This window comes from Mobula hypostoma, chromosome 1, assembly GCF_963921235.1.
Source record: "Mobula hypostoma chromosome 1, sMobHyp1.1, whole genome shotgun sequence".
NCBI lineage: Eukaryota > Metazoa > Chordata > Chondrichthyes > Myliobatiformes > Myliobatidae > Mobula > Mobula hypostoma.
Window position 1 is genome coordinate 124,686,303 of NC_086097.1, and position 72,089 is coordinate 124,758,391.

The following is a 72,089-nucleotide window of genomic DNA, read 5'->3' on the forward strand; positions in this document are numbered from 1 at the left end:
GCACAGCATTCTGAACCAGACTGAGTCCTTAGATCTGAATCCCCGGAGCAGCCCAGAGCAGGCCCAAAGCCTCAGTCTCAGTTCATCATATTAGCAGGGCAGATCGCCACGAAGCTCACAGACATGAAGCACAGCAGCCGGGGCAGTCTCACAGTCAGAGAGAGAGAGGGGAGAACATCACAGGAGAGGAAGCGTAATTGGCCCAGATCTCACCTCCAGTCCCAACACCCTGCCTTTCCAGTCTATCCGGGCTGGTGTTTAAATTGTCCAAACAGCAGATCATACCTGGCATTAGGACCTGGGCCCTGCCATAGTGAAATACTCCGGGCTAAGACCAGCCTGAAGCTGTTCTCAACCTCTCCAGATCGGCTCGGGTCTTACAGTAATCCAACCTTACACCCAGTGTAGTTGGACGGACATTGAAACTCCTCTGCCTTGACTCTTCCTCTCCGAATCACTCACTCCAACTCCATCTGCGTCATTTTTGCAACACACCAGCACAGCTCATCCCTTGAATCCACATCACCTTTGCTCGGCTATTCATTGATTGAGGTGATAGTTTACCACAATTTACTTCAGAAAAGGTGCTATTAATAATGTTTTTAGTTGAATTTCTTCCCATTTGAACTACCAGTAAGCTTTCGGTCACCCTCAGTAGCGCCATCTTAAACCAGAAGATCATAGTGATCATGGTCACTATGGCACCAACCCCATATCCCTCTATTTCCTTAATATCCAAAAATTTATAGATCTGTTGTCCTACAAATAACTTGTGGTCAGAGACCAGAACAGAGTCACTGGCTTTAAAAAGTGTGTTATTTAAATTTAAAATGTACATAATTACATTCAATTATGTTAAAATAAAAAATATGCTTAAATTAGTTAAAAATAAAAATGTTCAGAATTTTGGTATCTTATTACATTTAAAACTGGTTTTTAAGGTGAAATATAATTTGCATTGTAGTCTCTAGTGCAAAAAAAAAAATCTAATCTCACTGCAACACGCACAAAATGCTGGAGGAACTCAGCAAGTCAGGCACCATCTGTGCATGGAAGAGAATAAACAGTTGACTTTTCAGATGGAGACTCTTCATGAGGACTGGAAAGATGCCGGAATAAGGTGGCGGGGGAGAGAATGCGATAGGTAGACCAGGTGAGATGGAAGGTTGGTGGGTGCGAATGGGAGATGAAGCTGAAAGGGGATAGGTGGAAGAGATAAAGGGGTGAAGGAAGAGGAATCTGATTGGAGAAGACAGTGGACCTCAGTGGAAGAAATGGGAGGAGAGGCACCAGAGGGAGGTGGTGGGCAAAGGGGGGGAACCAGAATGAGGAATGGAAAAAGGGGGAGAATTACTGACAAGTTCGAGAAATCAGTGTTCATGACATCAAGTTGGAGGCTACCCAGATGGCATATGAGGTGCTGCTCCTCCAGACTGAGAGTGGCCTCATCATAGCAGTAGAAAAGGCCATGGACAGGAATGTCAGAATGGAATGGGAAGTCAAGTGAATAGCCACTGGGAGATCTTACCTTTTGTGATTGATAGGGCAAAGGTGCTCAACAAAGCATCTCCCAAACTGCCTCAGGTCTCACCAATGCACAGGAGGCTGTACCGTAAACACCAGATACAAGATGACCTCGTCAGATTCACAGGTGAAACATCACCTCTCCTGAAGGTCTGTTTGGGGCCCTGAGTGATGGTCAGAGGTGTAGGGGCAGGTGTAGTACTAGTCACATGTAGAGAAAGTGCCAGGAGGGAGATCCGTGGTAAGTACAAGTGGATAACCGAGTCACATTAAGAGCAATCCCTTTGGAAAACAGAAAAGTGGGGTGGGAGATGTGCCCTGAATGGTGGTGAGATAGGGAGGTAGTGCACTGCTGTGGCCTCTATCAATGACAACCAACATAAACTGGGAGGCCACTTTGTTGAACATGTGGACCAACCCACTAGGAATTGACTGATACAGCTGTAACATTTTTTTGAAAAGTGGGTATGAGAACTAAAGCTCGTCATTTCAGTATAAATTTAATATAAGCAGCTTACTTCATGACAGAATATATAAGGTGAAATAAACTTTTCTAGTGCATAACTATGGATAATGTTCCATCAGGCCATACAGTGGTACTAGTTGAGATGTGCACCAGGTCCAGTCCTGAACTCTGATGTCTATATGCGCTTGCATGTTCTTCCTATGACTGAGTGGGGCTCCTCCCACGTCCCATTCTAAAGGTTAAATATTGGCTGTAAATTGCCTTTTGGTAGGTGATAAGATTTGGGAGGTGTAGGAAAGATGAGAAAGTAGGGATAAAAATGAAGCTCACGTAAGATCTGGGTAAACTGATGGTCACAATGGAATCCATGGATGAAGAGTCCCATTTCTACACTGTACATCACTACAACTGCATTATTGTTCCACTAATATTCACAGATAAGCACAACAAATCCACGTTCATTAATTTCACTCCCCTCATACCTTTTCCAGGTACCCAACAGCAGCCTCTATTATTGACCCAATCTTTGATTTTCTGGAATCTAGTATACAGGAAATACATTCGCAGAGTCTTCAAAAATGTTAAGTCCTTTTAATGGCAGTGATTTTACTTATTTTCCTAATAAAAGTAGTAATTCTTGTAATGACCTTAAATGACCAACCTTTGGTTGCATCACAGCCTGGAATAGTAATACAAATACCTAAAAACAGGAGCCTTGGATCTCACGCCATCAAGCTTCACGCACCTTGGCTCTGAACGGACTCCACAGTCCAGGGTCTCATTTTCAAGGACTCTACATCTCACATTCTCAGTCTATTTACCTAGATTTTTAAAAAAGTCTTCTGCACAACAGTTGCTTGTCAATCTTTGTGTAGTCTTTTCATTGATTCTATTTTATCATACTGTGAATGCCTGAAGGAAAATTAATCTCAAGGGGAGTATATGGTGAGTTAATTTACAACCTCCCTGCCTAATTTAGCATCAAGGTGAAAACCAATGAATCATAGAAATTTGCCTATAAACTCACTTAAATTCAAGGAAAAAGTAGATTCCAATCTAGAACATCCCAATCCAAATCTGTACCTCTGGAATCTACCAATGGTAATTTAGCTTATCAGATTGAAATAACTAATTTAAGATGTTGTTATATTAGTGATCTATGCTGTTCACTGACAGCCAGATCAATTTGTTTTTAAACCCGTTTCTTTCCAATTTCCTACCTGTTTCGGCATGCACTTACAAGGTTTTAGGCAAAATAACCATTATTCCTTGGAATGTGGGAGGACAGGAGACCTTATTTTATACACATCTAGCAGGCATAGATATGGCAGAAGATAACAATCTTTCCCCAAGGTTGAGACCAAAACGAAGAGGATAGGTTTAGGTAAGATTTAAAAGGGATCAGAGGGAGGTGAGTATATGGAATGAGCTGCCAGAAAAAGTGGTTAAGAAGCACTTTAGCTACATTATATAGAAGGGCAAGGCTGAACCCTGGCCACTGGCACCAGCTGGGTGAGCATGGACATGTTGACCAAAAGGTCTGTATATGGATATATGTGTGTATATGTTTAGAATGCCTTTGGGGCAGTGGTAGAGGCAGATACATTAGGGGCATTTAAAGCACACAGATGATAGAAAATGGAGGCCTACGTGAGAGAGAACATTAGGTTGATCTTGAGTAAAACGTTTGCATATCATGGACCGAGGGGCTTGTACTGTGCTGAAATGTATCATGTTTCCTGTTTAATCGTGCTCTTTTATGCCTTGTCGAGTAAGTGCTCATCTGGACATAAAATCCTGTAAAAGGAACTCTACATCGACCACTAAGACAATGTAATCCAGGTTCTCACTAGAGTGAAAAGCCCCTGGTTTTTTCTAGGTCTATTAAGAGGAAATATTTCCTATTTACTATCCTACCCATTTAGATATTTAAAGATGACAACTAAAAGCATCCTCACATTAAATCCAAAGTAGTTCTAAAAGTACATATTTAACTTTGAGGACTGTTTGCAAATTGCGTCCATCCCCTCCAGTATAGAACAAAGTCTTTTACTTTCAAGTGTGTGACTCTGTGTGTAAAGAAACCCATGAGCAGAGAATACACAGTACCAAGACATTATTCAGCATTTTTATTAAAGCAAGCATTCTATAATCCAAATATTCAGTTTCAGTTTTTAATGCTCAGCCATTAAACACACTGTCAACTAAACACAGTGTGGATCTGCTGAACATCTCCACAGTAATGGATTACAAAATTTTAAAGAAAGGAATGCATCAAACGTTTCTGTGCATAAAACACCTACCCCGGCCTAGAAAACTTTTCATTTTACAATTTTTTTTGTAATTTTCCCATTAAAGTCTAGGACTAGCATCGCTTATGCCAGACCTGGTAGTGACTTCATTTCATAAGCTTAGAGGTTTCCTTTCTGTTTTTGTATACATTTTCTGTTTTGCGATGTTTTAAAGTTTTTTTTAACTTTTCCAATGTTTAGATTTTTTTCTTCAGTAATGCAAGCTTCACTGTTGTCCTCTCCTGCAGAACAAAAACAAAATTTTACATTTATTGTTCCAAATATATTTCCTGCAAAAGAATGGGTAGAATAGACTTGAACTCAGCCAATAGTTCAGCAGTACATTGAGTTATTTCAGACAAAAGAAAATTGATGCACAAAAAGTACAAATGTGTACTCTTGCATATAAAAAACTACCAATTTCTTGACAGCAGCAAGCTAATTACCCACTATGATTACACAACTCAACAATTTTTTGCAATCTGATTAGGAGAGAACATTTGTAGTCAGGATAAAGTCACAGAATCAAATAGCAACTGTTCAGTTTGACGTTCTAACTAAATTAACCTCAGCAGTAAAACAATGATATTAACTCCTTCACTCTACTATATACACATTACCCAATGTCACTATATGGACATTTGATCAGTCTAGGTATTTAACAGTTACCTGTACAGTCTGTTTCTTGGATTGTTTTCATATTTATATTCTGCATTTTTTATGCTGCTTCAAATCCTGAAGTAAAAATCATTTTGTTCTCCTTTGCACGTATGTACTGGAGAATGACAAAAAATCTCGAATCTTGTATGGAATCGTCATTCGGCCCATTATGTCACTGTTGTTAATGACTGTTAAATTCTGACCAAATATGTTCAATTTAATGGTCATCAGCTTTTTTGAATTACGCTCCTGAATCCACAAAGGATGCTGCCTCAGTTGACAGTTTTAAACGCCAGCTCAAAACCTACTAACCTTGCTTTTAAGTAACATCATTGTCTTTTATTTCAACAAGCTCCGGGACAGCTTCTTCCACCAGGCCATCAAGCTGATTAATTCACACTGTATTTCTATGCTATATTGATTGTCCTGTTGTACATACTATTACAAATTACTATAAATTGCACATTTAAACAGAGATGCAATGTAAAGATTTTACTCATGAAGGACGCAAGAAATAGTCAATTCAATTTACACTTTATCCCACTGTAGACCATTTGGACCTACACGTTTGTTAAAGTGCTCTTTAAATAAGTTATACTATTTAGCCCAATATATCCTTACCAAACTTGGCTGTTTAACCCAATTCCATTTCCCACCCCGCAGCATTTTACAGCTAATGGCAATTGTTCTTAACGTGTGCATAGTGCACAAGCCCCTCAGGGAAGCAATGCCAAACAAAGACCACAGGAGATCAAAGTAGTTTTAATAAGGGGTCATTTAAATATACCACTCTGGAACCAATAGGTCTATATCCTATAACCTAAATTTGGCTGTGCTAAACAAGCTTTAGGCTTGTTTACAACACGCAGAATCCCCGAGAAAACTACAACTCCTTAGGAAGGTCTCAAGATACAATTAGGAATTAATGTAGTGTGGCAAGAACAAGGAGTCTATTCAGCCATGATAGAGGTGATTAACCAAGACTTTAAATACAAAAAAGGTTTTTGCCTCTATCACTTAAGGCAGCTGCATTCAACGAACAATAACAGAAGCTACATAGCTTCACAACTACAACTATCCTGCTACCTTCAGCAATCTGTGGACATTTGTTCATTGATAGGTGTTTACAATTTACAGCTTTCTTCCTCAAGGCTAATGATGGAACTGTTACTGCAAAAACTGTATGATGAACTGCACTCACAGTAACTGAGCACTGACAGCCGTAGTCTTTGTGAAAGGGACACTTTACCCACCTCCTGAAAATTTTTAAACACCAGCAGCATTTGGCACAACTACTTTCTGAGCAGCTTCTTTTGCTTGATGGGCCTGCAGTACAGCAACAGCTTCATCAACCTGAATTACACAATAAAAATTAGTCCTTTCTGTAACAAAGCAAATGCACAGTACATTTTAGCAGGATCAAATACTGAGCATATTAGAATTAGCGCTATTAATATATACACAAGCTCAATATAGATTTGTTATATATTACACTGTACACTGAATATTTAAAATGATCAGCAGATCTGCAAAGAATGCAGCTAAAATTTGAAATGATTATCCATATCTACCTTGGAGCGCAAAGACTCTGGGGACTCCAACATATGAAGCAATTCCGAGTTGTCTATCTCAAGAAGCATCCCAGTAATTTTACCCGCCAAAGTTGGGTGCATGCTCTGTATCAGTGGGAAAAGGCGTTCACCTACAAAGAAGATTTCAAGTTAGAAAAGACTACCAAGTTAGAACAAGCTAACAACCTGCTTGTTGCACATCAAAACACACTAAAGCTAAAAATGTTTTGCTCTCCATGGAGTATTTAGAACATAAAACATTACAACACAGAACAGGCCTTATGGTTCAATGTTGGGCTGAGCTCATAACCTACCCTAAGATTAATCTAACCCTTCCCCTCCTCCATTTTTTTCTATCAACCATGTACCCATGTTGCTTCACAACATTCAAATCCTTGGATTATGTTTAAAATATCCTGTTTCTACAACATATCACTGCAAGTTGCCATATCTAAATTGTTCTATTAATGTTAAGAAACAATTCCTTGTTCCAGACTCCACTGATAACTTTAGATTCTTACCCAGCATCTGCTTCTGTTCTTGGGGAGGGGCAGCAGCTAGCATGGAAGCAGTCAGAGGTTCCTGGCCTTGTACGTGAACTGCAGGCTGAAACGGAAAGGCACACATTAAATCCAGAATATAAGTTTGGTCACAATGCCAATTTTCAACTCGACTTGATCTCAACTGTATTTTAGACTAATCTGAATCAAGGACTAGAACATACTCTGGAATACATGCACCCGTTTAATCTGGTAGCATTATTCTGCTAGCGATGGTTGCTACTTTCTAGTAATGAGATGTGTAGAGTACCACACAAAAAACAGATTGAGCAGCAACCTTACCTAACCAATGCCTACATTACCAATGTGCCCTGAGTTGAAGCCAAGACAAATGTCAATGTTGAAAATGACCTGATAGAGTTCTACAGCACCAAAACTGATTCAAACCAAGCTTTTTGTCCATCTATAAACCAATTTGCTCACTTAAAGACCATCCTTCTTTGCCTTGACTAAATGTCTCTCAAACATACTAATCATATCCAATTTCACCATTTTCTAGGCATCAACTCTGTAAAATATACTCCTTAAATTTCCTTTAAATTTTTTTCCTTTCATCTAAAACCCATTTTTCTGATCCCTTGAGGAAAGATTTTGACTGGCTACACCTCAGTAATCTCTCTGTTGGCTCAACATTTAGCTTTCTTTGCTCAAGGGAAAACAAGCCCAGCCTATCCAAATCTTCCTCCAATCCAAACAACATCCTTGTCAATTCTTCTGCATTCTCTCCAGCATAATCACATACTTATCATGATGTGACCAGACCTCCAAGTGCAGCCTAACCAGTACTCTAAAGCTGTTTGCAAAATCTGAATAGATAACGTACCTGTTGCATAGCAACCGGAGGCTGGGTATTTAGATGTTGTTGAGGATTGCGGACTCCTGCAGCATATTTGTATTGTGTAAACGAGCGAACACCAGGAGCTGTAGCACCAGCACGAGGTCCCATTGTCTGTGTTGCTGTGTTAGCTTTAAAAAGAAATTCACAAAGTTCAAAAGTCTGAAAACAGTTGATATTTTGTTACTTGCTAATTGTTAAACTAGTCAGGTAAAATACTTCCATACCTTAAATATTACATCATTTGCGCTCCAAGTTCCACAGCTAATTTATGTAAATATTTGACTAAATTTTACTGAACAGCTCACTGAAGGAAAAGCTGACTCCATAACTGTTTTCCCACACTAGTATACAATGTGCAACCTATCTTCCTTCTGCAGTACAGGCAATGGCAATGACACGTTGGCTCTTTAGAAAAAAGTTTGCACAACTCAGGATATCCCGACTATTTCAGAGCCAACGAAAAGCCTCCAGTTAAGTCATGCACATCTTCCCCCTCTGGTTAGTGAATTGTCCAACCTGACAAGCTTATCAAATGCTTCCCAAATGTCCCTAACCACAGTATCACCCTTATGGCATGGTTGTCAAAGGGGAAATGCAGAGGAACCTGTCATGACTAATTCTGCACAATTGCATAAACAGTAAAGTTAGTGACAAAATAATCATATGTTTAATGGTAATGATTTAACAAATCTGTATAATGCCTTATCCAGAAAACTGTTTTAAGACTTTAAAATAATTAAACTGGAAAAATAAAAACCAAATGCAAATTGTACATTTATACCTTGTCACCTTCAGTTTAATCTGGCACAAGTTTCATTTAGTATAAATACACTAGGCAATTGCAGCAGTTCACAAGTTTGACTCTAGAATCAAGTAAAACTTCGTTATCAGGCTCAGGATTTCCATATGTGTGCAAGAATCCCAAATTTTATGACATTTATAAGAAATGCCAGCAGAATTGAATAGAACTGTCAGACTTGCACGAGTTCAAAATGAATGCAGCTTTATTACCATAGTAAAAAACCAGTATTATTAATGACTAGCTGATTCTGAAGTGCTTGTGATAGTTTTGTGAAAAAATGCTAGCAGCTGTAGCAAAGTTTTAATACCTCAAAATAATTTCTACATCATTTGAAGATCAATGTGCTCCCACAAGCCTCCTCATCTTGCCATGAGGCTAAACTACCTGTGTTTTTACCAAGAAATGAAAGCAGTTGTTTTTAGATCAAAGGATACAAGAAAACAGAATTGCAGTTAAACAGTGAAACATGCCTCAACTATTAACTCCCTGGTTTTCACTAGGTTTAAAATACATTCTTACGAACAGACAACTCACCAACACGCTGAGTGCTCATGACACGTGGCACCTGAGCAGAAGTTGGTCTCATGGAGCTGATGGTTGGTGGTCGGGGACCTGTTGGACGCATGCTGCCAGGCATACTCTGGAATGCTAACAAGGAAATCCAATTTTATAGAAATCGGGAAAAAAAAAATCAAAGTTAGGATGCAGAAAATCTACTCAAATAGTAACTGACAGTCACACAGAAATGCTTATCTTTACTTAAAAGCATTCTACTTACGTTGTGGCCTGACACTCTGGGCAGCCCATCGAGCGCTGGGTCGAAGCTGTGCAAGCTGACCTGTTGGGTAATATGCAGCACGGTTCTGAGCCTGTGAATAATTCAGTCAAAAACGACCTTTAAAATGTTGTCATTACATCACAAGCTCGTTTATGTTTATTTCATAAACAACACTCTTAATACAACATCACCTCTACTTTTAGTGTACAATAATTTACCTGTGGGATTGCTGCCATGAAGTACCCAGACGGTGGAGCTGGTTGATAAGGATTGATAACAGGATTTGGAACAGCTCTGACACTCGCCATTCTCTGCATGTATTGGTTTGTCAGATGAGCTTGTCGTTCTTCTTTTCGCTGAGCCAGAGCAACATACAAAGGCTTGGTGCTAACAATCCGGCCATTCATCTCTGTTACAGCCTTGGTAGCTTCCTCTGGTGAAGAGAAACAGACAAATCCAAAGCCTTTACTGCGCCCATGCTCCATCATCACCTATATAAATAAAAGGGAGATATTTCATTCTGATAAACAACCAGTTTCAATTATTACCTGAACAATACAAAATTAAGCAAACTTGACATTCTTGTGTTTGAAACTTGTTGTCTTTAAAATTTCATCCATTCAACAATATTCCAAAAAATTAAATTCTGAAGCTTAAACAAAACCCAAAGACTTTTACATTAAGATGCCAATTTACCATTAATCTACTTCTACAATTCTGACAAAAAGTTATTCTTCCTCTGACATGGTAATGTATTAGGCACAAAGTAACAATACCTTAGCACTTGTAATTGTACCGAACGGTGAAAATTCTTTGCGCAGTCGCTCATCATCAATACCATCATCCAGATTTTTGACATAAAGATTGACCCCCTATAATTGAAAAATATCCAAGTTTAATCTTAGCTGTATTTAAACATAAATATTCTTTAAAAACTCAAGACTATTTGAAATGACATATTCCATACAGAAGCAACAGACAGAATTATGCAATCCCTTAATCAAGTTGAAACCTAGTCATCTTTACATATTAACCATGAATGGAGATGGCAACTTAATGGGGAATAGATGATTTGTGAACATCTCCATTACTAGCAGCAGAGCTGAAACCTGATGATAAAAGCCAGGAAGATAAAATTGCATTTAATAGCATTGTTGATAAGGATACTCCAAGATGACCTTTGGAATGCAGAAACTGCTCTAATGTATAAAACAGCCATTTCAAAACAGCAGTTTGTTTTCATTGTAACCATTGTAATAACCAGGATACTGTCAATGATGTTGACTAAAAAGGCCAAGGTAACTGCTCACTTCATGAACATTAGCAATGCAGAATCTTATTACTTCAAACATAAAGTGAAGACCCTAACCCTAATGCTTCCAAAACATGGCCTCTCTTCAACTAGTCTTCCAAAGCTTATCAGAAAGTCCGTTCATTTTTTGGTGATCAGCTCTGAACTAACTCCTGTGTGACAATGTGGAAACTGCTCAGATGTGTCATTTGATTAGAAGCAGAATAAATTCAGTGCCAGCCATTTCAATCAGTTAATTTCAAGTATTAACTAACTGGCAACAACTTGCTCACTGATGCTTAGCCCACTTTACTTCAGACCTTTTCCAAACAATCAAGCAGCACCAGGACAATCTAAGTATTTGGAAGCAGTGAAGATTGAGGTGGGGGCTGGGGGGGTGTTTAGAGGAGAAACCATTCAATTAGACAAAATAAAATCGCTCAAGGGAATGTGCTAGACCCCAAACACCATTCACCGCTTCAAAATCAGAAATGGAAATGGTCATTGCCAAATACAGTGTTCACTATCAGTCATCAACATAGAATTTTTCAGCTCAGAAACATGCCCTTCAGCCCATCTAGTCCATGCTGAACTGATATTCTGCCTAGTCCCACTACCCACACCTGGATCACAACCCTCCCTACCACTCCTATCCATGTACTTATCCAAACTTCTCAAATGTTACAACCAAACCCACATTCACCATTTTCACTGGCAGCTCATTCAACATTCGCACCACCAAGTGAAGAAATTTCCTCTCCGATTCTCCTCAAGTATTTCACATTCCACCCTTAATCTATGACCTCCAGTTCTAGTCTCATCCAACCTCTGTCCCTCATAACTAAGCTGTGGCTGAATACAGTAGGGTCGGTTAATAAGTGCCAAGAACTTTTCCCTCAGACGAATTTCAGACAATGGTGACCACTGTTGTATAACCAACTTTTGACGTGCAATGGCATCACAAACAAATACGTCACCAACAGAGCAGGCCAGTAACCACTAAGTTCTCTGGATCAGCCACTTGTCAAATTGTTTATACTGCAGCAGGTGGCTCACCACCAAACACCCCAAATCCCCTCCAAGGTGCTGAACAGGGCACCAAAACAACCAGCAAGGTGTCATGTACAAAAAACCTATTTGATTGCCACCTCAATTAATAGACAAGTACTGTGGTAGTTTGCCATGACTCACCACAGAACATCATCCATCATGTGGAAGACCATGAGCAATATGTGCACAAGAACATCACAAAACCGCGCTTTCTGACTTGCATGTCCATCATTTCTTCATTGCCAAATCAAAATCCTTGTCAATCTCAAGTAGGATTCTAAAACATCATTTCATTAACAGATTCAGCAAAGCAGGACAGCCCACTGAGTTCCACATGTACACTTACATCTTTCACGATTTCTAGGATATTCCCAAGATCCATAATTTATTGTCCAACCTTAATGGCCTTAAGATAGTGAGCTTACCTTGAAGCATTGTGCAGGTACTCCCAATGTCTCAAGGCAGGTAAGTACCTTCTGAAGGGGCACTATTTTTTGGCCACAATGTGAATAAAATCTATTGGGTGTTACTGTACACACAGAACCCCAGTGGGCTCTTCTGCAATGCCAAATGTAATAACAAACACTAAAAATCGACAATTACAAAGAGTTACATTTACCAACACATTGATAGTCAAAAAAAAGTGTGATCATCTATAACCAAACTAATTACATTCTCATTTTTCATTGCAGGTAAAGTAAAAGCACAAGACGAGCAAGTTCAGAAAAAAGGGGAAGTACCACCAATATGTACTTTAGGGAAAGCAATAAAAGAACAAGATGATCTTTAGGCAAAGTCTATGTGAAATGTTACATGCTTCTCTCCACAAATACTTCTAAGCTTGCAGAATATTTTCACTTTTAGTATTACATTCAGACCTAATTTTGATGTGATTCTTGAGCATACAATACTGGAGGAACTCAGCAGGTCAGGCAGCATCTATGGAGAGAATAAACAGTCGTCAGTTCAGGCTGAGAATCTTCATCATGTGAGTCCTGATGAAAGACCTCAGGCCAAAACACTGACTATTTATTCCCTTCCCCAGATGCTGCATGACCTGCTGAGCTCCTCTAACATCCTGAGTGCGTTGCTCCAGATTTTCAGCATCTACAGAATCTCCTGTACTTAGATAAGATTACTCTTGCTTTAGGTCAATGACTTGAAACACCAACAGTTTTGCTATTTACCTGGTATCTTGTGATTCGGTCCTGTTTCATCTGTTCAAATTTGCGTTTCAGCTCTGTCTGTCGCTCGACTTTTTTCTGGGCCCGGCCAACGTAAACCTGCCTCCCATTAATTTCCTTTCCATTCATCTCATCAACAGCCTAGAAATGCATTTAACAATGCTAAAAGAGGGAAGAAGCACCCTGATGCAAAAATTAACTGCAACATTTACAGGCATGTTAGAAACCTGCATTATTACAGGCTAAATTTCTGTGCCTGCCAAACAACCAAATGCATAATACTGCTTAAAATGCATTTCTGGAAAGCAGGATAGAAATACCGGAATACCCAAGCACGCTTTATGGCATTGATGACTAGTTCACAATACAATACCCTCCTGTAGCCAACTAGACAACTTTTCCTCCATGCTTTATTTCACAAGGGGTCAAAGCTCTTAAGAACATTATAGGTGACTGAGTTTAAATCTCTGTAAATCATGTTGAGAATTCAGAATTGCTCATCTGGACATCTGCTACATCCAACAGTTGCTTACCTTTTGTGCATCTTCATGTTTTTCAAAACTGACAAAGCCAAACCCCTTTGATCTTCCATTGTCATCTGTCATAACTTTTACACTCAGGAATGCTCCTGAAAGAAATGGAACAAAATGCAAAATTTTCAGATATGCAAAATAAATACAGCTAACAATCTGTAGTCAAATATTTAATCCACTGGAAAGGTAAACTAAGAAACTTTGAGACTTTGAGAAAATCCGTGCCATGTGAAAGGAGCAAGGGTGAAACCTGTTGCAATTGGTGTTAAAGGATGTGCCTTTTCTCAGCTTTGACTATAAATTTGCCAAGTGGGTATAGTAGTGGTTGTCGTAACCCTATTGCAATACTGGACGCCAGGTTTAATTCCTGTAACTCTGTGGGTGGGGTTTTATATGTTATCCCCATAGCCTTGTACTCCAAAGGTGAGTATCGGTTAGTAGCTTAATTGATCACATGGGTGTATAGTTGGGAGGCCAGGGCTCATTGAACTGGTAGGGAAAGCGGCCAGTGAGTGAGTGGGCCAGTGAAGGAGTGGAGCTTTGAGGCTTCGACGAGAGAGGCAGAGGACAAGCTTTCTCACAGTTGGTCTCTACAATGCCTCCTGAGATGGTGATGTGCCTCTCATGTGAGATGTGGCAGTCTTGGGGGAATGCCCCTCTCCTGCAGTCACATCCGCCAGAAGTGATGCGGTTGGGTGATCTGGAAGACTGTGTAAGGAATCTGGTGCAGCAGCTGGATGACCTTCGACTCGTAACGGAGAATGAGGCAGTCATAGATGAGAGCTACAGGAAGGTAGTCACACCTAGGCTGCCGGAAGCAGGTCGTTGGGTGACAGTCAAAAGGGGGAAAACAAAGGTGAGCAGACAGGTAGTGCAGAACACCCTTGTAGCCATTCCCCTGAATAATACGTTTACCGCCCTGGATGCTGTTGGCGGTGACAACCGACCAGGTGTGAGCCACGGTGGCAAGGCCTCTGGCACCGAGTCTGAATCTATGGCGCAGAAGGGTGGGATGGAGAAGAAGAGAGCTGTCATCATTGGAGACTCTATAGTCAGGGTAGCAGACAGGAGATTTTGTGGACGTGAGAAGGACACCCGCATGGTTTGTTGCCTCCCGGGTGCCAGGGTCCGGGATGTCTCTGATCAGGTGCATGACATCCTGGTATGAGGGGGAAAGCAACCAGAAGTCTTGATACATGTTGGTACCAACGACATAGGCAGGAAGAGGGATGAGGTCCTGAAGTGTGAGTTTCAGAAACTAGGCAGAAGGCTGAAGAACAGGACCTCAATGGTGGCATTCTCAGGATTGCTGCCAGTGCTACGTGACAGTGGTAGTAAGAATTGGAGGAGATGGCAGTTGAATGCGTGGCTGAGGAGTTGGTGCAGCGAGCAGGGTTTTAGATTTTTGGATCAATGGGATCTCTTCTGGGAACCTGCATCTGAACTCAAGGGGGAGCAAAACACTTGCAGGTAGGTTTGCTAGCATGGTTCAGGAGGGTTTAAACTAATTTGCAAGGGTGATGGGACCTGGAGCAATACAGCAGTGGAAGAAGTGCATGGAGTAAAACCAGATCTAACATATAGAGAGGCTTTGAGGAAAGAGAAGCAGAATAAAAGGTGTAAAGGTAGTAAGGTGGAAGGGCTAAAGTGTGTGTACCTCAATGCAAGAAGCATCAGGAACAAAGGTGATGAACTGAGAGCTTGGATACATACATTACAGAGACTTGGCTGGCACCAGGGCAGGAATGGATTCTCAATATTCCTGGGTTTCAGTGCTTTAAAAGGGATAGAGAGGGGGGGAAAGGGGAGGAGGGGTGGCATTATACTTTGTCGCCAAACAATTGATACTAGAACATACAATCATCACAGCAATATTTGATTCTGCGCTTCCCGCTCCCTGGATTACAAATATTAAATATTAAAAATATTTAAAATGAGTAAATATTAAAAATTTAAATTATAAATCATAAAAATAGAAAAATGGAAAGGTTGTGCAATTTGGAGGGTATGGCCATATCCGGGTCAGGATCCATTCAGCAGTCTTATCACAGTTGGAAAGAAGCTGTTCCCATATCTGGCCGTACGAGTCTTCAAGCTCCTGAGCCTTCTCCCAGAGGGAAGAGGGACGAAAAGTGAGTTGGCTGGGTGGGTCGTGTCCTTGATTATCCTGGCAGCACTGTTCTGACAGTGTGCGGTGTAAAGTGAGCCCAAGGACGGAAGACTGGTTTGTGTGATGTGCTGCGCCGTGTTCACGATCTTCTGCAGCTTCTTCCGGTCTTGGACAGGACAACTTCCATACCAGGTTGTGATGCACCCTAGAAGAATGCTTTCTATGGTGCATCTATAAAAATTAGTGAGGGTTTTAGGGGACAGGCCAAATTTCTTTAATTTTCTCGGGAAGTAAAGGTGCTGGTGGGCCTTCTTGGTAATGAACTCTGCTTGGTTGGACCAAGTCAGGTCATTTGTAATATTGACCCCGAGGAACTTAAAGCTTTTGACCTGTTCCACTTGTGCACCACTGATGTAAGTTGGATTGTGCGGTCTGCTACTCCTTCTGAAGTCAACAACCAATTCCTTCGTCTTGCTGACGTTGAGGGATAGGTTATTGTCTTCGCACCGTGCCACCAGGTTCTTAATTTCCTCTCTGTACTCAAACTCATCATTACCCGAGGTACGGCCTACAATTGTTGTGTCATCAGCAAACTTATATATTGAGTTTGATGGAAACTTGGCTACACAATCATGGGTGTACAGTGAGTACAGCAGGGGGCTGAGTACACAGCCTTGTGGGGCACCGATGCTCAGAGTGATTGTAGAGGAGAGCCTGTCCCCTATTTTTACAGCCTGGGTCCTGTCTGTGAGGAAGTTGAAGATCCAGCTGCAGACCTGAGTGTTAAGGCCCAGGTTCTGGAGCTTAGGAAGTATGGTATTAAAGGCAGAGCTGTAGTCAATGAAAAGGAGCCTTACGTATGCATCTTTATTTTCCAGGTGTTCTAAGGAGGAACGTAGGGCCAGAGAGAAGGCATTTGCCGTTGACCTGTTGCTCCGGTAGGCAAATTGCAAAGCATCGAGGTTGACTGGTAGGCTGTGGTTGATGTGTGCCATAACCAATCTCTCGAAGCACTTCATAGCAATTGATGTCAGAGCCACAGGTCGATAGTCATTCAGGCATGCCACCTTGCTCTTCTTCGGCACTGGGATTATCGTTGCCTTCTTAAAACACGAGGGGATCTTAGACTGAAGCAGGTCAGGGATACTATTACTGCTACAGAAAGGGTAGGTAATGTAGCAGGGTCCTCTTTTGAGTCAGTATGGGTGAAGTCAGGAACAGGAAGGGAGCAGTTACTCTATTGGGGGTATTCTATAGGCCCCCTGGTAGCAGCAGAGATACAGAGGAGCAGATTGGGAGGCAGATTTTGGAAAGGTGCAAAAATAACAGGGTTGTTATCATGGGTGACTTTAACTTCTCTAAAATTGATTGGCACCTGATTAGTTCCAAGGGTTGAGGTGGGGCAGAGTTTGTTAAGTGTGTCCAGGACGGATTCCTGACACAGTACGTTGACAGGCCAACTAGGAGGAATGCCATACTAGATCTAGTATTAGGTAACGAACTGGGTCAGGTCACAGATCTCTCAGTGGGTGAGCATCTGGAGGACAGTGACCACCACTCCCTGGCCTTTAGCATTATCATGGAAAAGGATAGAATCAGAGAAGACAGGAAAATTTTTAATTGGGTAAGAGCAAATTATGAGGCTATAAGGCTAGAACTTGCGGGTGTGAACTGGGATGATGTTTTTGCAGGGAAATGTACTATGGACATATGGTCGATGTTTAGAGATCTCTTGCAGGATGTTAGGGATAAATTTGTCCCGGTGAGGAAGATAAAGAATGGTAGGGTGAAGGAACCATGGGTGACAAGTGAGGTGGAAAATCTAGTCAGATGGAAGAAGGCAGCATACATGAGGTTGAGGAAGCAAGGATCAGATGGGTCTATTGAGGAATATAGGGAAGCAAGAAAGGAGCTTAAGAAGGGGCTGAGAAGAGCAAGAAGGGGGCATGAGAAGGCCTTGGCGAGTAGGGTAAAGGAAAACCCCAAAAGGCATTCTTCAATTATGTGAAGAACAAAAGGATGACAGGAGTGAAGATAGGATCAATTAGAGATAAAGGTGGGAAGATGTGCCTGGAGGCTGTGGGTGAGGTCCTCAATAAATACTTCTCTTCGGTATTCACCAATGAGAGGGAACTTAATGACGGTGAGGACAATATGAGTGAGGTTGATGTTCTGGAGCATGTTGATATTAAGGGTGAGAAGGTGTTGGAGTTGTTAAAATTCATTAGGACATACAAGTCCCCGGGGCCTGACGGAATATTCCCCAGGCTGCTCCACGAGGCGAGGGAAGAGATTGCTGAGCCTCTGCCTAAGATCTTTATGCCCTCGTTGTCCTCGGGAATGGTACCGGAGGATTGGAGGGAGGCGAATGTTGTCCCCTTGTTCAAAAAAGTTAGTAGGAATAGTCCGGGTAATTATAGACCAGTGAGCCTTACGTCTGTGGTGGGAAAGCTGTTGGAAAAGATTCTTAGAGATAGGATCTATGGGCATTTAGAGAATCATGGTCTGATCAGGGACAGTCAGCATGGCTTTGTGAAGGCAGATCGTGTCTAACAAACCTGACAGAGTTCTTTGAGGTGACCAAGCATATAGATGAGGGTAGTGCAGTGGATGTGATCTACATGGATTTTAGTAAGGCATTTGACAAGGTTTCACACAGTAGGCTTATTCAGAATGTCAGAAGGCATGGGATCCAGGGAAGTTTGGCCAGGTGGATTCAGAATTGGCTTGCCTGCAGAAAGCAGAGGGTCATGGTGGAGGGAATACATTCAGATTGGAGAGTTGTGACTAGTGGTGTCCCATAAGGATCTGTTCTGGGACCTCTACTTTTTGAGATTTTTATCAACGGCCTGGATGTGGGGGTAGAAGGGTGGGTTGGCAAGTTTGCAGATGACACAAAGGTTGGTGGTGTTGTAGATAGTGTAGAGGATTGTTGAAGATTGAAGGGAGACATTGATAGGATGCAGAAGTGAGCTGAGAAGTGGCAGATGGAGTTCAACCCGGAGAAGTGTGAGGTGGTACACTTTGGAAGGACAAACTCCAAGGCGGAGTACAAAGTAAATGGCAGGACACTTGGCAGTGTGGAGGAGCAGAGGGATCTAGGGGTACATGTCCACAGATCCCTGAAAGTTGCCTCACAGGTAGATGGGGTAGTTAAGAAAGCTTATGGGGTGATAGCTTTCATAAGTTGAGGGATAGAGTTTAAGAGTCGCGATGTACTGATGCAGCTCTATAAAACTCTGGTTAGGCCACACTTGGAGTACTGTGTCCACTTCTGGTCGCCTCACTGTAGGAAGGATGTGGAAGCATTGGAAAGGGTACAGAGGAGATTTACCAGGATGCTGCCTGGTTTAGAGAGTATGGATTATGATCAGAGATTAAGGGAGCTAGGGCTTTACTCTTTGGAGAGGAGGAGGATGAGAGGAGACATGATAGAGGTGTACAAGATAATAAGAGGAATAGATAGTGGATAGCCAGCGCCTCTTCCCCAGGGCACCACTGCTCAATACAAGAGGACATGGTTTTAAGGTAAGGGGTGGGAAGTTCAAGGAGGGATATTAGAGGAAGGTTTTTTACTCAGAGAGTGGTTGGTGCGTGGAATGCACTGCCTGAGTCAGTGGTGGAGGCAGATACACTAGTGAAGTTTAAGAGACTACTAGACAGGTATATGGAGGAATTTAAGGTGGAGGGTTATATGGGAGGCAGAGTTTGAGGGTGGGCACAACATTGTGGGCCGGAGGGCCTGTAACGTGCTGTAGTATTCTATGTTCTATTACAGTTCTGGATCTCTAAGTAAAATAATAAAAACTGGCCTTGAGGTAACGAAAAGTTATGTAAGGTCATTTGGAATTTAAAAAAAAATGATAGGCCACACAATTAATAGGTGCAAGTCATTTTTTTGTAAAGCACTACTGAGAAGCAGTGTGCCATGCCTATTAACCATGAAGGATTACAGAATCTGAATCAGGTTTAATATCATTGGCATATATTATGAAATTAGTTGTTTTGCAGCAACAGTACATTACAATACATAATAAGAACTATTAATTAGAATACTGAGACAGTATTCATGGATTCAATCTGATGGTGGTGGGTGGGTGGGGGGAAGCTGCTCCTGAAATGTTGTGTCCCTTCAGGCCACTGTACCTTCTCGATGGTAGCAATAAGAGGGCGTAACCTGGGCGATGAGGATCCTTATTGTTGGAAGCCACCTTTTGAAGGTGTCCTTGATGCTGGGGAGGCTAGTACCCACAGAGTTTGGCTAAGTTTACAACTTTCTGCAGCACTTTCCAATCCTGTGCAGTGGCTGCACTGTACCAGACAGTGATGCAACCAGTTAAAATGCTCTCCACAGTGCATCTGCAGAAATTGGCTTGTGTCTTTGGTGACATACCATTCATCCTCAAATGCCTAATGAAATATAGCTCCTGTCGTACTTTGTAATTGCATCAACAGGTTGGGCCCAGGATAGATCCTCAGATGTTGACACCCAGGAACTTGAAACTGCTTATCCTTTCCACTTCTGATCCCTCAATAAGGACTTGAGTGTGTTCCCTCGACTTCCCCTTCCTAAGTTCACAATCAAGCCCTCAGTCTTACTGAGTGCAAGGTTGATGCTGCAGCACCACTCAACTAGTTCCTGTACGCATCCCTGTCAGCATCGGAATTCTACTATCGATAGTTGTGCTGTCAGCAAATTTATAGGTAGCATCTGAGCTGTGCCTAGCCACACAATCATAGGTCAAGAGGGTCGAGCAGAGGGTGAAGCACGCATCCTTGAGATGTGCCAGTGTTGACCATCAGTGAGAAGTTACTTCCGCCCTGCAAAAGACTATAGTCTCCTGGTGAGGGAATTCAAGGATCCAGTTGCAGACAGAGGTAGCCCCACGTTCTCAACATTAAAAGTACATATATTATCAGAGAATGGATACCAAACAATCTTGAGATCTGTCTTCTTGTAGGCAACCACAAAGAAACAATAGAACCCATTAAAAAAACAAGAGACTTTTAAACAGCCAATGTGCAAAAATCGTGCAAGCAATAAAAACGCAAGACACAGATCCACAGAGTCCCTGAAAGTAAGACGACTGCTACGCAGCCAGTTCAGCAGTAAAGCAAGTGCCAATATTTGCAGGTCACAGTTCCAGTCAGTTCAGCACTAATACAAGTAAACCTCAGTATCAAGCTGAATACCAGTCTTGGTCTTGATCTTTAAATCAGCCCCTAGATTTAAACTCTTACACTAACTTCTACATTTAACTTTTTCACTCTCTGGGCCCAGGCCCCACTGCTTTGATCTGGCCCCAAAGTACATCTCAGCAATGGCCACCTGAGGTGCAACTCCAGTTCGTTGAATCCTTCAGGATACCACAAAAACACCAGGTCATAGATGGTTCAAAAGCACAACTCTCAAAGGAAAATTATAGGCTGTAGATGGCAGTGTTGCAGACCAGAGAAAGTAATTAACAGAATAAATGGCAGTTTAGTTTGCTGCTTGTGAAGCGTCACTGTGTCTTGCCAGCGCCCTCTCTCCTCCAGCCTGGAGGAGGTTTACATGAGTTGTAAGCTGCAGAACCAATCCTGTCTTACATAGAACTTATCTCCTTAAAATTCTATGTAAGACAGGATTGGTTCTGCAGCTTACAACTCATGTAAATTAATCAAGTATACAGACTTAATTCTTAGTATATAGCTATCCTAGCTTCATGGCATACAGTATGAATGTAACCAAGTACTGATTTTTCTGGTACAGGTTTGGTCTAGATAACTGGCCAAGTCAGAAAATTGTGGTTTCATTCTGGTGTGCATTTCTGGTGTCCTTACTTGAGGAAAGATGCAATTGTCTTTAGAGGCTGTGTAGAGGAGGCTCACCAGGCTGATTCTGGAGATGAAGGTGTTACCTATGAGGAGAGATTGAGTAGCCTGGGACTACGTTCACTAGAATTCAGAGAATTGAATAAGAGGGGATCTTACAGAAGCAAAATTATGAAAGAGATAGATCTGATAGACATAGGAAAATTGTTTCCACTGGTGAGTGAGGCAAGAACTAAGGGACATAGCATCAAGATTTTGAGGAATAGATTTAGGATAGAGATGAGGAGAAACTGCTTTTCCCAGACAGTAGTGCATCTCCGCCCAGGAAAGCAGTAGAGACTATCCTCATTAAATAGACACAGATAGATAAATGCACACTAGAGAATTAAAGATTATGGGGAAAGGCAGAAAGGTGGAGCTGAGTCCACAGCCAAATCAATCACGATCTTACTGAATGTCAGAGCAGACTTAATGGACCAGATGGCCGACTCCTGTTCCAATTTATGTTGATGCTCATATATTAAAACCATACAAAAGAATCTGGAAATACGATTAAATGTTTTTAACCAATCAAGAGGAATGGGTTTGGTTGAGAAACAATCTAAACAAATCTCAAACATTTTCAAACAAAATCACTGATTTTGCATGGAAAAGCAAAGCTTTTATTTTGCTAAATTTAGTTGACAAATTTAATAAAATGAAAACTCACCGAATTTGTTGAAGATTTCTTTCAGCCTTTCGTCATCCATATCTTCCCCAAAGTTCTTGATGTATACATTGGTGAATTCCTTTGCTTTGGCTCCTAGTTCAGCTTCGCGTTCTTTGCGGGATTTAAATCGACCTACAAAACTATAGAAAGCGTTAAGTTTGAGATGCTATTTCAACTTCCACAACTTTCCTTAAAAATAGTGACTTTTAAGACCGATTTCCATCTAACTTAGCTCTGCATAACTTACTTCAGTACGTTCAATCTTGAAACTGAATTGGGGGATTGCATTCAAACTTCGATTTCCTAACCTTGATATAATTGTGTTAAAAATGGATGAGGAACAACTATCAAAATGAAACCTGACTGAACTGCTTCCTTCAGAACCCTGAACCTGGAAAGAGCCTAATCACCATCTCCTTTTGAGCCAAGGGCTAAACCACAACTTTAGAATCAATATAATTCAGCAACTTACCAATTCACACACAATGATTTAACATCAAAATTGTTTTTGATAGACAAATGTACAAATATTTTTAAAAGCACCATATGGATAATAAAACTAATAAGTTAGGTGCTAAACAAATGTATTATTCTGAATAGAGAACATGTTACATATTTTGAGTTTCCACAAATTATTTTTTCAAAAGCAGGCCTGATAAGCACATTCACCAAAAAACTTTTCAGAACCTCAACAAAAAATGCACAATTTCAACTAAAGGACATCTAACTATCCTCCTGTTCTAGCTTCATAAAATATTAACTTTACTATCTCCACCAGAAATAACTGCAATTCAGATGATCTGCCACAGGATTTCCAGAATGTAATCCTAATCTCCTCTACGCTACTCCCCCCAACACACTTTCTAAAGAAATCTCAGCTCTAGCATACAGTTGTCTTCACCAATATCTCCTTGCATTTAATAATGCTCCTACGAAGTACAATAAAGGCACTACACAAATTGTTCTGTATATTTTCTGAAAAATAGTAGAACAACCATTAAATACATATCAAAGCCAGTCACCCAAAGTAGCCATTGGCTCTCTGAAATTCCCATGGGTATCTTAAGTACATGTTTCACCTCTTTTGGCTCATTCTCATTGTAAGGAATACTTTTCCATGTAACAATACTATGTCAACACTACTTTCTGCAACAGATTTTTGCTCCAAGCCTAAAAACTTGTCTGTTATAAATTAGTGTATTTGAAATCCTCATACATACACTTTACGATCATTAAGAAGCATGCCATTCATTTTTTCAATGGCTCGCTCTGCCGCCTCATGGGTCTCAAAGTGAACAAATCCATAGCCCTTGGAACCATTTTCATCGCAGACAACCTAAACAGGGTGAGCAAAGTCCTTGGTCAAGAATACATACATGCCCAACAACTATTTCAAACATTTTCTAAGTAAAAATTGTCTTTATTCCCCAATGTTAACTTAATTTCTGTTACAATAGAGCAACAATGCTTTTAACAGAAAAGCACCTGGGGCAATAGAGGAGGTATAATCAAAAGCCGAAGTCCAAGGAAGAATGCCTAATGTTTCAGAAGAGCATTTTTAAAAAGCAAAGCTAGAAAGATAGAATGAAGACAAATTCCAGATTGTGGGGTATGGAGTGAGAAAGCTGCAGAAAATAATGAAGCAATCCAGGTATTATAAAAGTGAAGGTAGCAAAACAGATTTGAAAATAATTGAGGTCCCCAAGGAAAGATATGCCGCAAGTTTTCAAAAATATAGGTGCACAGTTTAACGACAAACCAAACTTTGTAGTGTGAAAAAATGCACAGCCAACCAAGAGACTATTGGATTAGTTCCAACCTGGAGCTGTCAAAGACTGACTGCGTTTCAGCATAGGGAGTCACATTAAAAATGTTTACCTCAGGATTATTATGATGAATGGATGGAATAAGAGCTTTTTATTTTTAGAAAATGTTATCAAATTAGTCCTTGAATTAGATACAATTTCAGGTTGGATTCGAGTTCTAAAGATAACTGCTGAACCTCACCGGGTGTAAAGTTTTGTAAAAACTGTAGAAGTTGTATTCGTTGACCTGAAAGAAGAGCATATAGGTATAGAAAGGAAAACTTACTGATAATTGCATTTGTAATGAGGGAAAGAACACAAATACTCATATGTGCATGTTACATAGAGTACCAATACACCCACATCTGGAATTTTGTTCTCTTTATGGAAAATGGGATATGTCTTAAGTAGACTAATGAGAGGACAGAGCTCATTTTGTTTATTCTGAACAAATGTTTTGCAAAATTGTAAGAAAGTAGATCTATTGAATCACCATTGCCAAGCTTTAGAATCAGATTAATTTCTCTCCAGTTCAGAAGGATGGCACTCAATTTTGACTGAAGTAGAGGAAGCACTTCAATCATTTGTATCACACTACAAGCTGTTGCTCACAGCTTTTGACAAGGAGCACGATTCTGAAAACAGAGAACTCAAAATTTTTAAATAAAATTTCCAACACCAGTCAATTAATTTGATTATTTCTCACCTTGCAAGACAGGATGTTCCCAAAAGCTGAAAATGTATCATACAATGCTTTGTTATCAATCGATTTATCCAAGTTCTTAATGAAGATGTTGCCAACTCCAGATTTCCGCAAAGATGGGTCACGCTGAGACCACATAATACGAACAGGCTTGCCTTTGATAACATCAAAATTCATTGTATCCAAAGCCCGCTCAGCTAAAGTAAAAAAAAAATGCTTGCTTAGCACTTTGACAATTATGTTGAAATGCAGTCACTGTCAAACATAAACATGACAAATTTGGAATAAGCAACCTTCAATAAAAGCAATGTGCTCACAACCCAATATTCAATTTTAATGCCAGCTCAGAGATGGATAACTAAAAAGGCCATTAGGACGAAAGAGATTAAATATGAAGGTAAGCTAGCCAATGATACCAAAGGGCATACCAAAAGTTTTATCAGATATATAAAGAGCAAGAGGCAAAATTAAATATTGGACCATTGGAAAATAATGCTGGAGGTAATAATAGGGGACAAGGAAATGGCAGACAAACTGATTAAGTATTTTTCATCATTGTGGAATACAGTAGCAGTCTGCCAGTGTTTGAGAGTGGGAGCCTTTTCGGATTAGCTGGAAGTGACTTGTGGTGTTTCACAGGGGTTGGTTTTAGGACTTCTTTTTATGTTGTATGTGTTTCCTCTACTTCAGTCAATGATTTGGATAACAGAGTTGATGACTTTGTGGCCAAGTTTGCCAACGATAGGAAGATAGCTAGAAGAGCAGGTAGTGTTGAGGAAGCAGAGGGGCTACAGAAGGACTTAGACAGAATAGAAGTATGGGCAAAGAAGTGGCAGATGGAATAGAGAGAGAAGTGTAAGGTCACGTACTTTGGTAGAAGGAATAAAGGCGTAGACTATTTTCTCAACGAGGGAAAAAAGAAATCAAAAACCCGAGGTGCAAAGGACCTTGGGTGTCCTCATACAGGCTTCCCTAAAGGTTAACTTGCAGGGCGAATCACTGGTAAGGAAAGCAAATGCAATGTTAGCATTCACTTTGAGAGGACTAGAACATTAAAACAAGGATGCAATGCTGCAGCCTCGTAAGGCACTGGTGAGGTCTCACTTGGGAGTATTGTGGGCAGTGTTTTGCCCCTTATTTAAAAGATGTGCTGGCATCAGAGAGGGTTCAAAGAAGGTTCACAAAAAATTATTCCAGAAATGAAAGACTTAACATATGATGAGCATTTGATGGCTCTGGGCCTGTACTCACTGGAATTTAGAATCTCATTGAAGCCCATCAAATATTGAAAGGCCTAGATAGATTGGACGCGAAGACGATGTTTCCTATAGTGGGGGAGTCATCTCAGAATAGAAGGAATTTCTTTAGCCAGAGGGTGGTGAATCTGTGGAATTAGTTGCCACAGTCAGCTGTGGAAGTCAGGTCATTGGGTGTATTTTAGGCGTTAGTTGATAAACGCTTGATAAGTTAGGTGTGAAAGGTTACGGGGAGAAGGAAGGAGGATGGGGTTGAGAGGAAAATGATTCAGCCATGATTAAATGGTGGAACAGACTATGAGCCAAAAGGCTTCATTCCACTGTCTTATGGTCTTATACCTCCCATCCTCCTTCAGAGTGTCATGGAATCCTACATTTATTTAATAAAATTAGGACTTCACTTTCAGCAATGTACTTTTGAGAATGCAGCATTCCCATCTTTGCAATTAAGAATTGGTTATCCTTCGATTAGGACCAAAAGCCAGAAACTTCTCACTCAAGGGAACCGAGCTTCTAATTGACACTTCCTATGTACACGCAGCAATATCTTGGAAGAGCAGAACTGTAGGGCGTTTACTTTCTGCTTGCGTTCTCTACCTTTATTCACCATCAGAATCAGATTATCAGATTAGAAGACAGAGGGTAGTGCTCAAAGTGACTTATTCGAGCTGGAGGTCTGTAATTAGTGGTATTTCGCAGGGATCTGTGCTGGGACCTCTGCTGTTTGTGATGTATATTAATAATCAGGATGAAAGTATAGATGAGTGGGATAGTAAATTTGCAAGATTGGCAGAGTTGTGGACAGTGGTGAAGTCTGGCAAAGAAAATAGATATAGATCAGTAGTAGATGTGGGCAGAAATAGAGTTTAACCCAGTTAAATGTGAGGTGTTACACCTTGGTAGAGCGGTGAGATCTAGCTCCTTTAAAGTGGTTACACAGGTCAATAGGGTGGTTAAGTCGTCTCATGGAATACTTGCTTTTATTAATTGAAGCATTGAGTTCAAAAGTCAAGGGGTTACGTTACAACTTTATAGAATTCTGGTTAGGCCAGAGTGTTGCATACAGTTCTGGCTGCCCCACTACACAAATGATGTTGAGGCTTTGGAAGGTACAAAAGAGGTTTACCAGGATGCTGTCAGGTTTAAAGAGCATGTACTATCATGAGAGGCTGAGGGGAGATCTGATAGAGGTTTATAAGATTATGAGGGACCTAGATATAGTAGACAAGGATTAACTATATCTCAGGGTAGAAATGTCTAATACCAGAGGGAATGCATTGGAGGGGAGAGGGGGTAGGTCCAACAGGGATGTGAGGGGCAAGTATTTTTTAAACTCTGAGTGTAGGGCAGGGGTCCCCAACCTTTTGCGCACTGCGAACTGGTTTAATGTTGATAATATTCTTGTGGACCTCGCGTGTGTTCAAGTTCAACAGTGGGCGTGGCAGGGAATGAGGAAAGGTGCAGCTGACTCCTATCAGTTCATATCGCCAAATCATATTGTTTCCTCATATCATATGTAAGGGATGCATGGAATGTGCTGCCTAGTGTGGTGGTAGAGACACAGATTAGAAGCTATTAAAAGATGTTCAGATAAGCACATGAATATGAGGAAGATGGAGGAATATTGACATGGTATAGGTAGTGCTTGGGGTGTTTTTGATTTACTTTTTAGCTGGTTTGGCACAACATTGTGGCCAGAAGAGCCCGTTTCTGTGCCATACTGTTCTGCAGAAGAAACTTTTCATAAATTGTTGAATATGGGCCATCAGGCTATTTCCTGATTGTAGTAACAAGGAAAGGGTTTACCCCAAATGTGGAAGGACCTTAATGATGGATGCCACCTTCTTAAGACATCGCTCCTTGATGCCCTTGGTGTGGGGTGGGGTGCTCAGGCTGTACCGTATCTGATCAAAATGCTCTCCACTTTAAAGAAAGTATCTTTGTCGATATTCCAAATATCCTCATCCACATTAATGAACAGTACATGCTTTATTTTAACTTGCAATATAAAAAGGCTGAATGACTAAAAGATCTTTAATACTTAATCTCAAATCCATCTCCTCAAAAGTGGTCAACTTCTGCATTGAGCTATATCAACTCCAATAAACTACTTTTGAATATTTATCATTTTGGAACTTACATTCTGTAAGTGCTTTAGCAGACTTTTCATTTGATTTCCAACAAAATACACTAAAAAAAGTGCTCAAATGTTGAGCAAATAGATATTTGCCAATGTCCACCAGTAATTCAAAACATTCAGTCATCTTGAAGTACCTTTACCAAAGAGAAAAGTCAACTACTTAACTACCTGATGTCCAGTTTGCTTTTAAGCTGTCTTTCTAACAAAATACTAATCAGGAATATTGTACTCAACAGGAATCCTAATTCATACATTGCAGCTTGATTTGCATTCTGTCCCTCATGACCTGATTCAGCAATATTTACACATCTAGCTAAACATTCAGCTCTTCTGTATTTAACCTTGGTGACTTAAGATTCACCATCTTCATGGACTTATTAGGAATCTTCTAACTACTTCACTATTATTGAAAAAAGCACTATAGGAAAGTTTGACAATTCCACAATGTGAGCAGTCTTCATTAGATTTAAAATAGCTGACGCTCACTATCCCAACACAAAGCTAACAGTAATAGTGGTGGGAAGAGGGGTGGCAGGCTTTATCTTGCCATCTATCAAGCTTATTAAGTAAATACTAGCTAGAAAGAAATCTGATCTGTAAATATTAACCTTCCCCTCCAATATCAGCTGATCACATTTTGTAAGCAGAGTTCAGTAAAACCTTGCTGCGTACTGTTTCACTGTCCCCCTACCATACAACTTTCATTAGGGACTCAAGGCCAGGCATACTGTATACAGATAAACTGAAGATCCCTGCACCAGTCTGTAATACATCAAAATATCCAGTTTTCAAACTATCTACCCTAAATTTATTTTCCAAAAACAATCACACCCTTCTCTTCTAATCTGCCAAATTACCTTGTCAATTCAAACCACTATGAACCAATATCTAAATTTCTGCATACACACCACTTTAACCGCCTGTCAAAAATAAAACAAGACCAAATTTGAAAATTATTCCCAACTCAGCTTTCCTTCACAATAAAAATAAGAAAACGAAGATCACTGAAAGCAAAGGTCATTGCATCCTCTCATTTTTCCACATTCACCTTTGCAGTTAAACATAGAATTCCACATCTTCTCATTTTCACCTATAACAAGGCCATCAATGATTCCTGCACTCAATGGGGCACACTAATTCAATATAAGCTGACTGCTATAGATAGACATTCAGCAAGTCAAGCAACATCAGTGGGATAAAAACATTTTAAATCAATGACCTTTCTTAAGAAAAGTTAGGAATTCAGGCTTTAACTTTGCACAGAAGTGAACTCATCTGAGAATCCAACCATATGCTGTTTTCCCACCATCTGTAGATTTTTACTTTCCAAAATTCAATCCATTTAATACTCAGAACATTCTGTTAGGTGAAAATTCAATTTAACAACTTGAATCGAAGATCACGTTGGTCTATCTGCTTGCTTTCTTGCTGCAGACTAACTTGATATCCACTTGCTACATGTTCTATGGTTTGAATATACAGCATTTGTGCATGGAGAATGATGTTGCTGCAAGGGCTACTACATGAAGTCAGCATTTTTATTCCTATTGGTGAATCTAGATGAAGAAAATGGCAGTAACTGCATTCTGAAGCAATTATTACCCACTTCCTTTTCCTTCATTTCCTCTGCGCCTATCATCAAAATGGATACAAGCAGATCAGCAATTAAAAGCAAAGTCAATGCAAACAGGCTGCTTTCACTGAGCAACACACACAAAATGCTGGTGGAACACAGCAGGCCAGGCAGCATCTATAGGAAGAAGTACAGTCGACGTTTCAGGCCGAGACTCTTCGTCAGGACTAACTATAGGAAGAGATAGTAAGAGATCTGAAAGTGGGAGGGGGAGGGGGAGATCCAAAATGATAGAAGACAGGAGGGGGAGGGATGGAGCTGAGAGCTGGAAAGTTGACTGGCAAAAGGGATACAAGGCTAGAGAAGGGAGAGGATCATGGGACGGGAGGCCTAGGGAGAAAGAAAGGGGGGGGGGAGCACCAGAGGAAGATGGAGAGCAGGCCAGGAGTTATTGAGAGAGGGACAGAGAGAAAAAAGAGAAGGAAAAAAAGGAAAAAATAAAAAATAATTAAGCGATGGGGTAAGAAGGGGAGGAGAGGCATTAATGGAAGTTAGAGAAATCAATGCTCATGCCATCAGATTGGAGGCTACCCAGACAGAATATAAGGTGTTGTTCTTCCAACCTGAGTGTGGCTTCATCTTGACAGTAGAGGCGGTCGTGGATAGACACATCAGAATGGGAATGGGACATGGAATTAAAATGAGTGCTTCCACTGAGGGTGAGACTAGAACTAAAGGTTAATGGGTCAAGAGTGGAAGGCGAAACATTCAAGGGAAACCTCTTCACAGATAGTCGTGATAAAGTGTAACAAGCTGCTAGCATAAGTGATGGATGGTTTGTTTTCAACATTTAAGAGAAGTCTAGGTAATGACTTGGATGAGAGAGGTATGGAGGGCTATGGTCTGGGTGCAGGTCAGTGGTGTTAGGCAAAATAGTTTGGTATGGATCAACTGGGCTGAAGGGCTTGTTTCTATGCTGTGGTTTTCCAGAAATCTAATGAAATGATTACCTTTATAGAACATTATTTAGGTAGCTTTTTCCAAACTATGACACCAAAAAAGTTTGACATGTCCCTTTTGACCCCTACCATTTTTCTCAATGCACCATAAAAAGCATCCTATCTAAATGTATCTTGTCATAGTGTTACAACTTCAAGAAACTGCAGAGTTCTGAACAACTCTGCACATCATAAAAACCAGCCTCCCTTCTGTCCACTCTGTATATTCTTCTCCCCGTCCCCCAACCCCCCAAAATCAGGCAGCAGATACAAAAGCACGAAAGTATGGAACACCGGGTTCAAGAATAGGTCCTATCCCAGTTACAAACATACTCAATAATTTCCTAGTATGCAACTCTCCCTCACTTAAATCCAAATCACGCGCTAGTCTCGACACCATCATAATGGTGTCAAGGTCCTCATCGACGTCAACAATGGACGAACAACCATCTTACAATCTATCTCACTGTGACCTTGCATCTTACCAACTGCCTGCACTCTGTTCTGTAACACTTCACTCTGCATTGTTGTTTGACCTACTACCCCAACAGATTGTTGTAATGAATTGATCTGTACAGACAGTGTACAACTTTGCACTGCACTTCAGTACCTGAATAATAAATCAAATTTGTTCAGAAATTCAACACAATCTCCATTCCTCTTTATTAGTTCAATCTGGCCATTGTACAAATGCAGTTTCTTTGACTCATACGAATGAGGTGGTAATCAAATAAACTTGCCCTTCATGAATACTGTACATGTTGATGCAGTTCATCTTGAGGTCTTGTGTTGTACAAGCCCCTTCCACTCTTTCCTAGCTTAATACAACACCTTATTCCCATCTTTCTTATGTGCACTCACAGCCTCCTCCTAAATGCAAGTATGCTATTTACTTCAACCGTTCCCTATGAACAGTTGAATGAACAGTTGACATTTCCAGCCGAGACCCTTCAACAGGTCTGGAAAGGGACAGAAGCCAGAATTTCTTGACTACCTTTATTACTTTTATTCATACTTTTTCTCAAGTAATAAACAGAGCATAAATAAACAAACCAAAACTTTAAAAGTTTAGACTATTAGGTCAACCCTCAACTTTCACTTCTGAAGAGATGCTGATACATTTTAATCTTTGTAAATCTGGCCTGTGCTCTTCCAAATGACCTTCATCCTTTCCATATACAATTACATGTTGTCTAGAAGTACTCGATTAGTAATTAGTTATAAAAATAACCTTGATAGCACCCTTAGCCCCACAATCCTTTGAATATCTAGTTAGACTGCATTTTCCAAGAAATAATTTCATCTCACCACGCAAAAAGTTCTGAACTTCATCTGCCAATATACATTCTTTAAGTTTTATTGTCCTCTCCCCCAACAACCTGAGGAATATTTCTGGCTACTCTGACAAAAGTGGCAAAAAATTGGAAATGAGTTTGCATTGGATATCTGATTAATGTAAGGTTTCAACAGTGGACATAATTTTGTAAATTTGGGGTAATAAGCAAACTTTGTGGTTAATGAACAAATGATTGACAACTCACTGCCTAGTATTTCCTGTAATCTATGGGTCGGTAAGGGATCTCCACAAGTGCAACTCAGGACAACACAGGGTACAGAGGAAAAACGATCAGGCGTAACGATCTGCATTTCTCTGTACAGTGCAGCAAGTTATACAGAACAAGCCGCTGGTCAGATTAGTGTAAGAAAGGAGGGCAGGGCAGAGCGCACAAACAGTCTGCTTCTCTGCGATAGGAACTGTCGAAGCCTATATCCACTAGGGCGAGTTTTAATTCCCTCTTCCCTCTCCACCCCACCCCACCCGAAGAAAAGGTTCAATCAGCTTATGAACAGGAGGTGGTTGGGCACGTGGGCTCGGCCCCTTGAGTCACGAGTTGATTTTCAAAGAATCCGAAAGCCTTTTACCAACTGCCCCGGCCACGTAGATCACGACAGACCCGCGGCTGCAGGCCGCAGCAAAACATTTTTTCCACAGTGCCCCCTCTATACAATCCAGTCCAACTAGGAGCTACCGAAACCCAACCGCGTGGCGGCAGCCCAAAGGGCCTCAAGACCGACTGGGGTGGGGGGGGCGGGCGGGTCCGGCCCCCGGGCTGTCAGAGCCCAGGCGCCGGCGTGTGCGGCCCTGCTTTCACGTGGTGGTGGTGCCGACGACACCTCGGTCCGTAGGCCCTGGCGGAAGCGAGCGAACGACCCACCCGCCGTCAGTCCTCTCTCCCCCCCCCCAACATCCCCGTACATGGCTCACCGTCGGCCGGCTGCTGGAAGTTGACGTAGGCGTAGCCAAGCGAGCGGCGGGTGATCATGTCCCTGCAGACGCGGATGGAGAGGATGGGCCCGGCCGGCGAGAACTTCTCGTAGAGCATCGCCTCGGTCACGTCGGGGTGCAGGTCGCCCACGTAGAGCGAGGCCATGGGGTAGCTGGGCGCGCTGGGGTTCATCGCGGCCGAGGGCGTGCGAGCGTGCGTGTGTGTGTGTGTGTGTTGTTACGGGGGGTGAAGGGAGACGACTGGCCGGTCACTCGAGCTCGATGGCGGTGCGGGCGGGCCCGGCAGACGGCGCTCCTCTTTTTCCCAAAAAAAAGCGTGCGTGTGTTTAAAAGAATGAACGGATTACCGAAATTAAACAAAAAAATGATGAGGTTGGAGGAAGGAAACGAGGGCGGCGGCTCACGGCAGACGGAGACGGCGTCGAGCGGCGGCGGGGTCCCGGGAGGAGGTGGCGGCGCCTGCGGCTGGGCTGGACACGGTGCTCGCTGACGACTCCGAGCCGATCCTCGCGGGTTCTTTTCCTTATCGAGCGGTCGTTTCTTTTTTAATTCTTGTTTTTTTTCCTCTCGGGTTCAGAGACGTTGAGAATCTTCTCGTTGATTTCTTTTTTTTAAACCTTTTTTTTGTTTAAAAACCCCGCCCGCCTATTTTTTTGGAATTTTCTTTTTAAATTTTTTTGGTTAAGATTTTTCAGATTTTTAAATTTTTTTTCTTTTTTTTAAACCATTTATAAAGAGAGAGAGAACAGAAAAGTGTGCTGACGAGAGAGCTCAGATGGAGCCTGGTGCACACAGACACACACACACACAGCCGGGGATCGGAGGGTCAAACGGGGGAACTCGCCGATATTTATAGGCGCGCTTGCGTCACTTCCGGCGGCGCACGCCGCCCTCGCTCGCTCCCGCCCACCCACTAACCCACGATGCGGCGTACCAGCGAGTGCACAGGCGCGGACGTCATAATTGCGCATCGGAGCGCTCCCTCCGCGCTGTGCGTGCGTATGTAGGGGTGGTGGGAAGGAGGGAAATAGTGCGAACTTGACTTGAAAGTAATCCCGTCGCTGAATGATCGCGAGATGTTGAGGTGGCAGGTGATTGGGTCTGGGTGACGTTGCCTGCGTACTTGTGTTATAGGGACACATTTTCCCTAGAGCCAAGATTTCAAGTGTAACTTTTATATATAGAACTTCCAACATCCAGCATGTGGTCAGGTACATATCTGTAAAAGCTAAACGACAAGAGTACTTATCTTATTAAGATTTCTCATTAAATTTAATTGTTATGTATACTTTTTATGGTTTATATTACTATGTATTGCAGTGTACTGCTGCCGCAAATCAACAAATTTCACAACGTATGCTGGTGATATTAAACCTGATTGTGAGCAGAAGGACTACTTACAAAGATCACATTCAGATTCAAGATTCAAAGTACATTTAGTATCGAAGTTGGTATGCAGTATACAACCCTGAAATTCGCCTTCCCCACAGACAGTCTGAAACTTAGAAAAACCATGGAACCAACCCGTTCAAAGGAAAACATCAAACGTTAGACCCAACCTCCCCCGTGCGCGCAAAAAAATCTATAACACAAAATCGAAAGGCATATTTCAGTAGTTTCAGCTCAGTCGTCATTCATCTTGTGCATCCGTTAGTCTTGCGAGACCATGGATCTGTGCCTGGAAAGTCTTCACTCTCCAGGGTGCAGGCCTGGGCAAGGTTGTATGGAAGACCAGCAGTTGCCCATGCTGCAAGTCTCCCCTCTCCACAACACTGATGTTGTCCAAGGGGAGGGCATTAGGGCCCATATAGCTTGGCACCAGTGTCGTCGCAGAGCAATGTGTGATTAAGTGCCTTGCTCAAAGACACAACACGCAGCCTTGGCTGGGGCTCGAACTCATGACCTTCAGATCGCTAGTTGAATGCCTTAACCACTTGGCTACATGCCCACCTCCCTGCCAAATGTAGTGACAAAATAGAGCAGCCAAAACTAGAACTAGAAACTAGAACAGATCATAAAACTGAATGGGAGTTGAAATCTGCAATCCGCACGGATAAACCTTGCCCCAGCACCGTCCGCTGACAGAATCAAGGGAGAGATCTTCGAAACATACAATGAAGTGTATCCTTTGCGTTAACAGCCAACACAACCAAGGGTTTGTAAGTATAGCCACACATGCTGGAGCCAGCCTAGCATTCCCATAATGCTCTGAACAACGCAGAACATCACAAGTGACAGAAACATCAGGAAGACAAGCCTCTTTCCTTATGATTATCTGTGGTGGCAAGAATAGGCCTAACCTCATTGTCACCGAATATTCCATTCAGCTGGATATTGTCATAACCATCAGTCCCTCAAAGGAAAATTTAGTGGATAAGTACCTTTGACCATAAATTGATCAAGCACTGGTCTTCATGGAGGCCCTGCAAGAGAAGATAAGGGATCCTTTCGGACTGTACCCAAGCAGACTGTCAAAGTCAATTGGCAGAACATCTCCTCACAATTACTCTCAGATAAACATTGTGGATGGTGAAAAAGGCCCTCAAAGTCAGATCCTTCATGCACTGCCTCAGTCCTGCCTCACACTACCCTTCAGCTGAGGTGCAGATGAGATAGTCATCCGCTCCCCGTGGACTGTAAATTTGACAAGAGGATTGGAAATGGATGCAACGTCTCTGTCAAAATTGACCCTAACAGCTGCACAACATAGGTCATAGTGCTCTGCAGGCTGTTTCCAGGATTGCAACAAAAAGCTGGTTGGGGTTCAGGCCCTCCACATTGAGTTCAGCCTTCACATTCAGTGGATCATCCTCTGAAATTTTTACCACCTTCAAAGTGATTCCCCCACTGTCACATCAAAGTCAAAGTAAATTTATCATGAAATACCTGTACATCATCGTATACTACTCTAAGATACATTTTCTTGCAGACATTTACAAGAAAACAAAACAAAACAATGGAATTTGTGAAAAACTATGCATACAAAGAGACTGACAAACAACTGATGTGTGAAAGAAGACAAATTGTGCAAATTAAATAAACAATACTGAGAACTTATAGAGTGCTTGAAAGTAAATCTCTAGGTTGTGGAATCAGTTCAGTTTTAAGATGAGAGAAGTTGCCCACATTGGTTCAAGATGGTTGTAGGGTAAAAAACTGGCTTGCATTTACCCTATCTACATAGACACGTATGCCTCATAATTTTGTTGTTGTTGTTCGTCCATCGTACGTCGATGAGGACCTCGACACCATAATGATGGTGTTGAGACTAGCGCGTGATTTGGATTTAAGTGAGGGAGAGTTGCGCAGCATCAGCCTCACTCTCTCTTCCCAATTCCCATCTGGATCCAGTGGCAAGACAGAGTCGAGACGGCTGGAGATGGGACTAGGCGCAGCGGATGACCAGGATGTCTTCTGTGTCTTGTCCTGCTCTACACGTTCCATGACGCTTGCAGAGACCGCCTTCTTGACCGTTGGACCTTCCGTTGGTCTCGTCCGCTCAATCCGCCGGAGACTGTCTTCACATGCTGGGATAGACAACTCCCTATCTCACCGAGGGTTTGAGACCCGTCGGCTACCCTCACCTGGTTTAGCCGGCTTGTCAAAGGCGTTGCCCGGGGTGTGGCTGCTGTCGCATGGAAACAGCTTCGGGGAGCCACAGGTGAGAGCTGAGTGCCAGGTGGGGACCAAAGGTGGACTAACCGCCCTGAAAAGGACGCGACATGTTACCCCACCAGAGGTGCTACCCCTCCCTGACACCCCATACACCCCAATTTTGTACACCTCTATCAAATCTCCCCTCAGTCTACATTCCAAGGAATAACGCCGTATTCGATCTTTCCTTTTAACTTGGGTCCTTCCAGTCCCAGCAACATAGTTGTAAGTTTTCTTTGTACTTTTTCAAACTTATTTGCATCTTTCCTGTAGGTAGGTGACCAAAACTGCACACAATACTCTAATTTAGGCCTTACCAATGCTTTATACAACTTCAACATAACATCCCATCTCTTGTACTCAGTACTTTGATTTATAAAGGCCAATGAGCCAGAAGCTTTCTTTACGACCCTGTCTACCTGTGATGCCACTTTCAATGATTAATGGACTTACATTCAAAGATCCCTTTGTTCTACCACACTTATCAGTGCCCTATCATTCACTGTGTAAGATCTACCCTGGATGGTCCTACCAAAGTGCAACAACTCACAGTTGTCTGCATTAAATCCCATCTGTCATTTTTCAGCCCATTTTCCAGTGGATCAAGATACTGCTGCAAGCTCTGATAGTCTTCCTCACTGGTCACTACACCCTCAATCTTGGTGTCATCCACAAATTTGCTGATCCAGTTAACCATATTATCATTCAGATCATTGCGATAGATGACAAATAACATTGGACCCAGCACTGATCCCTGAAGCACACCACTAGTCACAGGCTCCAGTCAGAGAGGCAACCATCTACTACAACTTTCTGTCTTCACCCACAAAGCCAATGTCTAATCCAATTTATTACCTCATCTTGAATGCTGAGTGACTGAACCTTCTTGACCAACCTCCCAGTGGCGACCTTGTCAAATGCCTTTCCAAAGTCCATGTGCACAACATCCACTGCCTTGCCTTCATCCAGTTTCCTGGTAACTTCCTCAAAAAAAACACTATTAAGACTGGTTAGGCATGACCTACCACGCATGAAGCCATGCTGATTATCCCTAATCAGTCTATGTCTGTACAAATACCTATATATCCAGTCCCTTTGAGTACCTTCAAATAACTTCTCCACTACTGATGTCAGAATCACTGGCCTATAATCTCCTGGTTTACTTTTAGAGCCTTTCCTAAACAGGAACAACATTGGCTATCTTCCAGTACCTCACCTGTCGCTAAGGATGATTTAAATATCTCTGCGAGGACCCCTGTAATTTCTGCACTTGATTCCCACTGAGTCTTAGCGAACAGTCTGTCCAGCCCTGGGGATTTATCCACCCTAATTTTCCTCAAGACAACAAACACCTTATCATCTGTAATCTGTATCGGGTCCATGACCTCACTACTGCTTTGCCTCACTTCTATAGACTGCGTCTGTCTCCTGCGTAAATACAGATAAAATATCTAATTAAGATCTCCCACATCTCTTTGGGCTCCAAGCATAGATTACCATTCTGATATTCAAGAGGACCAGTGTTGTCCTTTGCAATCTTTTTGCTCCTAACATATCTGTAGGATCCCTCAGGAGTCTCCTTCACCTTGTCTACCAGGGCAACCTTATGCCTTCTGTTTGCCCTCCTGATTTCTTTCCAGTGTTCTCTTGTGTTTATTATATTCCACAGGTACCTAATTTGTTCCTACCTGTCTATACCTGCTACACACCTCCTTTTTTTTCTTAATGAGTGCCTCGATATCTCTTGAAAACCTTTCTTAGATGAGGGACCCAAAACTGCTCACAATATTCCCACCGTGGTCTGACCAATGCCTCAGCATTACATTCTTGTTTTTATGTTCTCGGCCTCTTGAGGTGAATTCTAGCTTTCCTTACCACTGAGTCAACCGTCAAGTTAACCTGACAGCTAGCCGAACGTCCACACTAGGTGGCCACTTTATTAGGTATATTTACATGCCTGCTCATTAACACAGATCTCTAATCAGCCAATCATGTGGCAGCAAATCAATGCAAAAAAGCATACAGACAAATCAAGAGGTTCAATTGTTATTCATAAGAATGGGGAAGAGGAAATGTGATCCAAGTGACTTTGGCCGTGGAATGATTGTTGCTGGTTTGAGTATCTTAGAAAATGCTGATCTCCTGGAATTTTCATGCGCAACAGTCTAGAGTTTACCGAGAACAAAAAATATCCAGTGAGTGGTAGTTCTGTTGACGAAAATGCCTTATTAATGAGGGAGGTCAGAGGAGAAGGTCAAACTGGTTCAAGCTGACAGAAAGACGACAGTAATTCAAATAACCACACCTTATAGCAGTGGTGTGCAGGAGAGCATCTCTGAATGCACAGCACCTCAAACATTGAGTGGATGGGCTACAACAGCAGAAGAACATGAGCGAACACTCAGTGGCCACTTTATTAGGTACAGGAGGTACTTGATAAAGTGGCCTCAAGGACCGAATAAAGTGGCCACTGTGTGTAAGTTTCTCAAATCCAAAGATGGTTATTCATTGAATACTATCTGGTATTATATTAATGTTATTATTTGTATGAGTGTACGTGAAGCAAAGTTATATCGTTTTTTACTGTCTCCTCTGAGAAGTTTTTTAATTTATTTAGTTAGTAAAATAGAAATGGAACAGGTATTACTAAAATTACAAATATGGGTATGGGTTTCAGATTGGATCTCCAATCAATCTTGTTCTATAATAAAAACAGATGTGAAATAACCACATACAGGAAACATGTTTATTATGTCAAATTCAGAGCTATGAGAATTACTTTAAAAACTTACATCCTTACTTCTGCCAAAATTCCTAGGAATGAAATGCCATCATAGAGCTTGGAATCTAAATAGCTGAAGTCATGGTTTCCATTAGTTGAGAAATTATAACTCAGGATTGGTAGGATAGTTCAGATTTTTCAGAGAGTTATAAGTCAGTGACTTTAAACTCCTTGGCATTATCACATCAGATGATCTGTGCTAGGACCAGCATGTAAATGCCATCACAAAGAAGACACAACAACCTCTACTTTCTTAGAAGTTTGCATAGAGTCAGCATGTCACCTAAAACTTTGACAGACTTCTATAGATGCACAGAGGAGAGCATCCTAACTGGTTGCATCACAGCCTGGTATGGAAAAATCAATGCCCAGGAATTGAAAAGTCTACAGAAAGTGGGGGATGCAGCCTAGTCCATCACAGGCAAAACCCTCCCCACCATTGAGCACATCTACATGGAGTGCTGCCACAAGATAGCAACATCCACAATCCAGGCCATGCTCTCTTCTTGCTAGTACCATTGGGCAGAAGGTAAAGGTCCCACACCACTATGTTCAGCAAACAGTTATTACCCCATACAACCACTAGACTCCTGAACCAGTACGGGTAACTTCAATCAGCACAAATTTGAACTGATACCACAACCCACACAGTCAACTTACAAGGATTTTACAGCTCATGTTCTCAGTAATATTATTTTATGAACATTTTGTCTTCTTTTGCACATCGGTTGTTTGTCAGTCTTTGGTTATGTATAGTTTTCAGAAGTTCTATTGTATTTCTTTATTTTCCTGAAAATGCTTGCAAGTAAGTGAATCTCAAAGTAGTGTATGGTGACATATGTATAGGTAATCTGATGATAAGTTTACTTGAGGTTGTGTGAAGTTACAGGGAAAATGGAGAACGACGACAGAGATCATCAAAAACAAGGAGGACAATTTTAAGCATGAGTTGTTTCTGGACCAGAAGCCAATGTAGGGTTGGAAACCACAGGGTGACTGATGAATTGATCTTGACTGGAAGTGATGATGATAAAGCTAGTCATGTCTTCAACATACATGTGAAGTTAATTTTGTCTTGAAAAATGGTGCAACATTCAGTACGGGAAGCAGAGTTTATATGTCCGTTAATCAGACTGTCCATTTGCATGGGGTACTCCACTTTAGACATGAATTAGTTTCATTTGTCACATGTACATCAAAACATCAAAACATACAGTGAAATGTGTCAACTACATCAAATCAAATCAGCAAGCATTGTGCTGGGCCTCCCGCAAGTGTGGCCACACTTGCGTGCCCATAACTCACTAACCCTAACCCTAACCATACATCTTCGTAATGTGATGGGGAACCAGAACATCCAGGGGAAATCTACGCAGTCACAGGGAGAACTTACTAATCTTTACGGGCAGCAGTGGGTATCGAAGTCTGAACAGTGATCACAGGTGCTGTAAAGCATTGCACTAACTGCTACACTACTATGCTTTCCCCTTTGTCACTTGCTGGCCTTATGCTGTATATAGAGTATAGCTAACCCAGCTTTGTAATTGACAATTGGAACTCAGAGTTAGAAGAAGGAACATGTTGAAGATACCTAACAGATCGAGGATCATCTTTATTTCTTGAAGGAGCCATTAGGTCATTAATTGCCAATTGCATTTTGTGTGATGGGCTCAACAAGTTAAAGAAATAAGAAATCCTGCAGCTTGGGCTGTTTGTACAATGCATTACTCTAACATAGCAAAGTGAAACAAGAAACATGGAAAGTATGCAAGAGGTTTCCATGTCGATTGCCAGCATTATGCTTCAAGGTAATTTCTGGGTGGGGCTTGTCAGAGACAGACCTTGTTCTGCCAGAGGAGAGTTCCAGGAAGGGTTTCGACCTCTGCCTGGAACTCGCCAAAAGGTGGAAAGCACCAAGGTGAGTTTTGATTAATCCAGAGATAAGTGGAAAACCAATAGTATTCACCACTGATGAAAAGAATTGTGGCCTGGCCTTCTCTGTGTGTCAGGTGAATCTGAGCCCTATTTGTCCTGGAGGCATTTCTTCTTCTTCTTGGGCCCTTAGCTCCCACTGGTGCAGAGGCCATCATTGATGACCTCCCATTTCCATCGTACAAAGTCAATGGTCTGGTTGGAGTTCATCAATGTTTCTGTAATCCACTGTACAGGAGATTGGCCTATAACAGCTTCACCAGAGCCTTACCTCTCACAACGTAGGGCTGGACATTTAGTTGAGAACTATTCAATGACTTGATTCCTGTATTTCAGGTGTTCGGTTTGGGGTTATTACTGAGGAAAATGGACATTGCATAGTACAACAGTTTGTAAATTGTAAATTGATTTATTATTGTTACAGTGAAAAACTTGTCTTACATGCTGTATGTACAGATCAATTCATTAGAATCAGAATCAGAAACATTACATCAGTGCGTCGAGGTAGTACAAGATAAAACAATAATAGAATGCAGAGTGAAGCATTACATTTACAGAGAAAGCGCACGACAGATGAAAAGGTGCTAGGTCATAGTCAGGTAGCTTCAGGTCAAGGATCCATTTTATCGTACTAGGAACCATCTCAGTCTTATAACAGTGGGATAGAAACTCTCTTTGAGCCTCGTGGTATGTGCTTACAGGCTTTTATAGCTCCTACCCAATTGGAGGGGGGAGAAGAGAGAATGACCGGGATGAGTGGGATCCTTGGTGATGCTGGCTGCTTTGCTGAGACAATGAAAAAGTTGGTGGAGGCTGGTTTCTGTGATGTGACGAGTTAAGTCCACAACCCTCTGCAGTTTCTTGCAGTCGTGGGAAGACCAGTTGCCATACCAAGCTGTGATATATTCAGGTAGGATGGTGCATCGATAAAAATTGGTGAGGGTCAAAGGGGACATGGCCGGCTGGTGGCGTAGTGGCATCAGCGCCGGACTTCAGAGCGAAGGCTCCCGAGTTTGAATCCAGCCGGCTCCCCAGGCGCGCTTTCCATCCGTGCTGGGTTGAGCATCGAGCTAGCAACTCGACCTCGTAAAAAAGAAATTGCCTGCTACAGAAACATCAACAGCAAAAAGTTGATGGCCTGTGCTCTCTCGTGAGTTCAAAAAAGGCGATTTCCTTCCAAAGGGGACAGGCCAAATGTCTTTAGCCTCCTGGGGAAGTAGAAGCGTTGGTGAGCTTCCTTGTCAATGGCATTCACTGGTTGGGCCAGTTCAGGCTATTGTTGATGTTCACTTCTAGGAACTTGAAACTCACAGCCTCTTGACTTCAACATTGTTGATGTAAGCAGGAGCACCGCCCTCCCTGATTTGGTTTGCTGACACTGAGAGGAAGATTATTGTCATGACACCATATAGCTAGACTCTTTGTCTCCTTCCTGTACACTGACTCATCACTTGAGTTACAGCCCAATACAGTGGTATCATCTGCAATTTTGCAGGTGGATTTAGAGGAGAATTAATGCCTGCAAGAAACCGAATCTCAAATTAATATATGAGCACTTTGATAATAAATGTACTTTGAAGTTTGAAACTGGCCACATGGTCTTGAGTGTTTATGGAGTAGCGCAGGAGGCTGGCAATGCAGCCTTGTAGGACGCCAGCGTTTAAAGATTAGTTTTATTTCTCACCTGTATAGTGAAACATGCAGTGAAATAACCTGTTTGCCTTGAGGACATCCTGAGGGCAGCCAGCAAGTGTCGTCATCTTTCCGAAAGCAATGTAGTATGCCCACAACTTACTAACCCTAACCCGCCAGTGAGGATAATTATGGCAGGGGTGTTGTCAGCAATGCTTAGTGATTGCAGTCTTTTGGTCAGGAAGTCAGGGATCCATTTGCAGAGGGAGGTGTTGAATTCCGGGTTTTTGGAGCTCGGAGATAAGTTTCATAGGAACTGGGGTATTGAAGGTGGAGCTGCAATCAATGAACAATTGTCTTTACTGTCCACATTCTCCAGTGATGAGTGTAGGGCCGGGGACATAGAGTAGGGTCAGGTCTATGTTGTCACAGACCTGTTTTTGGTGGTAAGGGAAATGCAGTGGGTTGAGATTGCTTGTGAGGCTGGAATTAATACATGCCATGACCAACCTCTCAAAGCCCTTCATAATGATGTATGTCAGGGCCGCTAGGTGGTAGTTATTAATGCACATAACCTTGTTCAAAGTAAATTATTATCAAGGTACATATATGTCACCATATAAAAATCTGAGATTAATTTTCTTGCAGGCATACTCAATAAATCCTTAGTAGAATAATAACCATAATAGAATCAATAAAAGACCGCACCAACTTGGCCGTTCAACTGGTGTGGAAAAGAGAACAAAATGTGCAAATACAAGAAGAAAATAATAATAATATTAATAATTAAATGAGTAATAAATATCAAGAACATTGGATGAAGGGTCCTTGAAAGTGAATCCATGAGTTGTGGGAACATTTCAATGATGGGGCAGTGAAGTTGAATGAAGTTACCTTCTCTAGTTCAAGAGCCTGATGGTTGAGGGGTAATTACTGGTCCTGAACCTGTTGGCGTGAGTCCCCTGAGGCTCCTGTACCTTCTTCATGATAGAAGCAGTGAGAGGAGATCATGACCTAGGTGGTGGGGTCCCTGATGATGGATGCTGCTTTCCTCTGACAATGCTCCATGTAAGTGTGCTCAATGGTGGTGAGGGCTTTACCTATGATGGACTGGGTCGTATCTATTTCTTTTTGTGGGATTTTCCATTCAAAGGCATTGGTGTTTCCATAGCAGGTATTGATGCAGCCAGTCAATATACTTTCCACTACCCATCTATTGAAGTTTGTCAAAATTTTACTTGTCATGTCAAATCTTCGCAAATTCCTAAGGAAATAGAGGTGCTGTCGTGCTTTCTTCATAATTAAACTTACATGCTGGGCCCAGGACAGGTCCTCTGAAATGATAACACTGAGGAATTTAAAGTTGCCGACCTTCTCCACTTCTGATCCCCCGATGAGGACAGGTTTATGGACCTCTGGTTTCCTCCTCCCGAAGTCAAAAATCAGCTTCTTGGTGTTACTGACATTGAGTGAGAGGTTGTTGATATGGCACCACTCAGCCAGATTTTCAATCTCACCCCTATATGCTGATTCATCACCACCTTTGATTCAGCCAACAGCAGTGGTGTCATCAGCAAACTTAAATATGGCGTTGTAGCTGTGCTTAGCCACACAGTCATAGGTCTAAAGTGAGTAGAGTGGGGGCTAAGCACACAGCCTTGTGGTGCACCTGTACTGATGGTTATTTTTCTTAGATATCGAAATAAGGGTGGTCTTCCTAAAGCAGGTGAGAACCTCAGGTTGAAGCAGGGAATGGTTAACAATATCTTCAAGTACCCTCGCTAGCTGATCTGTGCAGGATCTAAGGATGCGGCCAGGGATACCATCGGGACCAGATGATTTCTGTGGGTTCACGCTGCAGGAGGTTGATCCTACATCCACAGTGTTATCCTGATTGGAAAGACCAAATCAAGTCACAGGGCCCGGATCTGAGAGCGAGGGATGACCCGAGATTTGGACGATATAAATGCCGGGCCAGATTGAAAAGGTCAGGGTGTCAGCGCTGGAGGAGAGGGATGGGCCAGTATTCAGTTCCCTGCTCCATGAGGTTTACTCGTTTCTGCGATAAACTGAGGCTCTGGCCTGCAATTAACAGGCTTCTGGATCGGCTGCAGTGATGGCCGGCTTTGGGCTCACTTTCATGAACTTCAGTTCTGAATGTTTTTTTGCTTACTTTTATTATTTGTACGATTTGCTTATTTTCTGTACATTGGATGCCTAATGGTTTGTTTTTTTTTAATTTTTTTATTTAAATCCGTTCTTTTGAGTTTCTTTGTTTTGCGGCTGCCTGTAAGAAGCCCAATCGCAAGGATATATATTAGTATACATACTTTGATAATAACTATACTTTGAACTTTGTTGGTACAGGTGGATTGGAGGCTGTTAGTGTGGGTGGTGACATCCAAGTTCAAGTTTAATATTATTTGACTGTAGAAACATATATACAACCAAATGAAACAATGTTCCTCTGAACAATACCTAGATCACACACAGCACAGAGAACAAAATACTACCACAAACAAGTTTATAAAATATAATCCAAAATACAGATGAAGTGCACAGCACAGGTAAACAATGAACAGTAGACATCTTGCTGTCCTAATGACAAGTCCTCAGTGGTGACAGGGCATTCATTGATCGCACAGCCCAGGGGAAGAAGCTGTTAACCAGTCTGGCAGCCCAAGTCCTGATGCTTCTGCACCTCCTTCCTGACAGTAGTTGGTCAAAGAGGTTGTGGGATGGATGGTGGGGATCCTTGGCAATGATTTGGGCCCTTTGTCTACAACGCTCCCGGTAAATGTCACACATAGGGGTGAGGGAGATTGCGGTGGTCCTCTTGGCAGTTTTTAAACTATCCTCTGTAGGGTCTTGCAGTCTGATGTCTTGCAGCTTCCCTGCTACAAGAGATGCAGCCAGACAGGACCCTCTCGAGGATGCTCCCATAGAAAGTTGTTAGAAGGAGATCAGGGAATCTTGCACGCCTCAATATCGTCAGAAAATGTGAACACTGCTGTGCCTTTTTGACAAATAAGAAGCTGTTGCAGGTGCAGGTTAGATCATCGGTTATGTGCTCACCAAGGAACTTTGTGCTCTTCACTCTCTCTACAGCAGAGCCATCGATGTGCAATGGAGAGCAGTCAACCTGCACCTTGCTGAAGTCCACAATTATCTCTTTTGTTTTGTGCACATTGAAGTTCAGGCTGATGCTCTTACACCATTTTGACAAGCCCCTCTTCCTCCCCTCTGTATGCTGACTCATCATTGTTGCTGGAGAGGCCAGCCAGTGTTGTATCATCAGTGAACTTGATGATACTGTTTGAGATGGATCTGGCAGTGCAGTCGTGAGTCAGCACTGTGAACAGCAGTGAGCTGAGCACACGGCCAAAGAAGACACCAGTGCTCAGCATGCTGGAGTTTGAGATATTGCACCCAACTTAGAGTGACTGTATCTTTCCAGCAAGAAGTCCAAGATCCAGGTACAGAAAGTGATTTTGAGCCCGAACAAGGACATTTGTCAGGTAATGCAATGGGTGACAGATGACACATGTTCATAATGACACATGTTGTTCATAATAGAAACTGTTCTATATAATCCAGAAACACCGTCATTGAGTAGTTGTGTTCACTATAAGAGCTGGTGTCTGACATAATGACATCAGTGTAAGGCAACTGTTTTTGGTTTTGTTCATAATGGAGGTAAAGGCCTGTGGCTTTTGTTAAGCACATAAAATGACTCACATGTTTTACTGACAAAGTCCTACATTGGTCACCTTGATGCTCTTGGACAACTGCAGAGTTACTGACTGACACATTGACCAATGTAGTAGCTTTGGAGTCACCAGAGCTTTGGGAGCCATACACTACCGCATGGTTTGCACAGACAAAAGCCCAGTTCATGCTGCAAGAAATCACCGCGGACAGTACCAAATTTTGCTACGTTGTAGCATTGCTAAGCAGTTCCGCTGCACCTACAGCATTGAGTCTACTAGAAAACCTGCCTGCACCTGAACTCGTTAACTTTATTAACTTTGCCTCCAACTTTCACCCTGCCCTCAAGTTTACCTGGTCCATTTCTGACACCTCCCTCCCCTTTCTAGATCTTTCTGTCTCTGTCTCTGGAGACAGCTTATCCACTGATGTCTACTATAAGCCTACTGACTCTCACAACTATCTGGACTATTCCTCTTCTCACCCTGTCTCTTGCAAAAACGCCATCCCCTTCTCGCAATTCCTCCGTCTCCGCCGCATCTGCTCTCAGGATGAGGCTTTTCATTCTAGGACGAGGGAGATGTCTTCATTTTTTAAAGAAAGGGACTTCCCTTCCTCCACTATCAACTCTGCTCTTAAACGCATCTCCCCCATTTCACGTACATCTGCTCTCACTCCATCCTCCCACCACCCCACTAGGAATAGGGTTCCCCTGGTCCTCACCTACCACCCCACCAGCCTCCGGGTCCAACATATTATTCTCCGTAACTTCCGCCACCTCCAACGGGATCCCACCACTAAGCATATCTTTCCCTCCCCGCCTCTCTCTGCATTCCGCAGGGATCGCTCCCTACACAACTCCCTTGTCCATTCGTCCCCCCCATCCCTCCCCACTGATCTCCCTCCTGGCACTTATCCGTGTAAGCGGAACAAGTGCTACACATGCCCTTACACTTCCTCCCTTACCACCATTCAGGGCCCCAAACAGTCCTTCCAGGTGAGGCATCACTTCACCTGTGAGTCGACTGGGGTGATATACTGCGTCCGGTGCTCCCGATGTGGCCTTTTATATATTGGTGAGACCCGACACAGACTGGGAGACCGCTTTGCTGAACATCTACGCTCTGTCCGCCAGAGAAAGCAGGATCTCCCAGTGGCCACACATTTTAATTCCACATCCCATTCCCATTCTGACATGTCTATCCACGGCCTCCTCTACTGTAAAGATGAAGCCACACTCAGGTTGGAGGAACAACACCTTATATTCCGTCTGGGTAGCCTCCAACCTGATGGCATGAACATTGACTTCTCTAACTTCCGCTAGGCCCCACCTCCCCCTCGTACCCCATCTGTTACTCTTTTTAATGCACACATTCTTTCTCTCACTCTCCTTTTTCTCCCTCTGTCCCTCTGAATATACCTCTTGCCCATCCTCTGGGTCACTCCCCCCCCCGTCTTTCTTCCCGGACCTCCTGTCCCATGATCCTCTCGTATCCCCTTCTGCCTATCACCTGTCCAGCTCTCGGCTCCATCCCTCCCCCTCCTGTCTTCTCCTATCATTTTGCATCTCCCTCTCCCCCTCCAGCTTTCAAATCCCTTACTCACTCTTCCTTCAGTTAGTCCTGACGAAGGGTCTCGGCCTGAAACGTCGACTGCGCCTCTTCCTATAGATGCTGCCTGGCCTGCTGCGTTCACCAGCAACTTTGATGTATGTTGCTTGAATTTCCAGCATCTGCAGAATTCCTGTTGTTTGCGTTTAAATTCACTACTGCGAAGCCTCTTCCGGTGATGCCTACACCGAAGAAGTTTAGATCCTCTCTTCAACGGGAGTTCAGTGAAACCATCTCTCACTGCTCCCCATCTGTGATTTCTTCGGCTCTTCAACTTTTCGACCAGACTTTGACTCAAACTCACTATCACTGCCATGTATCCTTTCTTGGAACGTGCCTCCGTCGCCAACTTACTCCAGTTGGCTTTAGGATTCGTTTCCAAGCCTCTCAATTTGGACCTTCTGAGGATCCCAGGTACTCACATTTCATTGACTCTGCCTCTCGCCGCTTCTCCCATCAAGCTCTGAAGGCGACGCTCTCCGCCATGAGGAGGTACTTGGTGTCCCTATCCCAGACCCTTCCACACCTTCGGGACACTTTCTTCGCCGTCTGTAATGGTCCTACCCGCTATTTCATCCTCCGTCGGATCCACGCCTGCAATCGCCGTTTCTTTGACTTTGTCATGTTAGGCAAAGATCGCAAGATCTTACATCTACGGACTCCAGAGCCTGCCGGCCCCGACGCTAGCAGGCATGAACTTTCGGTTGCGGCCCCTGCCGTTGGTCTCGGCGGCTCCAACACCTCAGGACATATTCAAAACCCGGACTCCAGCAACGACCATGGAGACATTCAAAGCGATCGCGCAACCACCAACTGCGACTCCAGCCTTGAACTCCAGGCCGGGTCTTTATGTGCTGCTGTTGTGACTCCCGTCTCCCCTTCCCCCACCACCACTCCGCAGCCCCGTCTTCCTCAGATCCCACCGTCAGCTCCTGGGCCCTCAGAGGCTCCATCTTCCTCTCACCCCAACCCTCCCCCCTCCCCTGACACCCCCAGCCTCCCCCCTCCCCCCTCTGATCCCAGCTCTCATCCGTGCCGGGTCTTTACCATCCCCTCCGACCTTCAACTGTCGGAGGCAGAACGCTCTGTTCTCAGTAAGGGCCTCACGTTTGTCCCCCTTCGCCCACACCTCAGCGAGTTCCGTGTTCGCCATGATGCGGAACTTTTCTTCCGCCGTCTCCGTCTCCGAGCCTACTTCTTCGGCAAGGAGTCTTCCACCCCCACCGATGACCCCTTCTCCCGTCTTCATCCCTCCTCTTCTTCATGGACACCCTGCTCTGGTCTTCTGCCTGCTCTGGATCTCTTTATTGCCAACTGCCGACGGGACATCAACCGTCTCGACTTCACCGCACCTTGTCCCCATTCCAACCTCACTCCTTCGGAACGCTCTGCTCTCCACTCCCTCCGCACTAATCCTAACATTATTATTAAACCCGCTGATAAAGGGGGTGCTGTTGTAGTCTGGCGTACTGACCTCTACCTTGCCGAGGCACAGCGACAACTCGCGGATACCTCCTCTTATTTACCCCTCGATCGTGACCCCACTAAGGAGCACCAGGCCATTGTCTCCCACACTATCAACGACTTTATCCGCTCAGGGGATCTCCCATCCACTGCTACCAACCTTATAGTTCCCACACCCCGCACTTCCCGTTTCTACCTCCTACCCAAGATCCACAAACCTGCCTGTCCTGGCCGACCTATTGTCTCAGCTTGCTCCTGCCCCACCGAACTCGTTTCTGCATACCTCGACACTGTTTTATCACCCCTTGTTCAATCCCTTCCGACCTATGTTCGTGACACTTCTCACGCTCTTAAACTTTTCGATGATTTTAAGTTCCCTAGCCCCCACCGCTTTATTTTCACCTTGGATGTCCAGTCCCTATATACTTCCATCCCCCATCAGGAAGGTCTCAAAGCTCTACGCTTCTTTTTGGATTCCAGACCTAATCAGTTCCCCTCTACCACCACTCTGCTCCGTCTAGCGGAATTAGTCCTTACTCTTAATAATTTCTCCTTTTGCTCCTCCCATTTCCTCCAGACTAAAGGTGTAGCTATGGGCACCCGTATGGGTCCTAGCTATGCCTGCCTTTTTGTTGGGTTTGTGGAACAATCTATGTTCCGTGCCTATTCTGGTATCTGTCCCCCACTTTTCCTTCGCTACATCGACGACTGCATTGGCGCTGCTTCCTGCACGCATGCAGAACTCGTTAACTTTATTAACTTTGCCTCCAACTTTCACCCTGCCCTCAAGTTTACCTGGTCCATTTCTGACACCTCCCTCCCCTTTCTAGATCTTTCTGTCTCTGTCTCTGGAGACAGCTTATCCACTGATGTCTACTATAAGCCTACTGACTCTCACAACTATCTGGACTATTCCTCTTCTCACCCTGTCTCTTGCAAAAACGCCATCCCCTTCTCGCAATTCCTCCGTCTCCGCCGCATCTGCTCTCAGGATGAGGCTTTTCATTCTAGGACGAGGGAGATGTCTTCATTTTTTAAAGAAAGGGGCTTCCCTTCCTCCACTATCAACTCTGCTCTTAAACGCATCTCCCCCATTTCACGTACATCTGCTCTCACTCCATCCTCCCACCACCCCACTAGGAATAGGGTTCCCCTGGTCCTCACCTACCACCCCACCAGCCTCCGGGTCCAACATATTATTCTCCGTAACTTCCGCCACCTCCAACGGGATCCCACCACTAAGCATATCTTTCCCTCCCCGCCTCTCTTTGCATTCCGCAGGGATCGCTCCCTACACAACTCCCTTGTCCATTCGTCCCCCCCATCCCTCCCCACTGATCTCCCTCCTGGCACTTATCCGTGTAAGCGGAACAAGTGCTACACATGCCCTTACACTTCCTCCCTTACCACCATTCAGGGCCCCAAACAGTCCTTCCAGGTGAGGCATCACTTCACCTGTGAGTCGACTGGGGTGATATACTGCGTCCGGTGCTCCCGATGTGGCCTTTTATATATTGGTGAGACCCGACGCAGACTGGGAGACCGCTTTGCTGAACATCTACGCTCTGTCCGCCAGAGAAAGCAGGATCTCCCAGTGGCCACACATTTTAATTCCACATCCCATTCCCATTCTGACATGTCTATCCACGGCCTCCTCTACTGTAAAGATGAAGCCACACTCAGGTTGGAGGAACAACACCTTATATTCCGTCTGGGTAGCCTCCAACCTGATGGCATGAACATTGACTTCTCTAACTTCCGCTAGGCCCCACCTCCCCCTCGTACCCCATCTGTTACTCTTTTTAATGCACACATTCTTTCTCTCACTCTCCTTTTTCTCCCTCTGTCCCTCTGAATATACCTCTTGCCCATCCTCTGGGTCACCCCCCCCGTCTTTCTTCCCGGACCTCCTCTCGTATGATCCTCTCGTATCCCCTTCTGCCTATCACCTGTCCAGCTCTCGGCTCCATCCCTCCCCCTCCTGTCTTCTCCTATCATTTTGCATCTCCCCCTCCCCCTCCAGCTTTCAAATCCCTTACTCACTCTTCCTTCAGTTAGTCCTGACGAAGGGTCTCGGCCTGAAACGTCGACTGCGCCTCTTCCTATAGATGCTGCCTGGCCTGCTGCGTTCACCAGCAACTTTGATGTATGTTGCTTGAATTTCCAGCATCTGCAGAATTCCTGTTGTTTGCACCTGGTAAATATGTCACTCTGAAAACTCACCTATTACAGAATTTTGGACTGTCTGAGTCTGAGCGTGGCAAACAGGTGCTCGCCTTGCCCAGCCTGGGTGATGCCAGAACTTTAGAACTAATGGACCACTTGCTACTGTCACAGTGGGGGCTGGTAACATACCCAAATGCAAGACACAGACACTGAAGTACAAGGAACAGGACTTGAATAGAGTAGGGATGTGACAGGATTCAGACCAGGAGCAGGGACAAGAACACAGACTTGGGCTAGGGAAAGCGGGACCAGGACTAGAAACCATGGACTAGGAGACAAGGCTTCGACTGCAAGCCTGAGACTGGACAAGGACCCAGAAGCTAGGTCTTGCCTCGGGCTCAGACCCCAGAACCAGGCAAGAACATGACATGGCTTCAGGACAGGATGTGGCTAGGTCTAGAGGCCTGAGCTTGGAGACAGGCTGGGGTCTTTGCTCTTGAGGCTGGGGACTTCAGGCTTGGGCTCCTGGAGCTTGGCTTGGGATTCTCAAGGCTTGGGCTCCTGGAGCTTCTCCTGGGCAGGACACAGATACTTTTCCCCACAGAGGCAATAGACAATAGGTGGAGTAGGCCATTCAGCCATTTGAGCTAGCACCACCATTCACTATGATCATGGCTAATCATCCACAATCAGTATCCAGTTCCTGCCTTATCCCCATAACCTTTGATTCCACTATCTTTAAGAGCTCTACCCATCTCTTTCTTGAAAGCATCCAGAGACTTAGCCATGGTTCTGGCTCTGAACCAGAAAACACCATGTCTATGTTTTTGGCCCTCCAAGAGGACCACAACCTTATCGTGGTTTGGAGACTTGCGTGCCTCAATGACCTGGAGACCGATGTTGGCTGGAGTTGGCTTTCTGCTTTGGCTCTCGGTTGGGTCACCTACGCCAAATAGGTCAAAGGGTAGAGGTCAGACTAAGAGTTATGCACCGGTCCTCCAGGTTCAGAGGTTCAGCTCAGGGCGAACAACTCTGACAAAAACCGGTAAAACAAATTTTTTTATGGAAACAGCGATAAAGAATCCTTTTACATTCAACCACATTGCATTCCTGAGTCTCCACCTGGGACTTGCATAACTGATGGCAGTGAAAACTGAGGGGAAGCTACTGACATGATGAAGGAAGTCCTGAATACCACCAGAGATGGAGAACCTTCATTGCTGCCCTGAATGCCAGTGGTGTAATGGGCTGTAACATGTTTTTACCATGCAGCTTTCAGCACCAGTGCCAAGAAGTGCTGGCACATCGGGATATCGGAGGCCTGTGAACACCATGGGTTCCAGCTGCCAGAGTCATCTAATGTTCATTACAGGCACCCTTTCAGGGCTACGTTCCTTGTGTGACAGAGTGCTCAAGTGAGTGTTCTGCCAGCATCACCCATTGATTATAAAGCAGAGGGTGACGAGCACTCGCTGGAGGCTGCCAATGGCAACAACATACAGCCTTACGGGACATGACGCTTGGCACTCTGCTTCAGGGAGCAGCACTACACGTGGGACTTTATCCTGGCTAAGGTTGCCAGACCTCTGCTTACAGCAGATTTCCTGTGCATCAAAGGACAGGTAGTAGACCTTAAGAACTGCTGGCTTGTAGACGCAAGAAATTTGGGTCGTTACCTTGTACCCCCAGTAAGTTCCCCATGATGACTATCTAGTGCACGCACTACCACATTTGAATTCACTTGCCTGCTGGGCAAATTCCCAAGCCTCATCGAGCCCACATTTTCCACTACAGTCACAAAGCATGGGGTCAAGCACCACGTTTCCACAACTGGCTCACCGGTCCACACCCGTGTGCGTAGACTGGACTCAGAAAACCTGGCCAGTGTGAAGGCTGAATTCGATAACATGGAAACGCTTGGCATTGTACGCAGGTTGATTAGCCTTTGGACTTCACCCTTCCACATGGTCCCTAACGCTGATGGTGGTTGCCGGCCATGCACCTTAACGAGGCCACCACCCCTGATCATTACCTGGTCCCACATATTCAAGACTTGTCAGAACATTTAGCCAGAAAGATAATTTTTTCAAAAGTGGACTTAGTCAGAGGCTACCATCAAGTGCTTGTGCATGCTGAGGACATTCCCAAAACTACTGATATAACTCCATTTGGCCTATTTGAGTTTCTGCAGATGCTGCTTGGGCTGAAAAATGCAGCACAGACTTTCCAGTGACTAATGGACTCTGTGTTAAAAGACTTAGATTTTCTTTTTGTTGACCTGGATGGCATACTTGTCACCAGTGATAAACTGACACTTACCACATCTCTGCAGACTGTTCAAGCCAACTGAGACTGATTATCAACCCCGCCAAATGCCACTTTGGGTTGTCTACTATTGACTTTCTCGGCCACCGCAGCTCTGCAGAAGGTGCAACGCCCCATCCGTCAATAGTCGTCATTATTATGGACTTTCCACCGCCCCAAAGCACAGCAGGAGTTTTTAGGAATGGTGAATTTCTATCACCTTTTCATTCTGTGAGTTGCTGAGCTCATGCTCCCATTCTATAGTGCCCTTAAAGTCAGTGCCCCTAATCACATGCTTGAGAGGTAAGTGTACATGACCAGAGCATTTGACAATGCCAAACGAGCTCTTTCGATCGCGACCCTACTGGCGCACCCACTCCTCCACACACCTGTAGCCGTCACTACTGATGCCGCAGACTATGCTGTGGGTGCTGTGCACTAACGGTTGGTTGCTGATCAGTGGCAGCTGCTCGCCTTCTCCAGCCGGCAGCTCCACCTGACCTGAGAGGAGATACACGTGACCCTAGTCTCACAAAGCTGTCTGTGAATTTTCCATCAGTAATGCATCATCAACCCCTTCTGTTCCAATTTTGTACAGGATGTGTTAAACTCATTAGGAAGGGATCTGTTGTTGTCGGCGATGTTGCCTGGTGATATTGTAGTGGCCAATAAATTTTCTCTAAATATCTTTGTCAGTCTGTCTCCCTTCTTATCTCTTCTGTTCTCCTGACCTACCCATCACCTCCCTCTAGTGCCCATCCTCCCATGGTCCACTCTTCTCTCTAATTGAATTCCTTCTTCTTCAGCCCTTCACCTTTTCCACCTGTCACCTCTCAGCTTTGCACTTCATACCCCTCCCCCACCCACCCCCACCCATCCACCTTCACGCTCACCTCACCAGCCAGCTTATACTTCTTCCCCTTCCCACCGTCTTATTCTGGCTTCTTCCCCTCTCCATTCCCATTCTAATGAAGGGTCTCAGCCTGAAATGCCGACTGTTTATTTCCCTCCATAGGTGCTGCCTGACCTGCTGAGCTCCTTCAGCACTTAGTATGTTGCTTTGGATTGCCAGCAGCTGCAGAATTTCTTGAGTTTATGTGTTAATCTGATCCAGTGTAGGATTACTGGTTAAATGGTGGCTCCTTCTCACTCCCTCCTCCACTTCCTCTTGCATCTGTCAGCTCAGCTCCCTGGCCCACAATGTCTGTGCTGAGCACGAAGCCGAATTAAACTAATCCCCTCTGCCTCCTCCAGATCCTTATACCTCCCTTCCCTGCATGTTCATTCACCAATCTAAAAGTATCTCGAACATCACTATCATATTGGTTTCCACTCCCACTCCTGTAGCACATTCTGTACACCTACCATTCTCTGTGTAAAACAACTCTGCCTCACACGTCCCCTTTAAACTTACGCCCTCACACCTTAAAGCCATGCCCGCTAATATTACACATTGCTACCCTGGGAAAAGCTTCAGATTCAAATAAATTTTGATCGATCACATGCACATCAAGACTCTGTTTTCAGTGGTTGGGAAGAGGACAAAGAAAGGTGGTTAGATCTCAAGAGATGTGGACTATCTCACTGGCCATGATCTGATAGAATACCCTCATTCACAAGCATAATCCTTGTGTCAGAACCAGAATCAGAATTATTATCACTCACATATGTCATGAAATGTGTTGCTTTGTGGCATCAGTACAGTGCAATACATTAAAAATTACTATAAATTACAATAGGACATATATACAGTGGATTCCAGTTAGTTGAGACACATCGGGACCAGTACATTTTGGCCTCATTAAGCAGCTGCCCCAATTAACTAAAGTTTATTGGAAATAGTTAAACAGGTATAAAAAGTATAAACTGCCATTTAACTGAGTAACAAATTACATTTTAAAAGAAATACAGAAAATATTAGAACACTGCCAAAACCACTACAGAACTATAAAACAGTGTATTCGTTCCTAATAGTTATTGCTGCTGTCTATGCTACCAGGGTACACGACATGTTTTTTGATTGACTGTAAATGAATAATATCACCTAGTGCAGATAATGGACTGCCTTCAAACAATATGTTTGACGATTGCATCCTCCAAATCTTCATTTTCATTGTAATATTCAAGATGATTGTTGATACCTTCAAATTCTTCATAGTTCCTAATTTACTGAAGCAGTGAAATCATTTCATTTTCACTTCCAACCATTTCTGGCATCTCCAAGCCAGGATGCTTGAAACCGCAGAGAGCAAAACAGTTTGGAATGGTCTTACTGCTTATTAGTTGCCAACTATCAGTGACAAAAGTCACTGCTTTTTGAACACAAGTGCAAGCAAGTAACGCTATTTAAAAACTCCAAGCAGGGGTGTAGTGCCTAATGGCCACATGATGTGCATGTGACTGATGCCAATTAGAAACCATTCAGCAACAGTGTCCTATTCTTATTAAATGGCGTAGTGTCCCAAATAACAAAGAGAATCCCATTTGCTTTCTTGATTTGTTTGAATTGTCCCAAATACGTCACTGCCCTGAGTAACCAATAGTCCAATTAACTGGAGCATGTCCACGGTGGCGAGATTCCTTGGTAATGGATGCTCCCACCTTTTGAAGACATCCTCAATGGTGGGGAGGCTAGAGCCCACGATGAAGAGGGCTGAGTTTACAACCCTCGAAAGTTTTTCCGCTCCTGTGTATTGGGACTCCCATACCAAAAGGTGGTGCAACCAATCAGAATCCTCTCCATGGAACATCTGTAGAAATTTGCTGGAGTCTTTGGCAACATATCAAATTTCCTCGTGCTCCTAATGAAACATATCTGCTGGTGTGCCTTCATCATAAATGCATATGTTGTGCCCAGGTTAGAACTTCAGAGATGTTGTCACCAGGGACTTAAAACTTAAAACTTAAAAGGAACTTTTCCACTGATGAGCCCTTGATGAGGACTGGTGTTTGTTCCCTTGACTTCTTTTTCCCCTCCTGAAGTCTATGATCAGTTCCTTGGTCTTACTAATGTGTGTAAGATTAATGTTGAGTTACCACTCAACCAGCTGATCTACCTCACTCTTGTACACCTCCTCGTCACCGTTGTGTATTTAATATTTCAGTAATATTTGAGTAATATTGTAAATGTATTGTTTGATTAAGCATTTTTGTTTGTTTAAGTATTCATCATGGGTATATGTAAAAGTATGTAAGTAGCATACGTCATTACACCACTACATCATAAGTGCTTGCCTCACTTGAAATGAAAACAAAGCATACAAGTTCTCCCTGTCTCCCCTTATTTTTCTTCCAATTAGTTTTATGCTTTGAAATTACAAAGCATAACAGTGGCAACAAGGTACTGTATTTTTTAAATGAACCCAAGATGAATACCTATTGGTTGAAGTTCAGTGAGATGTTTGAGTTGAAAAAAAAGTGCAGTGAAATGTTCAAGTTAAAAAAAAGCACAGCAAGCTCTTTAAATGGATGAAATTCCGGGGTTTATAAACGGTGAGTACCAGGTGATAATAATAATAAATTTAAGAAGTAGAAATAGCTAGCTACATCTGAAAGATTGATGTATTCGATAGCACAATAGATAACTGGATTTTGTATACTGAGCAAATAAAGCTGCATTTTGAAGCAAATGAAATAGCCAGTGAAAAGCAAGTGCCAAATTTGCTGAGTGCATTGGATTTGAAGGCCTACAGTTTGCTTACAACTTTAACTGCTCCAAGCAAGCCAGCCAAAATGAGGTTTGTTGATATCATGAAAGTAATGCAGGAACATTTAGAACCAAAGCCATTGTTGATAGCAGAACATTTTAGGTTTCATAAATGGAATCAAAAGGAAGGGGAGACCATTTCAGTGTATGTGGCTGAATTGAAGAGATTATCTGAGCATTGTCCATTCAATAATGCCGGTTTAGTTGTGGAATCTTGCAAGAAAGCATTCAAGAACAGCCCCTAAATAAAGCACAACTTACGTTTAAAGGAGCAGTTTAAATAGAAGTATCAATGGAAACAGCAGACAGAAATGCAATTGAGTTGCAGTCAGGAATGAAAGCGAGTGTGAACAAAATTGTAACATCGAAACAGAAACTGGCCTGGCCAGACAAATAGTGTTACTGGTGTGGCAGAGTCTCACATACACCAGACCAATGCAGATTTAAAGGCAAAACTTGCAGAAAATCAACAAAGTAGGACACATACAAAGAGCATGTCAGGCAGAAAAAATTAAATGGACTGCGCAGGGAAGAGGAAAGGAGAATAAGTCAAGTTGCAGTTTCAAAAAGCACACTAATCTGCATGCTGTTGATGAAAAAGCTGCTGATGATGAGAGTGACGTGGGACTGAGTACACTTGAGATTTACAATGTGAAAACTAACAGGAGAGAAGCAATATGGCTTACACCATAAGTGAACTGCAAATTAATTAAAATGGAATTGGACACTGACTTGGCTGTTTCAGTCATTCAACAAAATGAGTTTGAATGGTATTTCAAAGATACTGAACTGAAACCTGCAGATATCCAACGAAGAACTTATACTGGAGAAAAAATAACGCCTGTGGGAATGACATTTGTAACAGTGAAATACAACAACCAGCAAGCCACATTGGGCTTGTATGTGATAAAAACAGGAGGGCCAGCATTGTGGGGCTGTGAGTGGCTGAGACAACTACAATGTGATTGGAGATCCATCCACCACTTGCATGCTACATCCCCTGCAAGAGAGTCAACTGAAAGCGAATTAAGAAAGATTGTGAAAGACACACAGCAGAGTTCAAGGATGGCATTGCAAAACTCAAACTTATCAAGGGTAAAATAAAATGAAAATTCCACACCCAAGTTTTGCAAAGACCATCCAATTCCTTATACCATTTGTGATAAAGTAGCCAGTGAGCTGGGTCACATGGAGGCTGAAGGAATTCTTTCCAAGGTTGAGTGGAGTCTCATGGGCAATGCCAGTGGTCCCAGTAGCCAAGAAGAATTGGGCTGTCAGGATCTGTGGTGATTTTAACGTCACCATCAATCCAGGACTGAAAGTAGATTGATACCGTCTGCTCAGAATAGAGAATATCTTCACAAACCCCTTTGGTGGAAAGCCCTTCAGCTAAGTGGACTTAGCTGAGGCCTATCTACAGATGGAGGTGGAAGAAGAGTCCAAAATGTTTCTCACCGTAAACACTCACAAAGGCTTTGTTGTGATAATAGGCTTATCTTTAGAGTAGCATCTGCACCTGGAGTACAGAGCAGGAATAATCACTTAATCCCACAATGTCTGTACTGGCCCTGATGCCAATTTAATGAATCCCATCTGCATACACATGGTTTATGTTCCTGTTACAGCGAGCCAAAACCACCAAAGCTTATTGCTCGGCTGATAAACAACCCCAGCTGACTTTCACAAATTGATTGTTGTTCCAATCAACATCTTGAACATTCTTCGGGTAAACTATTTAAATAGTCGTACTTTGGGATCAGTTCTGAGTTTTGAGATTTCTAGTTGTGTGGTTTTACTGAATAAAAGAGCATTTCAAGTTCTGGCTTTATCCTGTCACCTGGCTTGGGGTCTCATCAGTAGTTATAGTTGAGCAAACACAAGAAATTATTGACAAGGTGCTGTATTATGTCGACATGACAATTTCAGCAGGAAACTTAGATGCAATTCTACAATAGCAGCAAGCTCTATCTGAGGTGGCCCAGCTAAAGTTAATCAAAATTTTGACCAGCAGGTTATGAGTGAGTCCAACGTCGATGTCAAATGACTGCAGTGCATTGGGTGGAACAGTCCAGCTGATTGGCGAACTGCACTGCATGGTAACCAAATCAACAGTGTGTGTTGCCTAACAGACCAGCCAGATCTGAATGTTTTTGGCATTGACTGGATGGACAAGCTTGACCTCTGAAGCATCCCTCTGGATGAGGTCTGTATGGAGACACTGGCCATTAAAATCATGTCAGTCAACGCCATATCACCATCAATATGTGAGATCATACAAAAACTGCAACAGCACCATGCAGCAGTGTTTCAAGAAGGTTTAGGTTGCTGCACCAAACTGTAAGCAGAACTCTTATCTCCATTCAGACGCAAAGCCAGTCTTTTGTCCCAAAAGACTAGTACCATATGCAGCCTTACCAATTGTGGAGCAAGAGCTGGATCACCTGCAACAAGCTGGTGTGATCAGAGCTGTCAACTACTCATGTTGGGCAACTCCAGTAATCATTATAAAGAACTCTAGCAGTACAGTGAGGTTGTGTGCAGACTTCTCAACTGGTCGTAGTGTGGCTCTGGAGATATACCAGTACCCTTTACCGGTATTGGCAATTCTCTTTGCAAAATTGGAAAGTACTCGCTACTTTGCAAAGTTGGACCTTGACTGAAGCCTACCTTCAGCTAGAAGTGGTGGACAATTCACAGGAGTTTCTCACCATTACAATACATAAGGGGTTGTTTTCCTTTGTCCGTCTGCCTTTCGGGGTAAAGATAGCTCCTTCAATTTTCCTACAGCTTATGGACACCGTATTGAGTGGCATTGACAGTGGTGCTGCTAACCTCGACAATATTATTGTGATGGTCATGGATCAGACAGAGCTATGCTTACGCTTGGACCACGTTTTGAACAAACTACAAGACTTTGGATTGTGACCCGGGCCAGAAAAATACAGCAACATGGTATTTTCAAAATCAAGTATTTGGAATTTGTCATTGACGAGCATGGCCATCGCCCAGATCCCAAAAACATCACTGCTATCTTAAAAATGCCTCCTCCATCAGCTGTCAACGCTTTGCAATCATTATTTAGGGCATGATCAGTCATTATTCAGCATTTCTCCCAGAAATGCACCAGCTGAGGGAGCCACTCAATACTCTACTTAACAAAGGCGCTACATGGAAATGGTGCAAACATTGCCAAGAGGCTTTTCCTTCTTGTCTGCCTAGTGTTTGGGGACAGAATAGAGACTCCATGAACACGTCAACCAAAAGTACTGAAACTATTCACACAGGCATCAATCGAATGAGAGCTCGGGCAAGAAGCTTTGTGAATTGGTTGACCATAGATGAAGATATCACATCGTATGCAAGCAATGTACTCAACGCTCTATGTCAACCAAGGATCCACATAGAAGCAATCCACAACAAAGGCTTAATCTATCAGATCTTGGAGTCAAGTACATATTGACTTTGTCTGCCCAGTCAACGGGTGAATCTACCTTGTCCTGGTTAACGGCTTTTCCAAATGGCCAGAAGTATTATCTATGAAGTCAACACTGACAGCGGCTACCGTCCAACAGCTGCTGTAGATCTTTAGCTGATTTGGAATTCAGGAAATGCTTGTTTCTGACAACAGCACTCAATTCAGTTCACAGCAGTTTGCTGCCTTCTGCCGGAACAGTGGAATTATCCACATCCGCTCTCCCCCACATCCTCCCCAGTCCAGTGGCCAAGCAGTGAGGTTTGTGGATAGGTTCAAATGGTCACTTCTCAAATCAAGAGGGGAAGGAGCATTGGCTGAGGCCCTCAATATATTTCTGCTGACATATCAAATTACACCACAGCCAGGCCTCGAGGGGAAGCCACCAGCTGAAGTGCTTTTGGGAAGAAGACTACACACAGTATTGGATGCAATACTGCCACAGTGCCTGGCATCCAGAAGAGCAGATGGTCAGGTGCACAAGGGCAGCCACACAGACCTTGGTCAACGGGTGAAGTCATTCAAGCCCGAGTGGCAGCGTGGGTCAAATGGTATTGCAAAGGGCAAGAATCCTGGTACCTGGTCAGATTGACAAACGGATAGAGAAAGTGCTCTGTGATGCTGAGAGACATCCTAGGATGCACTGGGACACATCAGTGATGTTACCCGGGGTGATCAGATGTTTCGGATCTTTCAACATCAGACACCCTCGCCCAGGCAACCCAGCCAGGGTTGATCAGGCCCTGGCTTGTGTCCCAGCAACATTGGTCCACGGGTCACACCTCTTGATCTATAGCCATCTGGAGGCAGGCTCTGCAGCCTTTATGGCAGTCCTGATGGCTGTTCTCTTTGCAGTGCCCACAATACCAAGGAGAGAGTAAGTTCTGCCCACCTCTATGGCTCGCAATGTGCTCTCCACCCCTGTCTCTGGCACTGCTGTACCAGCTCCTGCTATATGGCTTTCTTGAGGTTATCATAGACAGACATCAGTAGTTCACCACATCGACCAGTTGCAACCACGTGCTCCCGAAGGCAACAAATTTGTCAGGCAGATCATCAAACAAAGAGTTGGACCTTCACCTTCTCCTGGACAGGTTCAATTTACCTTGACTGAACCAGCACCTGCACAGCTGCAAGCAACAAGGAAGTGACAGCCTGCAACCACTACAAAGTGCAAGTTAACCCTCATCTCAAATCCTACAAGAGGGAGGTGTTACATCGAACTGAAACAACCAATGCCTATTGATCAGCTGACAACCAATCCCAGGCTGACTTTCACTAATGGATTGTTGTTGTTCCAGCGAATGCCTTGAATGCTCTCTGGGTAAATCATTTAAATAGTCGTGCTTTGGGATGTACAGTTGAGTTTTGAGATTTGTGGTTGTGTAGTTTTACTGAATGAAGGAGTATTTCAAGTTCCGGTTTAGTCCTAACTCCTGGCTTTGGGTCTCATCAGTAATCATAGGTGAGTGAGAACAACAGTTCCTTTGATTCCCTGCGTGTTCATGTGTCTAACTGCCACTTAAACATTGCTTTTTGTCTGTTTCATCCACCTCCCCGGCAGTGTGTTCCAGCCACCTACCATTCTGTATTAAAAAAGTTACCTCACAATTCTCCTTTAAAACTTTTCCTCCTCTCACCTTAAAGCCATGCCCTTTAGTATATCAGATTTCCAACCTGGGAGAAGGATCACTAGGGTCCAGGTGAGGCAACACTCACCTGCAAGTCTTTTGGTGTCATCTACTTTGTCCGGTGATCCTCGTACAACGTCCTCTACACTGGTGAGACCCGATGTTGATCAGAGGACCGGTTTGTTGAGCGCCTCTGCTCTGTCCATAACAAGCAGGGTTTCCCAGTGGCCAACCATGTTAATTCTAATCCCATTCTCATTCTGAGTTGTCGGTCCATGGCCTCCTCTCTGCCATGACGAGGCCACTCTCTAGTTGGAGGAGCAATACCTCATATTCCATCTGAGTAACCATCAACCTGACGGCATGAACATTGATTTCTCTAACTTACAGTAATTTCTCTCATTTATCCCCTCCATTTCCCATTCAGGCTCCCCTCTTATCTCTTCTCTTCTCCTCTCCTGCCTATCAGTTCCCTCTGGCACCCCTCCTCCTTCCCTTTTTCCCATGGTCCATTATCCTCTCCGATCAGATTCCTTCTTCTTCCACCCTTTACCTTTTCCACCTATCACCTCCCAGTATCACCCCCCTTCCCCGCCCACTCACCTGGTCTCACATATCACCTACCAGTATCACCCCCCTTCCCCGCCCACTCACCTGGTCTCACATATCACCTCCCAGTATCACCCCCCTTCCCCGCCCACTCACCTGGTCTCACATATCACCTCCCAGTATCACCCCCCTTCCCCGCCCACTCACCTGGTCTCACATATCACCTCCCAGTATCACCCCCCTTCCCCGCCCACTCACCTGGTCTCACATATCACCTCCCAATATCACCCCCCTTCCCCGCCCACTCACCTGGTCTCACATATCACCTCCCAGTATCACCCCCCTTCCCCGCCCACTCACCTGGTCTCACATATCACCTCCCAGTATCACCCCCCTTCCCCGCCCACTCACCTGGTCTCACATATCACCTCCCAGTATCACCCCCCTTCCCCGCCCACTCACCTGGTCTCACATATCACCTCCCAATATCACCCCCCTTCCCCGCCCACTCACCTGGTCTCACATATCACCTACCAGTATCACCCCCCTTCCCCGCCCACTCACCTGGTCTCACATATCACCTCCCAGTATCACCCCCCTTCCCCGCCCACTCACCTGGTCTCACATATCACCTCCCAGTATCACCCCCCTTCCCCGCCCACTCACCTGGTCTCACATATCACCTCCCAATATCACCCCCCTTCCCCGCCCACTCACCTGGTCTCACATATCACCTACCAGTATCACCCCCCTTCCCCGCCCACTCACCTGGTCTCACATATCACCTCCCAGTATCACCCCCCTTCCCCGCCCACTCACCTGGTCTCACATATCACCTCCCAGTATCACCCCCCTTCCCTGCCCACTCACCTGGTCTCACATATCACCTCCCAATATCACCCCCCTTCCCCGCCCACTCACCTGGTCTCACATATCACCTACCAGCTTGTTCTCCTTCTTCACCCCCCACATTCATATTCTGGCTCCTCTGCCTTCCTTTTCCAGTCCTGATGTACGAGGGGTGATTGATAAGTTTGTGGCCTAAGGTAGAAGGAGATGAGTTATACAGCTCTCATTACATGCACATACAGTTCAACGCTTTGAGTGATTATGCAGAAAGTTTGAAGTTAATAACTCATCTCCTTCTACCTTATGCCATGAACTTATCAATTACCCCTGCTGTGGACACTTTCTGCAGGCCCAAGATCCATATACTCCACGACCACTGGACTAAGTGTGTAAATGTAGGAGGGGACTATGTTGAAAAATAAATGTGCTAGATTTTCTAAAATTGACTCCTTCTCCCTTAGGCCACGAACCTATCAATCACCCCTCGTAAGTTGTCGGACCAAAACGTCGACTGGATTTCCAGCACCTGCAGAATCTCTTGTGTTTAGGATTCACATTCAGTAGATTTTCCTCTATAATTTCTGACCAGTTGCATTTTCCATCCCCTCCCTTTCCAACATTCTGAGGGACCATTCCCTCTGCGATCCTTCAGTTCACACTTCTAACTCCACTGGCCTTGGCATCTGGATGCCCCATCAGGATGGACAACAACCAATGTGCAGGCAAAAAGAAAAGAATTACAAACTGTGCAAATACAGAAAGAAAGAGGAAAAAAGGAAGAATAAGAATAATCCTCAACAAAAGAGATTCTGCAGATGCTGGAAAGCCAAAGCAACACACACAAAATGCTGGAGGGACTCAGCAGGTCAGGCAGCATCTATGGAGGTGATGAAGAGTCTCAGCTCCAAACGTTGACTGTTTATTCCCCTCCATAGATGCTGCCTGACCTGCTGAGTTCCTCCAGCATTTTGTGTTTATGGCTCAATCCTTGAACTCTATCTAACTAAAGCTGTGATTTTCTTGTACTTGTTTGATTTAGTGTACAGTATTCAGTACTCACTATATAATCACACTGGTGAATTGAGTTATTGCTTTTACAGACTGCCTCTGTTCAGTCCATATGCATGATCCTCAGCTTCCGCCTCCCTTTCTGACCTCTGTCTTCAGTTCATTCAGCTGGTGGAACTCAGCAGGTCACTATGAAAATGAATTTCATGTTTCAGGCAACAAAAGTCAACATTTCCTGCAGAGACCCTTAACCAGGACTGGAAAGAAAGGGAGAAGATGCTAGAACAAAAAGGTGGGGGGGGGGAGGGGAAGGAGGACAAGCTGGAAGGTGATAGGTGAAGCCAAGTGGGTGGGAAAGGTGAAGGGCTGGAGAAGAAGAAATCTGATAGGAGAATAGAGTGGACCACAGGTGAAAGGGAAGAAGGAAGGGCTCCAGGGGAGATGATAGCCAGGTAAGGAAAAGAGGTAAGAGACCAGCGCAGAGTAGAAAAAGAGGGAAGGCGGAGGGGAAATGAAAAAAGAAAAAAATATTAGCAGAAGGAGAAATCAATGATCAGGTTGGAGCCTACCTCAGCAGAATACGTGGTGTTGTTCCCCTACCCCGAGGGTGGCCTTTTCATGCCCAATGAGGATGCCGTGGACCAACATGTCAAAACAGGAATGGGGATAGGAATTAAAATGGTTGGCCTTAGAGAAGCCCCACTTTTGGTGGGTGGAGCAGAGGTGCTGGACAAAGCGGTCCCCCTATTTACATCTAGGCTCATCAATGCAGAGGAGGACTCATTAGGAGCACCGGACACAATAGATTTGTAGGTGATGTGTTGCCTCACCTAGAAGAACTGGTTGGGGCCCTGAATGGAGGTGTGGAAGGAGGTGAATGGGTTGTCGTCAGCTTCTGTCCGTCTCAAGAGACAATGGTGTGACACTTTTCCTGGTGGTTCTAGACCTAAGTATATTTGCACTTCCTAGAGTGGCTGTACAGCCCCACTCCAGAGTGACAGTCTGCAGGTGAAGGAGGAAGGGGCTCTGGGTGATGCAGCTCTGGCTCTCTTGTTGATGAGCATGTCTGTCCTTGCTGTCTCAGCATGTTGTACACCGCTTTTGACTGCAGCCCTCCATGCTGTCCGGTCTTCAACTGTTTCCTCCCGTATGTTGAAGTTGATGCCTACCAGCTCCAGGTCGCGCTTGCAGACATCCCTGTAGCAGAGGCATGGTCTTCCTCGTGGGTGGTGACCCTCACTCAGCTCGCCATACAGCATGTCCTTGGGAGTGCGACCCTGGTCCATCCGTTTGACATGGCCCAACTATCTGAGGCGTCTGGCTGAGTAGTGTGTGGATGCTGGAAGTGTCAGCCCACTGCAGGACCTCTGTGTTGGTGATTCTGTCCTCCAGGAGATGTGCCAGAGGCACCTGAGGCAGTGTAGGTGGACTGAGTTTAGCCTCTTTCCTCGGCTGATGTGTGGCGCACAAGCCTCGCTGGCATAGAGGAGTGTGCTGAGCACGTGGGCCTGGTACACCCGTAGCTTGGTCTTCTTCGCCAGCTGTCTGTTGTTCCATACTCTCCTGTTCAGGCTGGCCATACTGAGCAGCTTTGGCCATCCTGCTGTTCTCCTCTGCGTCGAGGGACAGAGAGCTGGTGATGGTCGACCCAAGATAGATGAAGGAGTCGACTACGTCAAGAAAGCGACCATCAATGGTGATGTCCGGGGGAGATTTTGCACCCTGGGCCATAATGTTGGTCTTCTTCAGACTGATGGTAACCCAAACTCCCTGCAGGCATGGGCGAAGTGGTTAATCAGTTGTTGGAGTTCCCCTTCAGTGTGTGACGTCAATGCTGCATCATCTGCAAACAACGTCTCATGGAAGAGGGCAACCCTAACTTTGGTCGTGGAGCACAGGCGAGTGACGTTGAGTAGCTTGCCATTTGCTCTTGTGCAAAGGTACATGCCTTCAGTACAGTCTGTGAAGCATAGTGAAGGAGAATGGAGAAGATTTCAAGGGGGGGGTCGGTGACAGGACACGATCTTGTTTCACTCCACTGCTCACTGGAAGGGCTCCATTGAAGCAGACAGTGTTGTGCTACCTCGGCAGAATATGTGGTGTTGTTCCTCTACCCTGAGGGTGGCCTTTTCATGCCCAATGAGGGTGCCGTAGACCAACATGTCAGAACAGGAATGGGGATAGGAATTAAAATGGTTAGCCTTAGAGAAACTCCACTTTTGGTGGGTGGAGCAGAGGTGCTCGATAAAGCGGTCCCCCTATTTACATCCGGTCCTGGTATAAGTAAATAAATATAAGTCCTGATGAAGGGTCTCAACCTGAAACATCAACTGTTTATTCCTCTCCATCGATGCTGCCTGACCTTCTGAGTTCCTGCAGCATTCTGCGTGAGTTCCTCTGGATTTCCAGCATCTGCAGACTCTCTGAGTTTGTGCATAAATACCAGCATGCATGTACAATGTAAACAGCATTATGAAAAGTGGTTTAAAGTGTTTACAGTGCAGTACAGTAACTGAGGAAATGGGTAAACGGGGATGGGGAGGGGCTAACTAAAATGGTTAATCAGATTAACTATCTAGAGGAAGAAACTTTTCAGATAACTTGAAGTGAGTCCTATGGTGCTTTCCAGCAGGAATGTTTCAGAAAAATCAGTTTGCTGGGGGGGGTAATATCTGCAATGATGTTTCCTGCCCACTTCTTTGTCCTGGACAAGTCCTTTTCTGCTGATTCGCCAGTTCACTGTAGTTTTCACACATTATGAGAGGATGCTGCTCAAAACCAGACAGTAATGGCACCTCAATTAACCAGATACTTCAGCTTCCTGTACCCAACATAGACTACAACAATTTCATCCGCTCAGCATCTCAATCATTTTTCCTTCAGAATTCAGGCATTCCTTTCAAATTCCATTGACACTTCGAGATAATCATTCAGCATTCCCATGTTCTCTGGGCTTTTGTTATTTTGCCCTCTATCATTAATCCCTCCTGCCTTCCATTCTACTGCGGATCTTCCAAATCCCTTTTTATACCCCCAGATCTCTCATCCCCCTTTGTATTTTAAAATTTACTTTCAGTAATACCCATATCTGATGAAAATTCATGAATGTGAAATGCTAATAAAAAATGCAGTTGTTGAATTTCTGAAATAAAAGCAGAAAATGCTGGAAGCATTCAGAATCAAAGTCAGGTTTTGTATCACTGGCATCCATTGTGAAATTTGTTGTTTTGCAGCAGCAGTAAGGTGCAATACATAAAAACTATAAATTACAGTAAGATATATTTATATTTAAATGAGTAGTGTGAAAAAAGAGCCTAAAAACAGCGAGGTAGTGTTCATGGTTTGGTTCTTTGCCTGTTCAGAAATCTGATGGCGGAGGGGTAGTAGTAATGAAAGGGGGTCAGTAGGTCAGTCAGAAAGAGAAATAGAGCATTTTGTGTGTGTTGTTATGGAGATAACACTTTCAGATCCAAGATTCTTCATCTGGAAATGGGAACTGTGTTTCTCTCTCCTTAGATGTTGCCTGACTTTTTGAGCATTTTCTGTGCTTACAAGATTCCTTCATCATCTGGCTTCCATTTGGGTTAAATTTCCCTGATCGGCTTCCTGCCTTTAGTCAGTATATCCACTCATTCTTTTTTCATGCATCTGTGCCATTGAGTATATACAAGACAGATTTTTAGCCATTAAGAGAAGAAAGCGATATTGGATTAATGCAGGAAAGTGGTGCTGAGATGGAGATTGACCCTGACCTTTATTGAATGATGGGCAGGCAGAATTCCAGCTCCTCTCACTTAAGCTGACAAAGCTAGAGTATGGCAGACATCTCCATTTCACAGGGTCATAGAGTTTATGTCTCTGCAACTATATCTCTCAGGCTTAGAGCCCATAAGACCACAAACAGCCTGATGGTGCACTGGTGCTGATGGAGATCATGGAGGAAATGTTGTCAATCCAAGCTGACTGGGGTCTGTTGGGAAATCAAGGATCCATTTGTACAAGGAGATATTGAGGCCAAGGTCTTGAAGCTTATTGATTGGTTTTGAGGGGATGATAGTATTGAATGCAGAGCTGTAGCTAATGGAGAGCAGCCTGTTATATGGACCTTCACTGTCATGAAATGGCATCTACTGTTTGTCACCGGGTTCGGACATGGCCCAAGTGCAGAGTGAGAGACACTAAAGTGGGTTGATATTTCACAGACTTTAATGCGAACCATGTTAAAGGGGGAAAGAAAACAATAAACACTAGGCCAAACAGGGCCGTTGACTAAAACACTCAAATGAAAACTGAAGCCTACACTGCGGCTGAGAAGAACAACTAAGAATAAAACGAATACCACTAGTCTTCAGAGTCAGTTGACTCGACAGTCCAATTTCTCAGGCAAGGCAGAATGCAGATAACGAAGCATAGTTATGTCCGAGTCTTGACAAACACTACAACAGAATGAATGGAGTTAAATACTATCACAATGAAGTAATTAGCTGACATGTGCATATTCACAAGCGCAATTGCCGAATCCGTGGCTGTGACACTTGTTGTGTTCTGTGTTTTTCTGCCGGGAATGGGGACATGTTATATTGGCGCTGGAGCGTGTGAAGTGTGGTGACTCTTGCAGGCTGCCCCCAGCACACCATCCTGTACGTTGGTTTTTAACACAAACGATGCATTTCATGGTATGGTTTATGCGACAAATAAATTGAATCCTGAATTTTGCTGCAATGACTTTGACACTTAGTCAAAGTTGTTGTGACTAGACACTGCTAAATGCCTTCTTGGCTGCTGTTCTATTGCTTCAGACAATTGTTCAGCATTATCCTCCTCAACAGTTATTTGGCCTCCTACAGCCACTTGCTACATGGCGAGTCGTGTTGGTGACATTCCAAAGCCTAAATTGGTAACATTAGCCAGGTTGTTGTATATGCCTTGGGCAGCTTTTCTATTATGCTGTTGTATCTCGAATCTCCCAGGGTCCATCGATTAATCTGGCTATTGTGATAAGTAAAGGAGATACTGTGAACACTGTGGAGTTAGCATTATATAAATTTACTGAACCAGCTGGCATTTACCTTCCTTAGGCACAAGAGTTACTGCGGAAGGACTTGCATAGTGATGAAGGGTCTCAGCCCAAAACGTTGACAGTTTATTCCCCTCCTCAGATGCTGTCTGATCTGTTGAGTTCCTCCAGCCTTTTGTGGTTAGGGCTCAATTCTTGAACTCTTTTACTCAAAGCACTGGTTTTCTTGTACTTGTTTGATTTAGTGTATAGTATTCACTGTTCACAATGTAATCTCCACACTGGCGTGAGTAAACACAGATTCCTCCAGCATTTTTATGTGTTGCTCAACAATCTTCTCTAAATTGGGTGCTGACTATAACACAAAATGTGTTAAAAATACTCAGCAGGCGTTGACGATGGTGGAAGCCAGAATAAAAAAGGTGGGGAGAGGGTGGAAGGTGATAGGTGAGACTAGTTGAGGGGGAAGATGTGTGGGTGGGGAAGGGGGTTGATGATTTTAGAAGCTGAAAGGTGTTAGGTGGAAGAGTAGAGGGCAGACGAAGAAGGAATCTGATAGGAGACTACAGTGGAGGAAAGGGAAAGAGGAGAGGATTCGGAGGGAGGTGACGGGCAGTTCATGAGGACAGGGGAGGAGAAAGGAAGGAGTGAGGAAACAAAAATGTGGTGGAAGGGGAGGGGGAAAGAGAGGAGTGGTTACCTAAAGTTAGAAAAATCAATATTTATTCCATCAGGTACATTTGGTCCATCTCTGACATCTCTCTCCCCTTTCTTGAACTCTTTGTCACCATCAATAGAGACTGATTATCTATGGACTTCAATACAAATCAACTGAACCTCAAAGTTATCTTGATTCTACCTCTTCCAACCCTGTCATTTGTGAAAATGCTGTTCCCTCTCACAGTTTCTCTGTCTTTGCTGCATCAATTCTCAGGACTAGGCTTTTCTTTCCAGAACATCTGAGATATCCTTCTTCCAAGAACAGTGTTTCCCTTCCTCCATCATCATTGCAGCCCTCACCTACATTTCCTCCATTTCCCGTATATCTACCTTCACCCCATCATCCCGCCACCATAATATGAGCAGTATTCTCTTTCTCCTTGCCTACCACCCTCCAAGCCTCCATATCCGGTGCACCATTCTTCATAACCTCTGCTATCTTCAATAGGATCCTACCACTCAACGCATCATTCCCTCCCCCCTCCCATTCTCCACTTTCCGTAGGGATCGCAGGAGGAATGGAGATGGGCTAGCCCCTACTGATATCAATGGATCTGGGGTTGAGAGGGTGAACAGCTTTAAGTTCCTCGGCATAATCATCACCGAGGATCTCACGTGGTCTGTCACCTCAGACGGTTGAGTAAGTTTGGTATGGGCCCCCCCAAATCCGAAGGACTTTCTACAGGGGAACAATTGAAAGTATCCTGACTGGCTGCATCACTGCCTGGTACGGGAACTGTACCTCCCTTAATCGCAGGACTCTGCGGAGAGTGGTGCGGACAGCCCAGCGCATCTGTAGTTGTGAACTTCCCACTATTCAGGACATTTACAAAGACAGGTGTGAAAAAAGAGCCCGAAGGGTCATTGGGGATTCGAGTCACACCAAACCCAAAATGTTCTAGCTGTTACCATCTGGAAAACAGTACAGCAGCATAAAAGCCA

General features: G+C 43.7%; 1 protein-coding gene across 1 annotated transcript; it reads right to left on the bottom strand.

Moving 5' to 3' along the window:
* Nucleotides 1-4,104: 4,104 nt before the first annotated feature.
* On the bottom strand, nucleotides 4,105-33,774 carry pabpc1b (poly A binding protein, cytoplasmic 1 b). Its single transcript, XM_063055342.1, has 15 exons — nucleotides 32,923-33,774; nucleotides 24,693-24,886; nucleotides 23,402-23,517; nucleotides 22,182-22,321; nucleotides 13,549-13,643; nucleotides 13,019-13,156; nucleotides 10,267-10,362; nucleotides 9,709-9,981; nucleotides 9,491-9,581; nucleotides 9,247-9,360; nucleotides 7,896-8,038; nucleotides 7,034-7,118; nucleotides 6,513-6,643; nucleotides 6,195-6,294; nucleotides 4,105-4,523 (listed from the first exon to the last, which is right to left on the bottom strand). The coding sequence occupies exons 1-14, from the start codon at nucleotides 33,113-33,115 to the stop codon at nucleotides 6,208-6,210; spliced, it is 1,896 nt and encodes a 631-aa protein (XP_062911412.1). The 5' UTR covers nucleotides 33,116-33,774; the 3' UTR covers nucleotides 4,105-4,523; nucleotides 6,195-6,207.
* Between the last annotated feature and the right edge of the window lie 38,315 nt (nucleotides 33,775-72,089).

Bases quoted from the DNA above. Each gene is read 5' to 3' on its own strand.
- pabpc1b (XM_063055342.1), bottom strand. From the start codon at position 33,115: ATGAACCCCAGCGCGCCCAGCTACCCCATGGCCTCGCTCTACGTGGGC. The intron at 8,039-9,246 runs GTGAGTTGTCTG...TTCTTTTTAAAG, and splicing joins CATGAGCACTCAGCGTGTTG to CTAACACAGCAACACAGACA. The intron at 6,644-7,033 runs GTAAGAATCTAA...TCTTCTTTGTAG, and splicing joins AGAACAGAAGCAGATGCTGG to GTGAACGCCTTTTCCCACTG.